The 72,089-nt window shown below is 37.2% G+C and overlaps 1 long non-coding RNA gene across 1 annotated transcript; it reads right to left on the bottom strand.

The window, feature by feature from the left end:
* Nucleotides 1-40,932: 40,932 nt before the first annotated feature.
* On the bottom strand, nt 40,933-42,887 carry LOC131599461 (uncharacterized). Its single transcript, XR_009282789.1, has 3 exons — nt 42,800-42,887; nt 42,542-42,700; nt 40,933-41,045 (listed from the first exon to the last, which is right to left on the bottom strand). It is a non-coding gene; the product is annotated as an uncharacterized LOC131599461 (long non-coding RNA).
* Between the last annotated feature and the right edge of the window lie 29,202 nt (nt 42,888-72,089).

Below are 72,089 nucleotides of genomic sequence, written 5' to 3'. Positions count from 1 at the left end.
GGAAAAACATGTATATGTGATTATGTGATGATAACTTGTATATTTAGAATATGATTATGTTTGAATTCAATTGTTACTTCGTGAATGTTGTCGAAAATGATATGTACTTAGAATCCACATGTTGGTGAAACATGATTATGTACATTGTTTAGAAATCATGTTTGATTATGTGGAATTGAATGAGCTAAGTTGTATGACATGAATATGTGAATTTTGATTAATTGCATATGATGCATGTTTATGTGAAGAGTGATGAATTCTTGAAATGTATTCTTGTTGTGTTTTACATTTCCCATATTATGTTTATCTATAAGAAGTTGAATTCTCACCCTTCTGTTTGAATGTTGCCCTTTGTTGGCAACGTGCAGGTTTCATGGATAGTGATGCTTCGAAGGAGGATTAGCTTAGAGATTTAGATCTTTGTAAGGTGTCGTGACTAAGTAGTCACTTGTGCTCTGGTCATATGTAACACATGGGATTGGGTTTATATTTTATGACTTGTGGATATAAGATATTTGTTTACTCATACTGTATTTCGTATTTGAATACGTTATTTTGTTGATGAATGGCCTTGAGCCGAGATGTTGAGATATGGTGGATGATGTATGGGAATCATTCGACTTTACCATTTATTTGATAAGATGATTATTCCGCTGTGATTTGCATGTTGTTTTAAATCCCATGTTATTTGGAAATGACCATTGCATGTTTAAAGATAAAATGTTTGTTTTATTTTGAAATATGTGTAACGCCCTCGTCAGATGCATGCTTCTTTACTCTGATTTACGCAAATGTATGCCTTATTTGTTTAGTATAGAGTTGGGGGTGTAACATCTAAGGGGCAGAGCCCTTGGCTGTCAGCGGGCAGGGTGCGGGGCAGCGCCCCGTTCGAAAAAATTTCTGAACCGTTGTACCCTTTCCCAAAAGACATGACCGTTTTTCTGAATAGGTGTGTCTTTTCAGTTTCTGTTATTGATCTCCTATATAAGGAGTCATTTGGCCTCGATTTTGGCATACGAAAATAATACTTCCTCTCTACATTCCTGATCTGTTCTCTATTGTCATAAACAGATTGCTCTTCGAGAATTATCCCCACAAAGATTTCGTGAACCCAGACAAGTATAGGGTCGAAATACTTTATTGGGAAGTGTACGAACATGATTCTTCGAATTTTTCCAGGATTATCATACCAAATTTCTAACAACAAATATGGAATAAAAATATGTCAACCCAAAATCTCTCTGTCACCCTAAGATATTAAGCATATTAAAATTTAACAGAACCACAAAACATAATAATAAACCAATGCTCATTAAATACTCTCTTCTGGAAAACCAACTAAGCATACTAATTTAGCTAGTCAATATAATCGTTGATCCTTCCTAAAGAGACCCAAAAGTATTTAATTGGATTCAGTTATCCAAAGGAATGACTTATAAATGTAGATACTTTGACAAATACTATCTTGCTTATTTGTTTGCATAGAGACAAATGTCTCAACTCCCACTTGCAACATCAACACCAAAACAATGTCACATTTCATTTCTCCAACTTCAATTTTCATTGCATGACATCCCTTTGACCTGTTCAAACATTAAAAAAAGAATATATTTGATAAAAATATTTTGGCAAATAAAACATTAAGAGATTTTAAAAGAAAATTTGATTTGCAATACATAAAAATGAAAATAAACTAATTGCTACCCTAATCACTTCCAAATGAAAGGAAATAATATGCATTGTAATAGAGTACTGACCAACAAAAGAAGTTAACCACTTATTGAGATGAAGATTAATGACCAATGGCTTCGTTCCAACAAAATGGAATGCATCATTTCCTTTATCACTTGAAAGTGTTGATTCGAGGAGAGAAGAAAAAGATTATACTTTGTTGTGTTTCATTAATCATCTTCTGAAAATTGGAATAAATGGAGAGGGGAGGACAAATTGTTTGTGGATGTGTGTCAAGTAGTTTTATAAATGAGGAAAGAAAAATCAAAGTTGTATAAATTGAAAGAAGTTATGTTGAGAAGTTATCATTAATGGATGTGCATCATATATCATGTTCTTTCGGTAACCGTGTGTAACTTGCTTAACTGCCTTGTTTTTGTTCAATTTCTTTACAGAAAAAGTTGATAAATTATGTAAAGGATGATTTGGAAGAAAAAGTTGAGAAGTTATTTAAAGGGTAAAATAGGAATGAAAACATGCCAGCCCAAAATACCCTATTTTTTTATATATAGTTATAGATTTATATATAGTTATAGATTATTATTATTATTATTATTATTATTATTATTATTATTATTATTATTATTATTATTATTATTATTATTATTATTATTATTATTATTTTGTTCTCTATTTTTCTTTTTCAACATTGTCGACATACTCTATTAAATATTTTTAGTTATTTTTTTGTGCTTCAACGAAGTTAAAGCTTCTTGACGAGTCAAGTAAATTTAAATTATCAAAAAGTTAATTATTTTTTCTTGACTTCATTTTCTTTTCAAATTTCTATTTTAAATTTTTCATATTTTTTGTTTTTCAGTATTAGTTTTTTAGTTAATGGTTCATAGAGATCTATAATATATGAGATAAAATTGTGAGACTCAATATGAATTTTTTAAAGTTGTTCATTGGAGTTAAAATTAGTTGAGTTGCTTTAAAATGACGTGGCTTAATAAGATTCACAAAATAACTCAAATATAGGTTGCACTATTGGAGGTGCTCTAAGACTATGTACAATGGTTACATTATTCAACACCCTACTTTTTCACTTTTTATCTTCCACATCATCTTCTCTCTCTTCCACCTAATAATTCAACACCTATTCAATTTTTTTTCACTACAATGGTTTTGTTTAACAAAATTCAACACCCTACCCCACATCATATTCTTATTTTCTTTTAAAGTTTTGTTTTTATGATTATATATTAATATCTATTATCAATTAAAATTAAATTAAAATAATTAATATTTAAACTTTTTTTTTTAAATTTAATAATTTATTTATTTTTTCTAATTTTCTATTCTTAATTTTTTTTCTTGCAAGTAATAAATAAGAGATGTAAAAATAGTTATTTTTTAAACAATGATTTTTTTAAGGCTAAATAGAAAAAAAATTGAGAGAAAAAAGTGAATTTTTTTTTATGAGTCCAAATCAAATGAACCAAGTCTCTATTTATAGAGGAAAAAAAATAATGAATTTTGATAAAAATAAAAATAAATAAAAAATTTATTTACTATGAAATAATTAATTTTAAATGATTAAAAGAAAATAAAATCTAAATAATCACAACAACCAATAAAATTGTGTAAAGTGTTGCATGTGGCCCCACTTTTTTCTCATTCAACATGTTGAATCTTTTCAACACCAATTAATCCACATCACATTAAACACCTCATTCAACAAACCATTGTAGACATTCAACTATTGAATAATTTTTTCAACACCCCCATTGTAAATGGTCTAAGCGTTATATGTTTCTTGGGTTGCGAGTTTTTGAGTGAATTTGTGTGTATGGATAAACATCTCCAAAAAAGATATAACCTGCAATCCGAGAAACCTATAACCCTTATAGCATCTCCAATAGTGCAACCCATAATTGAGTTATTTTGTGAGTCCCATTAAACCACATCATTTTTAAAGCAACTCAATTAATTTTAACTCCAATGATGCAACTTTAAAGAACTCATGTTGGGTCCTACAATTTTATCTCATATATTATATTTTATTCATATTTAATTTTATTATAAATTAAAATACTAATTTAATTAATTTTAATAATATTAAATAAAAACAATAAATAAATAAAATTAAACTTAATTTTTTTATAACAATAATTAAAACTAACTTAAAACACATGACATATATAATTAAAAATGATAAAAATAAATAACATCACATAATTAGTAAAAATTAAACCTCCTCATCTCCGTGTCCATAACGTTCCCAAATATACTACACTAAATCTATTTGAAATTGTCGTTGAACTTGTTTCTCACGAAGACTTGATTTTCTTTGCAGCCTTGTTGCGCGATTAGGATGAGGACCATTAAATATTTCATTTGTTGAAATGTCATTATCCATATTATCATAAGCGTAATCAAAATCACCTTCATACATGTGTCTTTCATCTTCAACAATCATTTTGTGTAATATGATGCAAGCATATATCGTATATTTGAGGGTTTCCATGTGCCAAGCACACGTTGGACCACATATAATTGCAAATCGAGACTAAAGTACTCCACATACTCGCTCCACATCCTTTTTAGTTAATTCTTGATGTTGGGAAAATAATTTTATCTTTTCTCCTTGAGGCATTGGAATGATCTTGACAAATATGGCCCACTTGGGATATATACCATCAGCTAGATAATACCCCATATTATATGGAGTTCCATTAATTATATATTGCACTATGGGTTCTTGTCCTTCCAAGACATCGTTAAACATGTTTGATCGATTTAGTACGTTAATGTCATTGTTCGAACCTACAATACCAAAAAATGCGTGCCAAATCCATAAATCTTGTGATGCCACTGCTTCAAGCATGATCGTGGGTTTACCATGATCACCTCGACAAAACTGGCCTTTCAATGCAACTGGATAATTTTTCTATTCTCAATGCATACAATCAATGAAACATAGCATACCTGAAAGAGATGATTAACATCATTTTAGTTTGGCCTTCTAAGATACGTATCTCCAAATACCTCGTTCAAGTCCCTTACGAATCTCTCTAACCACTCAACCGCAGTGCTTTCACCAATTCAAACATATTCGTCTAAAATATCAACAGGAGATCCATATGCTAACATACGAATAGCAGATGTGCATTTTTGCAATGGCGAAAGGCACATTCTAGTAGTTGCATTGGTCCTCATTTGGTAATACTCATTATGGTTTCCAAAGGCGGTTACAATTCGAAGAAAAACATGCTTATGCATTCGAAACCTTCGTCAGAAATAGGCATCTGTGTATACTGGATTCTCAGAGAAATAGTCATTGAACAATTGACTATGCCATTCTTCGCGACTTCGACCTATCACTACTCTTCTTCTTTTGGGCCTAGTAGAACTTCCAGATTGTTTTTCCTTCTCAAGCATTGACGTCAATAATTGCTCATCAGTTGTTAGAACATAGTTTGGTTCTAATCTTATCTTAGTATTTTGATGATAACAATTAAGTAAATTTTGTATAATAAATATGATTCTCTAATTATGTATCTCTTATTTCAGAAGAAGTTCTAATCGTATACTGAAGATCAAACAAAATTAGTACCATCAGAACTTGGATTACATACAAATGCTGAAAGACAGTCACGCTGAAGAAGTTCTAATGAGGAAGCCTCGTTAAGCACCAACCGCTGAAGCATAACTCTGATAGACATTATCTCTACAAGTCAGAAAAGAAGTTTTCTTGAAGGAATAGAAAGATAAAATACTCTGACAGAAGAAAGATTACCGTTAGAGACATAATGATTATTAACGGCTAAAAGCAGATTTAGTTACAAGTCTGAAGAAGCGTGGAAAGCAAGTTTATCCAAGATAACATGCAAATACGAAAGGCTAAGGTAGCTTATTATCCAGCATCGGACGAAATCTTCTAGACGCTATAAATAGAAGATCATTTGTACAAACAAGTATAACATGCATACAATAATGCAACACAAGAGAGCTGAAACAAAAAGCAAGAACACCTGCTCATATTCAAAGAACTCTTATGCTGAAGAACTTTATCTTTATTCCGAGTTCACAATTTCTGCACTAAACACTTAGTGAAATATCACAGTTGTGATTAAAGATTTATAGAAGCAAATTTTAAACACTATTGTTAACTTCTAATAGTTGCTTGAGAGACTAGTCAGGTCAGATTTCTCAAGAGTTCTAGGACTAGTCTAGTCTTATAAGTTGTTAGTCACAAGTAGTTAGTCTGTGCAAGGTTGTTGAAAATTCTGGTATGACAAACTCGGATGTCAATCACGATGTCAAGACATATGATCTGTTATTAATGTAGCACAAGCAGAATAGAATGATCCCCCATTATTTGATTACTCTTAGAGAAGAGTCAATGAGATCTGGGATCACACACGTTCAGTAGATATAACCAGATTATAATTTGTTATGGTTCTGTTCAGGAACAACTAACACTTCTGAACCTGATGTTATAAACAAAGTCATAACATTCATTAATGAACAAACAATGTAGAAGATAAATAACACAGTTAATTGTTAACCCAGTTCGGTCTAACTACCTACTCTGGGGGCTACCAAGCCAGGAAGAAGATTCCACTATCAGTAGTACTATTTTATATAAACAACCTCTGGTTTACAGATAAACAACCTTCGGTTTACCTAGTCAATACCCAATGCAATCTTTATCTCAGAACTCCATCCAAGACAAGAAAACCTCTGCTCACTCCCTGGTGATACCTAAGTGTTACAACCCTGCAATAGATATTTACACAATTAACAATGAACACATACTTGATCTTGATTCACAGATTCAATCAAGCTTACAATACTCAACTCTTACCTACAGGTTTCGAGTGAGGACAATCACTTCTCTAACCTACAGGTTTCGAGAAGGACAAGGCAGCCATCCCATAACCTGGGTGGTCTACCTATAGAAACCCTAATGACTACATCGTTAAAACCAAGTTTTCTATCTTAAACTAGGTTACAAAAGTTTCCTATTTATAACCTGATCCCAGTTGGATTTGAGCTTACAAATCGCAGCACTTTGCTGTTACAAATATGCAGAAAATATTCTGCTACAAATAAGGTCTTCAATCATGAGTTTCCTAAATTAGAAACTGCTGAATCTTCAATCTTCTGATCTGATTCTTCCTGAATCTTCAATCTTCTGATCTGATTCTTCAATTATTCTTTTGACCTTTAAATATGCGCCACATAGGATTACATAATATTCACATAGAATATTTTGTATCTGTTAAGTACAAACTGAATCTTCCTTCCAGTTCTGCAGGCGCGATGTCATGAGTTTATGTCATGACATTCCTTCTAACATCTTGCTCAAACCTGTTTTGTTCTTTATAAACTTGCAAGATTCACATTAATATTATGTTTTACTTCTATTATGTTTTAGTCAAACATAGATGCCAATCAGCCAATAAAAGCACTAACAATCTCCCCCTTTGGAATATTTTGGCTAAAACATAAAAATGCAGCAAAAACATAAAAACTTCAAGACACCAAGGAAGAACAGAATTTACATTCTCAGAATTGGGTTTACCTTCTATTCTTCAGGACTTGAACCACATCATAACATCGTCAGTTTGCTACAAAACCTTTTTACAGTAGCAAGATCAGAAGATGGTATTCGTCTCCCCCTTTTTAGACACAATATGACAAAGATAGAACCGAAGTCATAATATGCAATGGAACACCTTCATGCAACACTAATGTTCACGAGGAAGACGATGGGAGAAGCCCTGCGTCTTGGAGGACCAATGGTGGCATAAGAGATCCCTTCCTTAGTCTTGTACCAGAAAACAAATCCTAGCATAGACCTCGAGAGAGGACTTGAGTCAAAATTGTCCACCAGTCCTAGTAACTCAGAACACAAATCACAACGAACATGGTTCCTATACTGAAGGTTGTATATAGTGGAACATCTTTGTTGTTATTGCAGAAATACCCATGGTAGAGACCATCAACATCCCCAGCCCGTGTTTTTCTTTTTCTGAGATGGTTTTGGTATAACAACCCATCACAATACCAAACCCAGACTCGACTCACAAGAACGCACACGAACGACATTTTGAGAGAGTTTAATTTCTGCAATTCACGGAGATGCTATTAAATAGAAAATGGAGATAATAGGAAATAACGATGGTCTTTGGTCTTGTTCAATGGTCAAACGGTTAATTAGGAAACAATTCCAAAAGCTATTACTCTTTCCAAAGCAATTTTTGACTGTTTTTCTGATATGAGTTATCTTGAATTACCAGTGCATGCATAGTCATTGAATGAACTTTACACCGACCGCTGATGTGTAGATAAACTTCAATTCAGATTTTCTTGTTTGACATTGAAGATTCAATGTCTTTAAACACGTCATGACATTATGTCAGACATTGTCACTTTTCTTTCCTTCAGGCACATAGCCCAAGATTCCGTAAAAGATTAAGACAGAGCATCATTTGGACCAATTAACAGACTCCTTACTTACTCACTAGTCATAGACATAGACTTCTGTTGTTTTTGGGCACCTTGATACTATTAGAACACAGCTACCTCATTAGTGTAGAGAAGGAATAGTGGTTACCAGTTGCACATGGTTAACATGAACCATTCAAATAACTGAAAAAAGTATCACATTTTCTTCATGATGTAAAAGTATTTTTAACCAAGAATTTTTCTTGACAAAAGAAGTTACTCCCCCTATCCGAGATAGTCTGAGCTTCCCAAATGGAATAAGTTTGAAATGATGAATGGAAAATATAAGACAAATCTTCATATCTTTAAGAGCCGCACCCTCTGTTCAATAATCCTGCTGAACACACTCACTATAGCAAATTTGTTCCTTACACTAAATACTTACACCAGAAGTAGAATGTCATAACATTGTGTCTGACATTTGTATTACTAGTATTCTTCACAAATTTCATCCCCTTTTCAACAGACCCTTGCTTAAGAACTTATCTCCTTCAGAAACTATCAACAAATGACCTCTTGATACTAGAATCACACACAGAGAGGTTGCCACAATCTCAACTAACAGAACTGCCACTCCTTGAATTTTGTTGAGCATAACCCTACCATGTTTGAATCAGATCATGGTCTGCTTAAGACACTTCGAAATCCTTCTTGATAAGGTGTTTTTTCAATCTCACACATTGATTAACATACTCCTCGAACATAAGAGATTCTCCTTTATCCTTAGCTTTGTTGATCTGATCATAGAACTTTTCTCTTCATAGTCATCTTCACTAAGTGAAGTCTTCATCATGAAAGTAGTTATGTATGACCACAACACATTACTTACATCCAGATCAGAACCTGCCCATTCTAATCCATATTATGCCCAAACTGCCACTCTAGACAATAATGTTGCTTTTTCAAACTCCTATATATTCCCAGTCCTTCTACCAGGAAATATGTACTTTGTGATGTTGATACCTAAGACACAAGTTCATCTGAGCTCAAACAAACTCTGACTATCCATAGAGATAACACTTCTCTATAGAGGACTTGGAACACACGAAACAAATTGTGTTCACGACTCGAAACAAGACTCTTTATTCTTTACCAAACAGTTGTAAAGAATGACCTCAGACTTAACAATGCCTGAACACTACCCTTAAATCCTATGATTGACTCAATTAGACAATCATAACCTAGACTCTAGACACTTCTCATATCCGAAAGAAGAACATGAGGGACTCAAGCAAGACTCAAACAAAACGAAAAGACTCTATAAATCTGAGCAATTTAAACAGCATACCTGGACTTTACCCAAAGTCTTAATCAAGAAATGTTATTTGAGAACAAACTGCACCAGGTGGATTTGTGCATAGGTTGGATCATTCACTTAGATCAGAACAAGTGATGCACACCATCAATTCATGTCGTCAGATGATACTGCAAAGAATATTCTTTGCTGGTCTTTGAGAATAAACATGACTTGAGTTATGTTCTGAGGTTTTTGTGTGACTTTGTTATTCTTTCTTCAAGATTAGTCTTTGAGAGACTTTTCAAAAGGATAGAATTAGAAAAACATTGTCTTTGCTGATCTTCATACTATTTTACTCCCCCTGAGATAAAAAACTTTAGGACATCTTCGATGTTCGTCCTTGAAGTTCCCTTCATTTGGAATTTGCCACAGACTCCAAGTTTAGAAACCTCAGTTTGCTTGCTACACAAGATCCAGATTGCCACATTCTGTAACTTGAAATAGAAGAAACTATGATTGTATAACCATAAATTGATCTTCAATATACACGTCTGAGTTGTTTTATACAGACCTTGTAAATATCCATCTCCCATCAAGATATTTAACAGAGTCAGTATCCCACATCAGAGACTCTTGCCTTCTTCTTTGATGTGTGAAGATAATTTAGAACTCATGGTTAGAAGAACTTCTTCTCAGCAACCAGGTTCTAAACCTAATAAGTACTAAGTCTCCCGTCAAAGTACTTACCAGCTTTTCAGTTAGAATTTGCTACTCACACTAGGTCATTCTGACTGATTACCTCTTCACATTTATACTTTCTGTTCTTGGCAAATAAATAAAATAACTGAAGATCTTGAGATGTTGTAACATTAGATGTGACATCATCCTTCATGGTTCTTGGTTAACATCTTTAATGTCAAATTGACAATACTCAGGTTAGTAACAGAATAATCCAATAGTCAGCAATATCCAGACACATCAAGGGATAAAATAACCAGCATCTCACTAAGCTTTTCTTCAGACTTTCAATCTGATTTTGAGATGATGGATGCCATAGTCTGTACCTATAGAGGAGATTCCCTCAACTAGGTTTCTGGAACAGACTTAGATATAGCATGACACTAATTTTGTCAGATTCATCTGACTTCCTTGATTTCAAGTAACACTACCCTTTCTAGATAACAACTAGGGCAACACTAAATCTTAACCATATTTCACTGTGATAGAGACACGGTATTCAGCTCCAACAACTGCTCTATGGTTATGAATATTTATCTGGTTTCGTTGATCAAAAGAAACTTACAGATATAGGCTCTTCAAAAGTACCACATAAAGGATTAGAAAGGAATACCTTTATGAGTTTTTCTTAGTGAAACAGAGCACATGTTAATTGTGTCCTGATTAACTTAGCCAGATGTCTCCTCTTCCAGACCAGGAGTAGGTTCCAAACCAATGTTCTCACATTTCATTAGTTTAGCACCAGAACATCTGTTCTTCAGCTGGTAGCTGCATACCAGTTCTTCATGTCCCAACATCTGTTCCTCCTTCTAGGAACATCTCAACCTTGAAGATTTCAAGGTACACACTTGCACATAATTATGAATATCATTGATCAGTTAACATTCATCAGCTCTAATAAACCATGCCATTATGAGTGGACTTGAGAGGATACTCAAGTATCTTTGACACTTAATTATAGATGTCAATACCTGCCATACATTCTATTGAGCCTTCATAACCCTAGGGTTTCTCAGAGACTATGCAATGGAAAATAGTCATATATCAACAAAATTCACACAATGCTTACTTTAAGTGTTAGTAGTAAGCATGACAACTACAGATTGATTGCTACTCAACCTTGCACAATGCTTGCTTGCTTGCTTCAACACTCAGGGGCAGCAACACGGGTGTGTTGTACAACACGGCTACCCGTGTTACTCCCCTGACTTCATCTTGTTTTCCTCTTTGCTGTAGGTGCTGCAACATGAGTCGTGTTATGCAACACAGGCGCCTGTGTTGCTCCACTGGTTTTTTCACTTTCTTCTTTCTTGAAACTTTGGATTTCTACCACTTTCTCGCAACGCATATAGTGGGAAATATCTTAGATCTGAGGAACATCTGATAAGTGCAAAATATCGTTATTTTGTGTATATAATTTGTTGCACTTATCGATACTTTTTGTTATTACCGTTTGAATAATTCCCCGTTTTGTATGTAAATTCGTTTACTTTGTGAATATTTGTATCTTCATATACTTTTATACAGTTTGATAATTTTTGTGTCTTTTTGTAGGTATTTTTGCATATTTGGAGCATGAGCAATACAGTGTCGAAGACACGGCTTCAAACGCGTGATTTTGAGCAAGTTGTCAATGAATAAGGCTCAAAATAGAAGAATAAGAAATCATTAAATTGGTTTATATTTATTCATTGTTAGATAGGAAATTGAATAAGCTTTCCAATGCTTCAAACCGGGTGCAAATCGGAGTTACGGCTCTCAAATTATGGCATTTTTACTAAAGTTGTTTTTTGTTGACAGCCCAGGCCATGCGATGCGCCCTGCCAGCGCGCGGCGCACACTCTGCGTGTTTCAAAGTGTATAAATAGGGGAAAAACATATTTTTTAGGTTATATTTTGGGTATATTTCAAACCCAACTCATCAACCTTCATTTTTTGATCTAGATAGCTTAGAAAACATCATTGGAGCTTGCATACGGATGATCCGGAGTCGGATTTCTCATCAATCGGGTCTGACAACTCGTTAGATGTTTGGTTCTTCTTCATTCTTCTTTGTTTATTTATATTTTTTTGGGTTTTGTTTGTAAGTTTACCTTGAACCTCTGTATATTTGTGGCTTTATTGTTGTATAAAGTTTGCTTTACAAATCTTTGTCGGCGTTTCCTTGATCTTTTTGCTTAAATGCTTTGGATTTGTGTTATTTGAGAAATAGACATCACAAGTCTTGATTAGGGGGATTTATGTGAGCTTTGGATTTTAGAGATATGTTTGGGGTTAATATCCACAAAATATCAGAGTTTAATGCCTCTATTGTTCGATCGTTTGAGACATCATCGAAAGAGCAATATGGTTGAACTCTCGTCGGTGTTGCAGAAATAGACATTGATGTGAGAGGTATGTGGTGATTCTGATGAGCATTGTAAGTTGAGTGCAACAAAGTGATAGGTTTAAGTTTATGAGGAGTGAGTTTATTTACATGCCTGATAAGTTATTTCTTTCCAAAGGATGCATTCTTTTTATGTTCATATTTACTTTTCAGTTTTTACTTAAAACCCATTTAACCCAAACTCATAACTAAGAATCCGTCGAACGACAACTCAGTAGCACTAATCTCTATGGACACAATAATTTCCGGATAAATACATCCAAAACTTTTATTGCTTGCCGCTTTACCGCTTCAACAAAATGGCGCCGTTGTCGGGGATTTGGTGTATTTATTTGATCGTAGTGCGATAATTTCTTTGTTTATTAGTTTTGTAGATATCGTTTATATTGATACTTGTATGCTTGTGTATAGTTATATATACTTCAATTTTGTTTGGTGAACTGAGTAAACAAGTTGAACTCGAATTAGCTCTTTAATTACAAATCTTTACTTTTCAACTTGTTTATTCATTTTCACCAAACCGTTTGGAAAAATTGTGTTTTTCTTATTGTCCAAGTTTGCGCACATATGTGTTGTTTACTATTGTTGTAAATTATATTGTTTCGTAACATTTGTTCAAGTGTGTGGTTCGTAAATTTTCTTTAGGTTGCGTTGAGGCGAGAGCGTTGGCGTGTCGTGGAGGAAGTTACTACTCCCGAGCACAATAAAGGCATCGAGCTAAGAACGTAAAACAAGCGCTTGTTGGGAGGCACCCCAACGGTTGTAAATTTTGTGTTTTTTTCTGTTAGTGAGATGTGTAGGTGATGAGTGGAGGTTGCACTGGGGCTGCTTGTTATTGTCCTGGTTTTTCTGTAACTTGTATAGCGCGCTTCACACGCTCAGCCGCGCGTCGCTCGCCCTTTAAATTTTGGCCAATGAATTCTTTTTAATGGTTCACTTGGCTAGCCTTTTACCCACTTACACCAAGGCTTTATAGTATAGTATTTTATAGTTTTATTTTTAATTCTTTTGTTTGTGCTTAGACTCAATTTTTTGCCTGATTACTTGGAGTCGCATTTGGTAATTCTCTGATTTTGATAGATTCAACATGCCAATTGTGCGGTAATGATATTGTTCAAAGTTATATGTAGAAAGGTACTCGTTTATCGATTTCTATAGCCTAGCATGTTTAGGAGACTTTTCATTTGTACAATTTTCATGTCATTCATTCTTTTTGCATAACATGCTCATGACTTGAATCACATTAGTTCCCCCTTTTTACCCATAAATATGAGGTGGCTTCCATTGTATATATATGCGAGAGACTGAAATTTCTTGTTTTAACTGGATGTTATTATGTTTAATCTTCCGTTTGTACTAATTTTGTGAATGCACGAAAGTGATTAAGGAACTTGTTTGATTTTGAGCATAACTACTAGCCAAATAGTTTTCAGCTTGTGATTGTGTGTCCATTCGTAACCCCTTTGATCCTTTTTGTCATTGTCCATTTCATTTTTGAACTTGAGACATAGTTCACCATTTTAATGGATTGTGATTGTTGTCTTTTTTCATGAACCCTTAACTATGATATATAGTTTGGATTTTTACCTGACCTTAGAAAGTAGGGAGTATTCACTTTATGTTGTGGATGAATTCAAGTTGGGGAGAGGAATGTGTTATTATTTTATAATGTGATTGCTATGTGGCTGAGAAAAAGAAAAGAAAAGAAAAGAAGAAGAAAATTTTGTTAGAAAGAAAAGAAACGAATAAAAGAGAAAAAGCTTGAAAAAAAAGAAAAGCGTAGTCGAATAAGATTGTGCTGTAGTTTCTCTAAGATTGGCATGCATTTTGGCAAAACCAACCTAGCTGAAACATGTTGAATAAAATGCCATATCATTCAGTATTCAACATGTTGAACAAGATGTCACAACATTACACGTATGACATCGTGTTTACTGGGGCGTGCTTGCTGGAGCTGATCTGTCAAAGTATATCAGCTGTTTTATTAGCTACAGAATATTGTGGAATATTCAGTTAGCTTTTGTGTATCCAAGACCGGTTCAATCAGATATATTTGATTGTTTTTCACAATCTCTATAATTGGAGACAATTTAGGAAATATTGGATTGAAAACCTATTTTCTTGGCGATCACGCAACAAACTTTGTGCAGCCTCCAATTCAGTCAATAATAATTCTATAAATAGTCTGGCCTAAACCTAGTTTTGAGTGGAACTGATATTTGTATTTTTAGGGTTCTAGGAATCTTTATTTTAGTTGTGCTGTAAGTTCCATGTTTTGTTCATTCACAAACCTGTAGGTGTTGAATGATGTTTAATCTCCGAAGTTGTTAAGCAAGGAGAGTAATGTCTGTTCTCATAAGCTTTTAAGCATTGAGAATTGTGTCTTATAAGAATGTCTTCTACTTTTAATTGTTTGTGGTGTTTGTCACGGGTTGTGACTATGGAGATTTGAGGAGGGTCTCATACCTAGGTTAGTCGTAGGTAAAAGTCATAGGAAGGGTAGTGATTAAGTGAGAAGTTATAAACGGGGGTGTTTAGCTTTGAATTGATACTATCGTATATTGATTTCATCCCTGGCTTGGTAGCCCCTAGAGTAGGAAGGTTGTTCCAAACTGGGTAAACAATTCCTTGTGTCTTCTACCTTTCTGCATTGTTTTTTGTTACTGCTGCCATCTTGCTCCATAAACTTTATCAACAGATATTTGTGTCGTGACATTTCATTCGACATCACATATATGATACCAGAATTTCAATTGGTATCAGAGCGGGCAACCTGCTCTGCATCTGGGTGAGACCCAAGGAAGTTACTTTCTGGTACGATGGATAAGGAAAGAGGATTTTTAAACAGACCATCTGTTATGGATGGAAGCAATTATGACTACTGGAAACCCCGTACGGTGGCCTTCTTGAAATCTGACAACAGGGCTTGGAAGGCGGTTTTGAAAGGTTGGAAACATCCTGTCATCGTGGGAGCAGATAAACAACCCACCACTGAGCTAAAGCCTGAAGAAGACTGGAGTAAAGAAGAGGATGAACTAGCTCTTGGAAATTCCAAAGCCTTGAATGCCATATTCAATGGAATTAACAATAACATCTTTAGATTGGTGAACCCATGTGAAGTAGCCAAAGATGCATGGGAAATTCTTAAAACTGTTCATGAAGGCACATCCAAAGTGAAGATGTCAAGACTTCAGCTGCTCATCACTTAATTTGAGAATCTGAGGATGAAGGACGATGAAAGCATTTACGACTTTCATATGAACATTCTTGAGATAGCTAATGCGTCAAGTGCATTGGGGGAAAAGATACCAGAAGAGAAACTTGTAAGAAAAATGCTCCAGTCTCTTCCCAAGAAGTTTGACATGAAGGTGAATGCCATTGAAGAAGCTCAAGACATCAACTAGTTAAAATTGGACGAACATGTTGGTTCTCTTCAAAATTTTGAGTTGAGCATCAATGACAGAACTGAAAAGAAGAACAAAAGCATAGCTTTTGTAACCAACGCTGAATATGAAAAGGAGGAATATGGTCTGCATTCAGATGAATGAATATCGAATGCTATAGTTCTGTCATACCCTAATTTTGACCCCTCTGAGATTTCACACCTTCAGGCATTTCATCAAACTCAAGACAAGTACTCAGGACAATCATTCTTTCATCTGGTACCTAATAAAGGATGCTCAAGGACAAAGGAGTTCAGGCAAAGGATCAATCAATATGAGAAGGACTTCTAATACTATCATGGGACTGAGATGATTCATTTACCCACCTATGTTGATTAGACATCAGTCATCAGGGTTCAGGATTGCTCAGATCACCAGGCTAGGGCTTTGAGCCCATCAAGGACTGAAATCAGGGACCACATTTGGGAAACCCTAAAAAGCTCCAGGACATTACTCAAAGGATTCAATCATCTTCAAATGATGCATATGACAATGTACATTAGGCATTGTACTTCAATTCAAGATCTACAGTCATCAATTTCATCTGGTCGACAATTAGGGTTTTTGACCTAATTTACCTGGACAGTTGACTTTTAATCAGGACATGGGTATATAGCTCAAAACATGACTCAAGAGCTTCTAGTACCTCAATATAATCCATTCATATCACTCATTTGAGGAGGAGGACTTGATTCATTACCAAAGTCCAAGATTTCACTTCATCTGGAAAAAGTCAACTGTACAAGATCACTTTTGACTTTTAGGGTTTTAGATCAAAACATGACTTTTCAGGATCAATATCATCAACATATGATTATTGAAGTCATATGACCAAATAAAATCAAGAAAATTCATCAAGAATAAAAAAGTCAACAAAAAGTCAAACTAGTACATTTTTGACCTAGTTCATGGATCTCAAAATTTCACCTACACAACTCAAAAAACTTCCAACATGAAAGTTGTAGATCTCATCAAATAAAACAACTTCTCACAAGAGAACTTTTTTCAAGAGATCAATCATTTAAGAGATATGAGCTTTGGAAGTCATAGGTTATAAAAACTTAGAAAAAATTCTAAATGTTCTTAACCTAGTTTTCTTCAAACTTTGGGCCTGTGTTTCACAAATTTCCCAAATGATTTTGAAGAAAATCCAAACTAATGAATTGAAGTACATGTTAAGGGCTTTCCAAATTGTGCTCAACCTTCTCCAAATTCATTTTGAGCTAGGAGTTATGATGATTCAAAGTTGGGCTCATGAAGAGAAATTATAGGTCATGACCAAATTGGAATTCTTGCAAACTTTGTACCAATGCATATACCAATTGATTCATCCTCGTCCATGATATATCAGAAGGGATTTAGAGGAATCAAATGCACTATTTCATCATTTTTGGCCAAGTTGCAAGAATTCAATGCCATGTGATTAAGTAATCATTACAAAATTGAAATCTTGATGAATCACCAAAGAATCTTCTCCTAAGCCAATTAGAGTTCACTTCTGCAACAGAATTGTCCCCCTAAGATCACACAAAATCGATGGTTAGGGGATTGATCAAATGGAATCAAATTGCCATCATTGCATATGGGATATTTTCAAAATTTCTTCACGGCTAAGAAACTAAGTTAACTTCATTAAGCAAGCTTACTATCTCCAATTGCTCTGAGCCTTTTGCCCATAAATACAAGTGCATACTTCAGTATCAAATCACACCAAAGAAACAAAAATCTTACTTTCTCTCTTCTCTTCTCATACTTAGGTTTTTCAAAGGTTCTTTGGCAAGAAGGCTCGGATTCTTCAAACCAAAGCTCTTCCTTTGAAAGTAAGTATTCAAGCACATCAAGGGAGGTATTTAGAGGTGATCCAAACATCTGGAACACTTCTGTACGTGGAGAATCATCATCTTCACCTCTCACTTGGAGCTACTTCAGTTGGGGTCGAGCAAAAGGTTCTAGGGAGTTTAAACTCAAGCCAAGCATCTCAACACCTTCCTGGGGGATCACTAAAGCTATCTGGATCACTGCAACAACTCTGTAGCACACTTTGATCAGAGCTCAACCTCCATTTTTAAGGTAAGTTTCATGAACTTCAAACTCCATAATTCACGCATGATAAATTAAAAATGAAGTTACCAGTTGGTTTCTGCACCTTTAGGGATCATTAACCCTCAATCAATTGCATCATATCATACATATACATCATTTCATTTTAAATTCCAGTTTTAGGGTTCTTAGTGTTCATGCTTGAGAATTTTAAGTTACACTTAGAATAAATGAAATTAAAGGATACCATCATGATCCTGGTCCAAAAACAAGAGAAATCCATCTTTACATCTTTGGATTTGGTTGAGAATTGAGGGAGATAGGATTTCCAGAAATTGAAATCGTGAGGTTGAAGATGAAGATGCTTTGTGCGCGTTTTTTTTTGAATTTCAGAGGCAAGTTTAAAATATAATCATATGGAAGCGTGTTTTGAACGACTAAATCGTTCAACTCACTTGGTTACATGCGCTTCTCACTCTCTCTTGCCCAAGGTCTGGGGTTCGAACCCCCCCCCCCCTCAGACCTTTTGTTTTGCTTGTTTTATTTTTAGTTCCTTTATGCACTTGTTTTCAAATAAAGTAAACTGAAGGTGTTTGTCTAACAAGCTGCGCGCATGGTCCAGATGGTGAGAGTTTTGGGTAGAGACTTAGAGGGCGTGAGTTCAAGCCCTTTAGGTGACAAAACTTTATTTTTTATCACTTTTCCATTTCAATTTCTTCATAACTTTAACTAATTAATTCATCTATCAAATTAAATCATTTTTCTTTGATTTTTCACACACTTCTCATTTAATATGTCTATTTTAAGAATATCCAAAAAAATCACAAAAAATATATTATTTTGATATATTTTAATTAGGTTTAAAATCATATGTTTTAATGTTTTAAAAAAATATAACTTTCACTTGATTTTCAAAACCTAATCTCTTGTAAATATCTTTGTGATAAAACCCTAATCATTTAGGTCTTAATTAGGTATAGACTTTGTCTTTACTCTAGTTAAGTTGACTTTTTGTCAATTTTCAAAAACTGTATTTACAAAATCTTCTTTCTGTTTTCAAAACATTCTTCTGGTATTTGAAGGGCATTATTCCCGGTGAAACTCTTCAGATACCTATGTGACCTATGTCCATCCTCACTTCTTCTGTTTTCAAAAACCTTTAACTTTTTATAATAAATATTCAACTGTCATCAATAAATAATCAACTGTTGGTAAGGCTTTGTATATACTTCTTCAAAGGCCTCCACTCCATTCAGGTTGGGCTTTACAAGTTTCAATTTACAGTCTTTATTTAAATTATTGTCAAATTTAAACTGTTTATATATTGTTTAGAACTACGTCTGAGTGTAAACTTTAGGACAGTTAAACTATATATATATATATATATATATTATAGGACTATCGCCTAGGATTGAGAATGTCTTCCCGGTGAAGGCTCTTTCATAATTAGAGATCTTTAGTTCAACCTCTCAAGATGAATTATTCCCAGTGAAACATCTTGAAAAAAGCCTTAGAATTCAAAAAATAGGATGCATCCACCCAAGAGGAATTATTCCCGGTGAAACCTCTTACCCATTTGCTTAGAGCCAAAATAAGTTCAAAACCACGTATCTTTCTCTTGTGCTATAACAAGGACCCTCGATGACCCTGGATTAGCCTCCTCTTGGGCTTTGTACAAGGACCCACAGGCTTCTTAAAAGCATTTCCAGCTTACTCTTGAGCTTGTATACAAGGACCCATCATGTTTCTTATAAACATTGGAACAGGTCTTTAGTCACCTTTTAGCCTACCCTGGTGAGTTTCTTCTATTCTTAAAACCAGACTTTTAAACCAAGCTAAGAATGTCTCAATCTCAGTATTGAGTACACCTTTTAGAATGAGAGACATGGACAGTCTCTGTCACCCTTATTCTCAATCTTCAATAATTTTCCTTAGCAGAGTCTAGGTTCCATAATTGTTTATCTTTAGTCAGTGTCAGCCTTAATCTTGGGCTTTAAAAAAGAAGTCTCAAATAGATAATCATTCTTCCATTAACAAAAATCCTTGGAAAGGGTTAGCCTCCAAAATCACTCCTTTAAGTCATAATTCCTTGGAAAGGGTTAGCTTCCAAAAATTCAATTCTTAAAAAGATAATCTCACCAGTCTCAGTCAATAAAAACCAAATTCCCCTGTAGAGTCTACTTTAGGTCAATCACTCAAACAAATCACCAGTAGAGTCAACCTTCAAACCTGGGTCTTTCATTCATCAATTACTATTTAACAAAAGCACAATCCTCAGTAGGGTCAACTTTTAGGATAATCCTCAACAGAGTCAAAATCCCCTCTGAGTCAAAGATCCCACACTGGTAGATCTTTCTTTAAAAAGTCAGCCTCAACCTTGGACTTTGTACAAGGCACATACTCCATTTAGAGTCAAAACCCTATCATAGGTATCCCTTAGAGAGTCAGCCTCAACTTTGGGCTTTGTACAAGGCAGATAATAGAGTCTCCCCAGCAAGTCCTTCACCTTCAAGTAGCCACAACCTTGGGCTTTGTACAAGGCATATAAACCAAATTCCACGTGTCAAAAGATTTCTAACCTTTAGGATCTTTTCCCTATAGAGTCATCCATATTCAGCTTCTTTAAGAGTTCTCCACAACCTTGGGCTTTGTACAAGGCAGAAAATAGTGTCTTTCCTAGTAAGAGTCAGCCTCAACCTTGGGTTTCATACAAGGCAGAAAATAATATATTCCCCAATTAAGAGTCAGCCACAATTTTGGGCTTTGTACAGAACACCAAATAAAATCCATCAAATAAACACTCTCCAACTAGAGTCGGCCTCAATTCTGGGCTTTGTACAGAACAAAAAATTTCTTAGTTTAAGTTAATTCCCAGTGGAGTCATCTCCCAGAGTCATAAAAATTAATCAAAAAGCCTCAAACTTGCGCCTCATACAAGCCAGCTAAAATCAAATCTTTTATACAGTAGATAGATATAGCTTATCTCTATAGAGAGATCTTTCTCCTATCTCACCACATTCAAACAAACAAACATTACATTACATTTTAATTTTAATCAGTCTCCCATTTAGGATTTTGAAAGACATGCTCTGTCAGTAAACCCAGACATGTGTAACTTTCCCTAAATTGGTTGAACACCTTTCTTTCATTCAAGACGCAGTTGACTGGTATACTTGCACATACACAAGTAAGGTCCCCCTCTTGAATGAAATGAATTCAGCTTTTCTGTCACTCTGTTAATGTTTGTGGTGGAATAGTAGAAATACCTCTCTGTAAAGATAATTTCATGTCTCTTTACTGTAAACAGAGATTTAATTCAAGCTTCAACCTTGAGCTTTAAGCAAGGCACCAAAAATAATTAATTTCCCTAATTAGCTCTCCGAACTACAAAAAGCTCTAACTTCCATTAGGGATATGTAGGCATGAGATTCACAAGGAATCTCAGCGAGCTAATAAAAAACCAAAAATAGTCAGTCTGTCTTTCTTTTAATTCAATTCAATTCCTTCTCCTAACACAAAGGAGCAACTTTCCCATTAATTAGCAACAAATACAAACACATAGACACAAAGAAGGTTACCGTAGAGTACTACGGATATGTAGGGTGCTTAAACTCTTCCCTATGTATAACCGACCTCCCGGACTCCAGAATTTCTAGTCTAGGTGAATCCCCACACTAAGCAAACTCCTAGGGTTTATTTGTGATCTTTTTCCCCTTTCCTCTTTCGTAGGATAATTAAAAAGTTCGTGTGATATCTTAGGAAGAACTGAAACAAAATTCATCCCGCCACAGGCGCATTCTCCTTCCAAATTTCGCGTGAAGGGTCTAGCGTGCCGTCCTCCCAATTGAACGAGGAGGTAAAAAAATGACACCACAAGTTCTGCTTGGAAGACAATTCAACAGGGTGATGAAGCAGATGGGCAGAAACCCAAGATCAAATGTCAGAGACACCTCATCTGACATCCAGAAGTGAAATGATGCTGGAAGAAGGAAAGTTGAAGAAAAGTCTTCTCAAGAAAATGGTATACAGTTCTATGAAAGTGGAGGTTTTGGAAACATTAAACCTGAGTGTCCTACATATCTTAAGAGACAGAAGAAGGGCCTATCTGCAACTTGGTCTGAAGAAGACTCTGAAAGGGATCTTGAAGACGAATATGCAAAACATGTAAAATGCTTTAACAAGCATATGGAAAGCATATGGACATCTGATGATGGTGGTTCAACATATGATGATCTAGCTACATCATATAGAGAACTGGGTCGCAAAAGTGCTGAAGTGTGTCAAGAAAGCGAGAAAAAAATAGGTCTGGTATGCCAATTGAATGCAGAAAAGGAAGAACATATGAGGATTATCTCTGTATTTGAAGAAGAGGTGAGCTCTCTAAAGTTTGAACTTGACAAACTTCAAAAGTCTGCTAGAATGCGTAATAATGGGTTTGAATCGCGTGATGCAATTCTTCAAGTGGGAAGAATGACAGGGGGCATGAGTGGCTTAGGTCAAAATGAGAAAAAAAGAAGTCAGCTCTAGATTCTAGTCATCCCAAGACTGGATCAAAGATGTTAAATCAGATGTCTCAACATCTTGACAAGAAGAGTATGGCCTTTGGCTCGACCTCAAGAACCAAAGAAGAGATGACCCTTGAAAGCTCATCCGACGATCTGGCTCTATTGAGAAAGCAGTTCAACAACATATCAAGGAAGTTTAGGCTGAATCATGAAGGGTATGAACAAGGAAAACAAATCATATACCTCAAGAAACATGAGAGAGGCTCAGCTGTGTTATGGTTAGGGGAAAGGCTCAAAAGAGAAAACAAAAAGAAAACAATCAAACAAGAAGATATCATGACTGAAGCATGTGAATCTGATGAAGAAACTGATGAGTATGATACTGAGTCATGTGTTGGAGAACTTAAAGCAAGTGAACTTGCAGAAGGACTCTCAAAAAGGTGCTTAGAAAATGAAAAACTACGTAAGAGAGTAATAGAGCACATAAATGTTGTTGCTCTACTGCAGGATGAGAAAGAGAGGCTTATGGCAATCATTGAAGATCTTAGTAAAGATGGTGATGGTGTATTGGTAAACTCAAACGAACACAACATGACTCAAATGAGAAGAAGGTGATCGGGAAATTATAGCAAGTGTACTATTTCCTCGATGTAGTAGTAAAGAAGGGTAAATACCCAGTATCGAACTCGCGGACTGCGTGTAAACTACAAGTTTCACAATGATTCAATTGAACAAAAATATCATGGGGGTTGTTTTGGTTTGTTTGATTAATCAGAATTACTAGAAATAAATAAAACACTAAATAAAAGATAGCTTGGTGCAAATATGAGCAGATATGCTAAGGTAGATGTATGAATCCTATGTAACTCCTTGAAACCACCGTGTTCATGAGATGATTTAATTATAACTGTGTATCAATTCTATAAATAGTTCTCCCTAATTCCTTAGTGAAGAACCCCTTAACACTAATTAGACAATCTCAATTCCTCAATAACTGAATTTAGTATTAGGTCTTTTATGCATTAGAGTCTAGAATGAATGATCACTAAAGTGCAATCCTTATTCCTAAGCGATTTGCCGGAAGTGTTTTGATTCACAAGCATTAGGGAGGTTTGTCACGCCAAACCCTAACCATAGAACGATAAGATACTTTCCAATATAATAAAGCATTAAGAACAATGAATCAAAAACTCAATTTATAATTAAACATCAAATTCATCAACAACGGTTGTGACAATTCATCACATAAAAAGATTCAGGGACATCACCCCTAGCATAGTGTTGTTTAGCTACTCATAATGATAAAGAAAACAACAAGAGTAATTGAAGTCATTACAAGAAATTAGTGGTTGATATGATCTCCAATCGCCAGTGCTCTTGAAGATCTTCTTCCAAAACCCTTGACTCTTCTTTCTCTGTAATTCTCTCTGCTCGATGATCCAAGATGCCTCTCTTCTATTCCTGTTAGGTTTTAGTAGTGTTGCTTCACTCACTCAGTATCCGGAATGACCGAAATACCCTTAATGAGGCCCAAGGTTTCCAAAATATCAAAATTAGAACATCTGCCCGCGCTCAACAACACGGGCCGTGTGCAGGAACACGGGTGCCCGTGTTGTCCATCTGGCCCTCACCTCAAAATTCACTTTCTGGGCACTTTTCCACACGGGCCGTGTGCAGGAACACGGGTGCCCGTGTAAAACCTCTGTTTTGCTCTCTAGAATCCACTTTCCAGGCAGCTTTTGACACGGCCGTGTGGGTGCACACGGGTGCCCGTGTTGGCCTCTTCTTTAGCTCTTTCAGCTCCTTTTTCTCGCCTCGGAGCGCCATCTTTCTCGGGATTAACCTGGCCAACAACATACTAACAACCAACGCATAAAATGGCATTTTTATGAAGCTTAAACACACTAATAATGTAAAAGCTCAAACAACCGAAAAACTAAGGAACTTATATAAAAACTTAAAACAATGCCACATTGTATTACCAAGATTACAACTTTTGATCGGAAAAAGGTGTGGAAACTTACTAGAAATGGTGACCGATCACAACCCCACACTTATCTCATTGCTTGTCCTCAAGTGATGTATCGAGTCAAAACAAAAGGTCACCGACAAGATTCTTTTCTCCACAACACAACCAGGTTTTTCGCAAGGTTCCTACACTTAGCAATCAAGTGTAAGGTTCCCTTCTTCCGACTATCCATGGCATTCCCACCTTCGAGCACGTCTATCACCTGCAAGCTTTTCACATTCTCACAAAATCTCTCCGGGTTACGGTGTTTACACTCATAGTATCAAGGCATGCATATTACTTTTAACTTTGAATAAATTCTCAAATCACTACACACAAGGATCACACACACTTTATGAGGTCTTCGGGTTGTAACGTGGCTTAGGTTTGGTGGGTTAACAAGGAATGGGATAACGATTGGTTTTAAGTGCTCGGCATCACATAGGTTTCACTTCTTCACTCATTTTGATCTGTATCTTAAGAATGGGGTTTAAACCTTCTTTAGCTAAAAATGGACAAGGGTACATGCATTATTCTTTTTCTCTTCTCTTTTTTTTTTCTTTTTGTTTTCATAAGATCTATATTCAAAATTTTTTTCTTTTCTTGTACTCTTTTCTTGTTCCACTCTTCAATGGTTTACAACCCCACACTTAGATCTTTTTATGTCTTTCGAGTGATCTATTATGAATGCCGAGCAATGATACAAACAATGAGAAGGCAAGTGGAGGAAAAATAACACGATGAACAAAAATAAAAATTACGGCTCAAAGGGGGTTAACAATGGATAACATGCAAACGGGATGGTTAAAAAGGCTCGGGGTTAAAACAAAAAACTTGCCTCAGTGTGCGCTTTCATAGTGTGCTTGTGTTATGAGAAAATACGCAAAATCAAAGTGAATAGTGCCATACCTGAACTTGACTCTCATATGGATGTTATGCATTTGGCTCTGATGTCTCACCGGGTCGGTTAAGCTTGCATGCTTCAACGTACTCTAAGTGTTTTGCCATTTCCTTTCATCAAAAGTTCACCATACTCTTTCTTGGTTCAGTGTGCTTCCTTGCGTCCTACCTTCTTTTCTTGGTTGTGTCAACTTCTGTGGTGCCTGTAGAGATTAAGTGTGAGTTGTGTTGTTCAACCACTTTCTATTCGTTTGCACCTTTTCCGACTTGTATCGAACCTGGTAACACCATGGCAGCATTGAAACTCGAAATAAAAACAAAACAGAAAGACAAAGAACTGGTCAAAATTCAAAAACAGAAAGTAGAAAACAATAAAGCAACTAAAATAAAAATAAGACAATAAAGCAAAATAAAATAAGAAGTAAGACCCTCCCCCACACTTGAACGAAACATTGTCCGCAATGTTTAAATTCCAGTGTGACAGGGCCTACCCGCTTACTGAAATGGTGGTGGAGGAGGGGGATCCTGAGGATAATGCATCATAAGGCGGCGCATCATCTCCTGGACATCATCTATCACTGCCCCTTGCCGAAACAACTCAACACCTTGCCGTGTTTGCTCGGTGCGGAGAGCGCCTACCGGTCCAAACTCTACCACCTACAAAGGAAACGAAATAAAACAAAGAAAATGAAAGTTAACGGAAACAAACGTGGGTTGCCTCCCACGGAGCGCTGCGTTTAACGTCGCATGGCTCGACGGTCCATTACCCTTTATTATGGAGGGTATTTCCTTTTCCAAACTTTGTTGCTTGTTACTTTCTCACCCAAGAACTCATGAAGATGATAAGCATAGACCACTTTTCTCTTCAACTCACTTCCCGCATTCTTCTTGACTTCCTTAGCCTTCTTGGGATTTTTGATAGCTCCCTGAGTTGTTTCCACCCGAGAGGTTATGCTTGAGACTTTTTCTTGGAGCTGTTCAGGCCTTTTGTCTTTTTTTTCACTTTCCGCCATATCCACAAAAGTTTGATCATTTACACCTGTCCTATGTTTCTTAACTCCTAACATCTTCAAGGTTACTTCTTCATCAAATGATTTTAGCGTTAGTGTCCCTTTTTCAATGTCAAAGTTGCAGCGGCCTGTCAACAAAAAGGGTCTCCCAAGAAGGATAGGTGTTTCTTCGTCTTCCGGAATGTCCATGATGTGGAAGTCAACAGGGAATACAAATTTGTCAACCTCCACTAGTACATCTTCAGCTACCCCATAAGATTTCTTGGTGGTGTGATCAGCGAACCTTAACTTTTTCTTACTTTCCTTAACCTCTCCCAATTCAAGCTTTTTGAAAATAGATAGTGGCATTAAACTCACACTGGAACCAGAATCAATGAGTGCCTTTTTGAACATTCGATTCTTGATAGTGCATGGTATCGCCACAGCTCCAGGGTCTTTCCTCTTGGTTGGGATCTTCCTTACTGACGAGACTAAACCGCACTTCTCAGTTGCAATCTTTTGTTCTCCTTCCACTGATCTCTTCTTTGTCATTACCTCCTTCAGAAATTTCTTATACAATGGCATGTGCTCAAGTGCTTCGAAGAAGGGTAAATTCACCTCTAGCTTTTTGAACAATTCAGTAAATTTCTCAAAGTCTTTGTCTTTTGAATCCTTCTTTGTCACTCTGGAAGGGAAAGGTAGTTTGATCGCCGGTTCAGCCTTTTTCTTATTTTTTTCTTCAGGTGGTTTAACTGGTGGTATCACCACTTCTGGCTCTCTTGGGTTCTCTCTTATTTCCAAATCTACATCTATCACCATAGGGTCATCTATCTCTTCTTTTTCTTTTTCCGATTCTAACACCTTTTTACTTCTTGTTGAAACAGCATTGATCTTCTCCAGATTTTTCTGATCTTTCACAGTTTCGCTCGGAAAGTTTCCTTGTGGCTGTAAAGTGAGATGTTGTGCTATTTGACCCATTTGAACTTCAAGATTTTTAATTGAAGCCGTGGTGTTCCTGAGGTTGGCTCTTGTCTCTTCCTGAAACTGAGAGTTTTGGGTTGCCACTTTTTCAAGAGCGATCTCCCAATCTTCTTTCTTTGGTACCTGTTGTTGAAATTGTTGAGGATGATGTTGGAATTGTTGTTGCGGACGATATTGTTGTCCCTGTGGTTGGTATTGTTGAGTCTGAGGCTGATATGGTTGTTGTCCTTGAACCTGCTTCTGGACGTTTCCTTGCTGGTCTTTCCATGAGAAATTCGGATGATTTTTCCACCCCGGATTATATGTGTTGGCATAAGGATTGTTTTGCCTCAACATATGAATTTGCTCAACCTGTTCTTGAGTTGCTACACAATGCATAGCAAAGTGCGGTCCACCACATATTTCACAAAGAACCGCTTTAACTGGTTCTACCTGTGCTACTGTCTGAGTTCCAATATTCATCTTTTTTAACCTTCTCTCTACCTCTGCAGCAATCTGATCCTCCATCTTAACAACCTGCTCTGGCAATTTCAAATCAATTTTACCCTCCGGTTGGTTCATGGTTCGATCATACAACTCAAGATGCTCGTTAGCAGCAATTGCCTCTATGATCCTTTTCATAACTGTGGCTGTAGCAAAATTTGTTGAACCACCAGCAGCGGTATCAATAAGCTGCTTTGTCTTGAGTCGCAACCCATTCACAAAATTCTGCATTTGCTCGGTAGCGTCCATGTTATGAGTAGGACATGCAGTCAAACACCTTTTGAACCTCTTGTATGCATCCCCCAATGATTCCCCCTCTTTTTGTTTGAAATTGAAAATGTCATATCTTTTTCGGATAAACACCGACGCAGGAAAATATTCATTGAGGAATGCCGTTTCCATCTCTTGCCATGTCGTGATACTTGCAGCCGGAAGTGAGTAAAACCACTCCTCTGCGTCATCAGTAAGTGTAAACGGGAACATAACAAGTCTCTTAGCCTCCTCTGAATGACCTTCGATCTTCAATGAAGTTGTCGTAGTGAGAAATCTCTGAAGATGCTTATTTGCATCCTCGTTAATTCTTCCGGAGAACGGCTTGCTCTCTAACTGGCGAATGGTGGATGGATGCAATTGAAAATGTGCCACATTCACAGGTTGATTAACAATAGTCATCCGGTTGGGGTGAGCATTTGCCCCTCCATAGTCCCCTAACAATCTTTCTGCAGGGGGTTGATTTCCAGCCATGTTAACTGGTTCCTTAACTATCTCCCTGTCAAAGTCCGAGTCGCTGTGCTCCGAGTGCACAGACACTTCGTCGTCGCTTTCCTGATGTGGAACACTAAGACTTGCACTTGGTGCTGCCAGTCTTTCAAGTCTTGCCTTGCGGCGTCTCTCGTGCAGAGCTCTTTCTGGTTCTGTGTCAAAGGAAAATTTAGCTGAGGTCTGACCTCGCATAAACAGTTAGACAACAGTTAGAACAGATACAAGACTGCAACGAAATTAAAATAACAGATAAAAATAAAATTTTGGTCGCAGAGCAACAAAATTTCAATTGACTTAGAGTTCGGCTTATAGTTTGGCAGTCCCCGGCAACGGCGCCAAAAACTTGATCGGGAAATTATAGCAAGTGTACTATTTCCTCGATGTAGTAGTAAAGAAGGGTAAATACCCAGTATCGAACTCGCGGACTGCGTGTAAACTACAAGTTTCACAATGATTCAATTGAACAAAAATATCATGGGGGTTGTTTTGGTTTGTTTGATTAATCAGAATTACTAGAAATAAATAAAACACTAAATAAAAGATAGCTTGGTGCAAATATGAGCAGATATGCTAAGGTAGATGTATGAATCCTATGTAACTCCTTGAAACCACCGTGTTCATGAGATGATTTAATTATAACTGTGTATCAATTCTATAAATAGTTCTCCCTAATTCCTTAGTGAAGAACCCCTTAACACTAATTAGACAATCTCAATTCCTCAATAACTGAATTTAGTATTAGGTCTTTTATGCATTAGAGTCTAGAATGAATGATCACTAAAGTGCAATCCTTATTCCTAAGCGATTTGCCGGAAGTGTTTTGATTCACAAGCATTAGGGAGGTTTGTCACGCCAAACCCTAACCATAGAACGATAAGATACTTTCCAATATAATAAAGCATTAAGAACAATGAATCAAAAACTCAATTTATAATTAAACATCAAATTCATCAACAACGGTTGTGACAATTCATCACATAAAAAGATTCAGGGACATCACCCCTAGCATAGTGTTGTTTAGCTACTCATAATGATAAAGAAAACAACAAGAGTAATTGAAGTCATTACAAGAAATTAGTGGTTGATATGATCTCCAATCGCCAGTGCTCTTGAAGATCTTCTTCCAAAACCCTTGACTCTTCTTTCTCTGTAATTCTCTCTGCTCGATGATCCAAGATGCCTCTCTTCTATTCCTGTTAGGTTTTAGTAGTGTTGCTTCACTCACTCAGTATCCGGAATGACCGAAATACCCTTAATGAGGCCCAAGGTTTCCAAAATATCAAAATTAGAACATCTGCCCGCGCTCAACAACACGGGCCGTGTGCAGGAACACGGGTGCCCGTGTTGTCCATCTGGCCCTCACCTCAAAATTCACTTTCTGGGCACTTTTCCACACGGGCCGTGTGCAGGAACACGGGTGCCCGTGTAAAACCTCTGTTTTGCTCTCTAGAATCCACTTTCCAGGCAGCTTTTGACACGGCCGTGTGGGTGCACACGGGTGCCCGTGTTGGCCTCTTCTTTAGCTCTTTCAGCTCCTTTTTCTCGCCTCGGAGCGCCATCTTTCTCGGGATTAACCTGGCCAACAACATACTAACAACCAACGCATAAAATGGCATTTTTATGAAGCTTAAACACACTAATAATGTAAAAGCTCAAACAACCGAAAAACTAAGGAACTTATATAAAAACTTAAAACAATGCCACATTGTATTACCAAGATTACAACTTTTGATCGGAAAAAGGTGTGGAAACTTACTAGAAATGGTGACCGATCAGAAGGTCAAGTACCAGTACCACAGTGAAAGATAAGAATAAAAATATCATAGAGAAAACCAGAAATCTTGACTCTAGAGGGCAAGTTATTGAGGAGTTCCCTAAAAGGAAGAACCAGAAGATGTCAAGACCTATGTCCCAACATCTGAAGATAGCACAAAAAAGGTACGATAGCTCTCAGCACAAATACCTAAAATGCGATCGATGTGGCAAGTTTGGTCATTCAAAGGATGCATGCTACAACTTGATTGGATATCCCATACGAATGACATCTCATCAAAGGAAACATTCTAATATGAATTCAAATGTAGAGAATGTTTTCATCCATGGGACACGTGTGAAAACTTTGTCTCAAGACATAAGCCATGCCATGTATGGAAGAAGATCCAAGTCTATGAAGGCTGATTGCTCAAGAGGAAAGAAAGATGCAGGTGTCATGAGTGATAACCTCTCTAAGGCCAAGATAGCGAGTTCTGACAAGAAGAAGTCTGAGGATTCCAAAGTCATGTTTTGCAAGGTCCAAAAGGAAGAGAACTGAGACTTGACCAGATCCAAGGAGATAATGGACTCTAGAGATATGATCATCAATGACTCTATCAGAAAAGAGAATACTGTGAAGACAACTGTGGAACCAACTGCAGTAAGTTCTGTTGAAGATGCTTCAACATCTGATATCAACATTTGAGAAGTTAGTGCAAATGATGAAGCTAAAGAAACTCAGATAGCTGTCAGATATCTAGTTTCCAGACTGCAAAAAGATCATCCTCAAGAACAGGGGTTCAATGTTCCTACTCAAAGAGCTATTTCCAAATCAAGGGAAGGTTCTTCAAGTCCCAGCTGTATCTCAAAGCATGTGAATAAAGTAGTTACTAATGAGTACCAAGTTAATGGGATGGAAGCTAAACTCAACCAGTACAAGAGGAATGAGATAGGGAACCTGGTCTCAAGAGATGATGGGGTGCATGTCCTAAGTAAGCAAGATATTGCCTCCAAAGTTGAAGAAAGTCTTGATTTACAGAGTGATTGTCCAGGTGAATATCAAAGTAAAGAGGTCTATATCAGTGATAAGTCAGTGCTTGAACTCATATTCAAGCTAAGAATGTGTGTGTGTGTGACACAAACCAAGATCAGAGGACATGGTATATGATGTTGACTGAACCAAGCCAGTAATGAATATGGAGGGAATGAAAATGACAAAGTTGTCTATGTCAAGGAAGGCTCAAGAAACTATGCCCAGATATGTATGGGTATCAAAGGAATGTTTGATAAAATAATCCAACATCTTGTCAAACAGATGCAGTTGAGGTTGGCAAAGTCTCTAAGAGCGCGAGCTAAACAGATGGAAGGCTTAATTCTGCTCTATCAAAACAAGTGTGCAAGGAACGTTGGTTGGGGACTCAGTTTGGAGAGTACCAGTCCTGGGGGAATTCCTATCTCCTTTCACCAGAAATGTTCTAAAGATGAAGAAGGAGTAAGTTTTATCATAATCTGCATTAAAGTATAACTAGGAGGCCTCTATATGTTACTGCAACCAGATCAGATATAGCTTCAGAAACTAGTGGCTGTATCAGAGGTCAAGAAGGACACAAAAGGAACCACCTCGATCAAGCCGAAGGAATTGTGGAGTCAGTAGTAAGATCAAGCATGGCACTATATTCCTATGATTCAGACTTTATTCTGGTAAAATATTGTGTTGAAAATTAGGCTAACAGTGTTGCTGATAGAAACAATACTTCTGAAGAAGTTTGTTTCTTGGAAAATAACGTCTCTTAGCCCAGTGACAAACAAAATTGTGTCACTTTTCCTATGGATGAAACTGTTGGTGCTCATCAAACGGTGTCTAAGGATAATGCTCCTTTAAATGTCATGACATTGTCGTGCGACAACTCGAGTGTCCTTAATGCTTGCAAGGATCCTAGTCATCTTAGTAGAGATGTTGCGGAGATAAGGAATGTGAATTTGGAGCATGGTAATTCTGAAAGGAAGCTTGCTATTAGTCCTCTGAAAGGCCTTAATAATACTCATCCCAAGAGAAAACTTGGGGTATGTATTCATGAAGAATTATAGCAATTACTTCAAGAATTGCATCTACAAGTGGAAGAGTTAAAGATGCTGAAATGGGTACAACTTCTGCCGGTACCATTTGAGAAAAAGGAGCTTCTGCTGTGGTTGCTTTTGCATGACTGGTGGTCATGTGATTTTAATTGGATTTGCATTATGATTCTTTTTATTTTAGTATATGATTTTGTAAGGGTTATATGCCTAGGATATTTTTAATTTTACTTTCACCAAAGAAAAAAAAAAAGAGAAAAATTGCTTAACAGATACTTCGCTTTGTTCTACTACCTTTATCACTTTGTGGCTAAAAAGGGGGAGGGGTAGTAATTGAGTATAAAGGAGGTGCTTGTGCTTGAGGGGGAGTCTGCTTGCTACTGCTATTGAGGGGGAGCTGTTACCCCATATCATTCAGTTTTCAACATCTTGAACAAGATGTCACAATATTACAAGTATGGCATCGTGTTTATTGGGGTGTGCTTGTTGGAGCTGATCTGTCAAAGTATATCCGTTGTTTTATTAGCTACAGAATATTGTGAAATATCCAGTTAGCTTTTGCGTATCCAAGATCGATTCAATCAGAGATATTTCATTGGTTTTCACAATCTCTATAATTGAAGACAATTTAGGAAAGATTGGATTGAAAACCTATTTTCTTGGAGATCACGCAATATAGTTTGTGCAGCCTCCTTGCTGCGGTTTTTGGCCCATTTTAGTCAATACTAATTCTATAAATAGACTGGCCTAAACCTATTTTTGAGTGGAACTAATATTTGTTTTTTAGGGTTCTAGGAATCCTTATTTTAGATGTGCTGTAAGTTCCATGTTTTGTTCATTCACAAACCTGTAGGTGTTGAATGATGTTTAATCTCCGAAGCTGTTAACCAAGGAGAGTAGTGTGTGTTCTCATAAGCTTTTAAGCATTGAGAATTGTGTGTCTTAGAAGAGTGTCTTCTACTTTTAATTGTTTATGGTGTTTGTCACGGTTTGTGACTGTGGGGATTTGAAGAGGGTCTCATACCTAGGTGAGTGTTAGGTAGAAGTCATAGGAAGGGTAGTGATTAAGTGAGAAGTTGTAAACGGGGGAGTTTAGCTACGAATTGATACTATCGTATATTAATTTCATCCTTGGCTTGGTAGCCCCCAGAGTAGGAAGGTTATTATGAACTGGGTAAACAATTCCTTGTGTCTTTTACCTTTCTGCACTATTTTTCATTATTGCTGCCATCTTGCTCCATAAACTTTATCAATAGATATTTGTGTCGTAACATCTCATTCGACATCACATATCTGATACCAGAATTTCATGTGCTAATAAGTATTGTGTTTTGGTGTGAAACATGCGGTTAATAAAGAGAGTTTATTCAAGATTTCATTGCGTGAAACTTTGTGGATTGATCGATCTCTTAGGTTTAGCATAATTTTTATTTCAATTAGCTTTAGGACTTATCACTCGTTTGTTAATCGAGCTGCATTACAACCTTGAAAGCCCTTGTGATTCGTGTCATTGCATTTTCAATACTATTTTTGGATGAACGCATAATTTTGTTTATTGTTTGCAAGATTGTTGGGTGTCTGTCAAAGTCCTCACCTTTAGGTGTTTTTGATCTACTGATGGGTTTTTGCTAGGCGTGATTCGTGATCAAGCATGATTTGTTTAGAATGTATTTTATGTTTTTGTACTTAGGATTCATTTCATTTTCATGTGTCATTGTAGGATTGTGGTAAGTTTTTTACTTTGTTTTTGCGTTTTTGGTTTGAAAATATTTTCATCCATAAGCACTTTATCTTTGGTCTCATGTTCATCATGGTGCTGAACCTAATGTACATTAACTTTAATCCTCAATTACAATCCCTTTTCCACCCTCATCGTGTTTTTCCTTCTCCTTATCATATCTCTTTTCATTAAGAAACCTTGTCTAGAATTTTATTTTAAGGTTGTAATTTTGTCATAGTCTTTGTTTGGTAGCATCATTATGATGTCCTTTAAGTTTTAAACATCGATTAATGTTATAACCCATAAACATGCAATGACTATGAAATAAAGATAAGTTCTCATACTCTAGTTACACATGAATTATTAAAAACCTTTTTTTCTCTCTCTCTAAAAACCTTTTCTCTCTCTCTCTCTCTCTCTCTCTCTCTCTCTCTCTCTCTCCACTAATGTTATGTCATGTAGTTGCTCGCCATCATGAGCTCTATAAGAAACTACTAAAAAATATTTTAATTAAAGAATTTTTTTATAAAAATAGCATATTTTTTATTTTTTCCCAAACATATGAAATTGTAACACCCCATACATAACTGACTAGTATATTATGCATGAAACGTTAAAAATTGGTAATTGAGTATATACAAAAGCTTTAGATATAGAAAGATCCATAATACAATACAACATGAAATTCTAATAAGAATTACAAAACATTTGTCTTCAATTGATCTGCACAGCGGAAAGAGAGATCTAACGAGGTCTTCGAGCCAACACCACTTCAAGCCATCAATCCGAAACTGCTATCTGTCAAAAGCTACTAAACTGCACCTGAAAAATATAAGTTGATTGGGGTGAGATTACTAAATCTCAGTGAGTCCTCCTATCCTATGGGTCCACTCGGATCTACAGGGTTCATGCATCAAAACCGAATCCACCATTGATCCGGGGTTTATCCTCACATCCGGTACAAGTACGGAGCAAACACATGAATCGTCCACCATAGGAGTCATCATATCACAAGTACACAAATAGTACAACAAACACGTATGCCAAAACCCATACCCGTGTATGGGGAATCCAGAAGCGCGTTAATGCCTCGACTAGGTTATAAAAACACACCCTCGATGAGTTACACCCATGCCTATTGTCAAGAGACTCGTACAAGCACACTGCAAGAGTACTTAAGCGGGTTCGTACAAGCCTATTTGGCCGCGAGATGACATTAGCCGAAATGGCGTCATTGTCCCGGTAACCACCTTTACGCACATGTGTTAACACCAAGTACCGAACCGCCGTCTTGACGCATGAGCCCACCGGGCGAAAGCCTAGTGCTTAGTCTACTTGACTTCACTAGAGGTGAGTTATCGATTATGTATTAGCCTACATGGCCACATAACCCCACCATACCGAGCACGCAAGTGTGTTAACACAAAGTGGGAAAGCCTCCAGACCCTCACAAGCACACTGCAATGGTAGCTCAGGTGTGAGCCCAAGATCACATGATCGGGGCTGTCCCATTGATCACAAATCCCGGGACGACTCATTGATCACAAAGCCCGAGTCATAAATCAACCTAGCCCCTGGCCCGCTTCGATTCAAGCATACACACGCATAACAAGCGTCAAAGCACACAATGCACACAAACCCAAATGTTTAACCGAAACAACGGGCTTTAGCAATTATTCAGGTTCCATCACATTGCATTCATAAAAGCATCAAGGAACGATTAGTAGTAGTTATACCATCACATTCAAATTATGCATAATTCACAATTTCCGTATATTCAAATGGAAGTATTGAAATTTAATACTTAACAGCGTTACATACTACCAACAACTACGCATAAACAATAAGGCAGGAGTCCAGTTACGAATGAAAACCAGAACTGCACTCAAGGGGTAAGAAACATAATTCTGCAATCAGCATCTTCCGCTTAGCGGCTCCTGTCCGCTTAGCGGATTCGCGATATTTTATTTTTCCACAAACAGCATCTTCTGCTTAGCGGCCTCACGTCCGCTTAGCGGACTCGCGATTTTCTGGAAAAATAATCATCATCCGCTAAGCGGCCTTAGCCCGCTTAGCGGACCATAGCAGAATCAGAAAAATGCAGAACGCACCAGTTCCGCTATGGGGGTATTCTAACCCCTAGAACTCACCTGCCTGCAACAATTACGACATGTATTGACAATAGGTATCACACACAACCAGCAATTGTCATATAACATGTTTTATCATCACAAGTTCATGGATTATTCTCACAAAATCCCTAACCCCAATTATAACCCTAACATGCAAATTCCCCAAGCCACTATCTAAGGACTCACCTTGGATTAATAGAGGTTTAGATGGTGTTAATGCAGCCTTTGAACTCTTATCTTACTCAAACTTCCATCTCCATTAGCAAGAAATTCGTAGCTCTCCATAACACACATTCAGCATAACTGACACAACTTCAAGGTCAGTTTTCTCCTCCAAAACAGAAGCTATGAACGCGAACCATAGGTGCAAATCAAAGAGAAGTTCGTTCGCTTTCCAATGGGACCAGAATCGTTACGATCGGAGTTACGAGTTGAGAGTTATAGCTGATTTTGTGGAGCTGCACCATGGAATACGAAAATGGAGATGTGAACTTCTTTCTCCTCTTGCTCTTAAGTTATTCTTCCTTTCTTTCTCCACAATTTCTGATTTAGAAAGTCCAACACCAAACAATGCCTTAAGTTCTCATGCAAGTGATATTTATTGTCCAATTTGCCCCTTCAACTAATCTTTATTCACAACAATGCCATTTAGTTCCATTCTAACCAATCCTCTTTGTTTCTAACCACTCCACTAATTCTTCTAATAATCATTCTTAGATTAATAGAGGATAAGACCAATGATCTCTCTCTAATTACCATTTACTCATTTAAATGATAATTATCGGTGTTAAAAGATCGGGATATTACATTCTCCCCCCCTTAATTAGAATTCGTCCTCGAATTCCTTCTGTTCACCACGAAAACCAACCCCTCATATCTATCCAACCAAGGGAAAGAATGTTACTCACACTCCTGTTTAGATAATTTCACCACTCTGTCTGATGGTCATTCCATACGAAGAGACATAATCTGCCAAAATACTTGCGTCCCACTATACATGATTAGAAACCTTAACCGTCAAGCAACACATCTATTCAGATACTTCGCCTTGACATACCTTGGGAAATATCCTTCCAGGGTCTTTGATCTTCACTGCTCTGCACTGAATCCCCAGAACTTCAGAAACCCTAGTAATCCACTCATATTGGATATCTGTTGTTCAAACTCTATTGTGTTCACCCTTGTCCAACACACTTATTGATTCACTCAGGCTCCTTGAATTACTTCCCATTCAAGCATTCTTGTCACAATATTCCGTTCTATGACGACGCTTCAAATTATTCTCTACCAAAGTCCATACAATGATGTTAGGCGTTAGCCAATTATCTTGGTCTTAACTTCTGGTTTCCAAAATGTTAGGATGGTTGTCTCAAGTTTACCCCTTACTTATACAACTGAATCTCCTTACTTAACTCCCGCCTCAGTTCTAGACGTATCGGTCATCACTGCAATCCATGATAGCGTAGCATCTTGCAACTATATCCTTGACATTCGACAACCTCACACAAGATTCTACTGATGAGAGGTGAAATTCAATAGCTGACCTGTAACCATTGCCCGAGTCTTCCTGCACGATCATAGTGCATAAGGCTTAACCACAAAGAACTGGTGCCAGCTGAATATCTCCACTAGCCTCCAGCATTTCGGCGATCACGATACTATGTCCAACCCTTGATGCTTACAAGTTCAACTGATGATCTACGAACATCGGATCACATGTCATCCACAAGGTCTCTTCCCAATCTGGCCCACTGTCGGTATCTCTCGTGGTTATGGTGGATCCCCGAGAGAGACTGACAAAACAAAATGCTGCTTCGACGAGTTCCTCTTGGGAAGATACTTCCATCCGAAGAGAAGATCCTACAATTAGTCCGTTCATTCCTACCTCAGACTTATTTGGTTCTTCCTCGATCCGTTGCGCTACTCTGATTCCAACAATTCACACACCTTGAAATCCTCTGAGTTACACTATATCCATAGTTCAGTTAGTTTCCATTAATACATAATAATTCCTTATCTACAGCTGTCCAAATACAACATGTGCCAGGAATCCATATACATCCATCGCCGAATACAACTCCTCGAAGTTGCGTATTCCCCAGAACCAAGTCTCTAGTTACTCTATCATTTCAGATTAGATCCATCTATGACAAATTAGGCACACGTTTCGATCTCAGGACATTGAAACCCAAATACTCACTGACTTAGAGGTTCGTCCTTGTCACTGATTTCCACAGCGTACCACTGCTACGTTTTTCATCCAACCAAACTTTGTTGCTCAACCGGGTGTATTGAATCCTTCACGACGTACTGCAGCTCATGATAACTCTAGCAGTTTTACACAACTTCCACACTACCATACACCTTCATTCTCTTAGTGTGGTATCACCTCTGATAACTCGTGCGACTTACTGATATAACAATTCTCCCATAGCCATACTCCATTCACACAGTCATTTAATGTATGTTCCACCTCTAAATCAGACACTGAACTGACTTCCTCGGAGGCTGCATCCGTCATTGTAGTGCTTTCAACGGTCTGAGTGTAGTCACAACGCAAGAAATTGCACTTTGTACTTCAAACGTCTCTTTTATAGACTCCTCAGAAGTTCTCAAACCAAAATGTTTATGCTTTACCAAAATTAACACTTCTTTACTCTAAGCATCTACCAATACCCTACCAGACACATCACATCGAGCCGATCCAAGATACATTTCGCCTAGTCTATCACTGGTCGCCAATGGTATAGGATAGCCACTCAAAATGTTGACCAGGATATGATGATCGCACATGAGTCCCACTCTAGACATTCATGCAAAATTTCCAACTTAACACTTCATGAAACGAGAATGTCTACAAGGTATAATCTGACTCCCACTTGCGCAAGCACGATCATCCAGAGTCTCAATAAGCATAGTATCGGATCTTGATCCATCACACCATCACCTGTCTAGTTATTTCTCTACTACTGAGCGCGATGTATGGATCCTTATCCCACATACCTTATGAGAGTTTGGATCTGCGTCTCACGAGTGCCAAATCAGAATTGTACCTTGAGCTCCAAGTCACCTTTGCCCCCACACTTGTCGGAAAAGGATGACTCATGCATCTTGGGCACGACAGTGATACTGTGGCATTATACCCATCTGGTAGTACTGACATGGTGGTTCAACTCCGAGACCATGTGTCCAGGTAACCTACCTTAGTGGCGTATAATGATCCCCACACATATCCTATTGTCGCAACCGACAAATGTCTGAACAGGCCTCCAATAGGTTCTTCGTTTCTCATCCTTCGAATCACACTCCTCAGGATGCTAAAACCAGAGGGTGCTACACCTCATGGTTTACTTACTCAGAAGGCAACAAGCCAGACACGAAGAATTAAGATCCCAGTTTGGATTATTATGCTATGCGCGCACTCACTCGTCCCACGCATGCATGAGATCCCAAGGATAATTCAGTCCAGACAGGAATACTATGGTTCCTAACAACCAACACAACTGCGATCATCCTATTGACGTTCCAGATAGATCTTAGTTCTTACTCGCTTGAACGCCCAACGCCAAGCGTAGTTCTATGGCTTCACTCGGGGTCAGACGAACAACAACTAACAAGAATTTAGGTTACTGCATTTCACGCTTCTACATCATTTCATATTCCATCTAGCGTAGTTCTAGAACTTAAATATAAAATGATAAGAACAGAAATACATATCCTCTTCTATCGACCGGGTATTCAAACCCCGCCCAATCGTAAGTTACCACACTCGTACCTTCCACCAACATTTACTAGGTAACTACTCTCGCTTAGGGTACTTCGAGTTAAATCAGGATCTAATACTCCGTCCATCCAATTACTGTCCATGCCAGCATAATCAGAAAGGTCTGACTCCTCTATTCGCGCTTCCAAAGGTTATTCTGTCCTATCGGCTCACCAGCCACACCTAACACCGGCAGCATCATCAGTACTGAATCCTAATAAATCCCAGCTCAACACCTTCGGAGAATCTCACTTACAAGGCCCTATCTCAATCCTTACTGGATTTCCCTTGCTATTACCAAGACTTAGAGAAAGTTTCACTCCGTCCAATCAAAATCTTGTGAGTTCTAGCTATCTCAATCCACACCTTGATAGTCCGGGTATCACTACTTCACATCAACCGCTCTCCTTAAACTTGATGACTCCAATATTCTCCACTTACGTCGTCCAAACAATCCATTACTCATCCCACTCCAACTACATGGGTTCACAACACTTACAGGTTTACGAGTCCTCGTGGCGGCTCTGTCGTAATTCTACCGTCCCACACTCAGTCGACGAGTTGATCAAGTTCAACGACTGAATGAGATACTAGTAAAATCAGGCTAGCAACGCACACATGTGAGGAGGAAAGGATTTGCTAGTGATGTCTCATGGCTCGGCCGAGAATCGACCTGCTCTGATACCAACTGTAACACCCCATACATAACTGACTAGTATATTATGCATGAAACGTTAAAAATTGGTATTTGAGTACATACAAAAGCTTTAGATATAGAAATATCCATAACACAATACAACATGAAATTCTAATAAGAATTACAAAACATTTGTCTTCAATGGATCTGCACAGCGGAAAGAGAGATCTGAAGAGGTCTTCGAGCCAACACCACTTCAAGCCATCAATCCGAAACTGCTATCTGTCAAAAGCTACTAAACTGCACCTAAAAAATATAAGTTGATTGGGGTGAGATTACTAAATCTCAGTGAGTCCTCCTATCCTATGGGTCCACTCGGATCTACAGGGTTCATGCATCAAAACCGAATCCACCATTGATCCGGGGTTTATCCTCACATCCGATACAAGTACGGAGCAAACACATGAATCGTCCACCATAGGAGTCATCATATCACAAGTACACAAATAGTACAACAAACACGTATGCCAAAACCCATACCCGTGTATGGGGAATCCAGAAGCGCGTTAATGCCTCGACTAGGTTATAAAAACACACCCTCGATGAGTTACACCCATGCCTATTGTCAAGAGACTCATACAAGCACACTGCAAGAGTAGTTAAGCGGGTTCGTACAAGCCTATTTGGCCGCGAGATGACATTAGCCAAAATGGCGTCATTGTCCCGGTAACCACCTTTACGCACATGTGTTAACACCAAGTACCGAACCGCCGTCTTGACGCATGAGCCCACCGGGCGAAAGCCTAGTGCTTAGTCTACTTGACTTCACTAGAGGTGAGTTACCGGTTATGTATTAGCCTACATGGCCACATAACCCCACCATACCGAGCACGCAAGTGTGTTAACACCAAGTGAGAAAGCCTCCAGACCCTCACAAGCACACTGCAACGGTAGCTCAGGTGTGAGCCCAAGATCACATGATCGGGGCTGTCCCATTGATCATAAAGCCCGGGACGACTCATTGATCACAAAGCCCGAGTCATAAATCAACCTAGCCCCTGGCCCGCTTCGATTCAAGCATACACACGCATAACAAGCGTCAAAGCACACAATGCACACAAACCCAAATGTTTAACCGAAACAACGGGCTTTAGCAATTATTCAGATTCCATCACATTGCATTCATAAAAGCATCAAGGAACGATTAGTAGTAGTTATACCATCACATTCAAATTATGCATAATTCACAATTTCCGTATATTCAAATGGAAGTATTGAAATTTAATACTTAACAGCGTCACATACTACCAACAAGTACGGATAAACAATAAGGGAGGAGTCTGGTTACGAATGAAAACCAGAACTGCACTCAAGGGGTAAGAAACAGAATTTTGCAATCAGCATCTTCCGCTTAGCGGCTCCTGTCCGCTTAGCGAATTCGCGATATTTTATTTTTCCACAAACAGAATCTTCCGCTTAGCGGCCTCATGTCCGCTTAGCGGACTCGCGATTTTCTGGAAAAATGTTCATCATCCGCTAAGCGGCCTTAGCCCGCTTAGCGGACCATAGCAGAATCAGAAAAATGCAGAACGCACCAGTTCCGCTATGGGGGTATTCTAACCCCTAGAACTCACCTGCCTGCAACAATTACGACATGTATTGACAATAGGTATCACACACAACCAACAATTATCATATAACATGTTTTATCATCACAAGTTCATGGATTATTCTCACAAAATCCCTAACCTCAATTATAACCCTAACATGCAAATTCCCCAAGCCACTATCTAAGGACTCACCTTGGATTAATAGAGGTTTAGATGGTGTTAATGCAGCCTTTGAACTCTTATCTTACTCAAACTTCCATCTCCATTAGCAAGAAATTCGTAGCTCTCCATAACACACATTCAGCATAACTGACACAACTTCAAGGTCAGTTTTCTCCTCCAAAACAGAAGCTATGAACGCGAACCATAGGTGCAAATCGAAGAGAAATTCGTTAGCTTTCCAATGGGACCAGAATCGTTACGATCGGAGTTACGAGTTGAGAGTTATACCTGATTTAGTGGAGTTGCACCATGGAATACGAAAATGGAGATGTGAACTTCTTTCTCCTCTTGCTCTTAAGTTATTCTTCCTTTCTTTCTCCACAATTTCTGATTTAGAAAGTCCAACACCAAACAATGCCTTAAGTTCTCATGCAAGTGATATTTATTGTCCAATTTGCCCCTTCAACTAATCTTTATTCACAACAATGCCATTTAGTTCCATTCTAACCAATCCTCTTTGTTTCTAACCACTCCACTAATTCTTGTAATAATCATTCTTAGATTAATAGAGGATAAGACCAATGATCTCTCTCTAATTACCATTTACTCATTTAAATGATAATTATCGGTGTTAAAAGATCGGGATATTACAGAAATGCTATGAAAACTATATTATTATAAAACTATAAATAGCAAATATTTAATATATACTATTTTTTCAGTGTTATTGTTTTTTAACAATGTTTCTACGATAATATTTTAAATATGGAATATTATTATAGAAATAGTAATACGATATGTTGTTGTAAAACTGTTTTAACGATATTTTTATTTGGACACAATATTTTTTAGTAATAGATTACTTTTAATATGATTTCTTAAGCATCACAAATATTTTGTAAAGAAAAAACTAGTAAAAAAATTCATCAAATTAATTATAGTTTAAGTAGATAGTCACAACAATTATATATATATATATATATATATATATATATATATATATATATATATATATATATATATCTTTTTGCTATGTCTTTTTTTATTCATTTTACCAAATAATTAAAATTGAAATTATATTGAATAGGTTTTCATAAAATGATTATTGAGAAATATTATTATTCACTTTATCTAAAAAGTACAAATTTCCTTTTATTATGGATTGGATGGAGTATTTAATAGAGTTAATTCCATATTTATTATAAATAATTTTTTTTCAAGTACATTTAATGATCGCATAAGGCTTTTAAGAAATTTTATCTATAAATTAAGATCTAATGTGAAACTTTTTCTCGGTAAATCATTTGTAAGAGCCGAAACTTCCTAGAATTAAGAAATTTATTTGATTCGTAGAAAAGAAAATATTGAAAAAGCAATGGAAGGTTCGCTAATAAAATATTTTGTTGTGTTGATGTTGATGATTCTTCTAGTTGTAATTCAAGTTGAATGCTTATCAGAGCCTTTTTGTGAAATAAAGTGTGACGGATTATGTCTCGGAAAACAACTAGTTGCTGACTTTGATAAGTGTGTCAAAGATTGTAGAGCCACGAAATGCTAACAATCATATTGCTATGATTAATAGCATGAGCCATGGTATTTTTTTACTTTTTATTATGTTTTATATAGTCATGTTTTTAACAGGAGAGATTTGTTTATTAATCCATTTAATTGTTTTTATTTTGTAGGTTCCTCGGCATGTTGTACCTAAATAAATTGCTTTTTGTAATACCCCGTATTTAATAAAATGCTCTAATATTATCAGCTGACACTGAGGTTTTGTTAATTGGTACATTAGAGATATTTTTAGACACTTAAGTTATAAGTGCTAACTTAAGGATATGTTGCTTATATTTCCTTCCTTCTATTTTCTTCTCATTTTGAAAAACAACACAAGAAAGATAGAGAGATAAAGTAGAGAGAAGGAGGAGTAGAGGAAGAGAAACTTGTGAAAAGGAAAAGCTTGGATCTTCATCATTTCTCCGCCGGATCGACTCATCTTTGTCATCAATGACTCATAATCGAGGTGGGTTCTAGTTAGAAACTTATAGATTTTGATTTATGGATGAAAATCATAAGTTTTGCATTTGGGGTTTTCTATAGAAAAACCTAGGTTTTGAATCAAATCTTGAATGTTCATGATTGAGTGTAGTAAATCATAAGTGTACCATGTGTATGTTGTTTCTAGGCTTTAGTGTGGTCTGGAACAGGTTTGGATATGGGAATGGTTGGATTGAACCATGGGAGGAAGCAAGAAAACAGAGCTGGAAATTCTGTTTTCGCGCGCTTCGCGGCGCGAACTATAGGTAGCGGCGCGAACCATGCAAAAGAAATTTGGGGTTCTTGTTCTGCCATCAGTACGCGGCGCGTACAAGGGTTTGCAGCGCGAACACTATGAGAATTTTGTGAGGTTTGCCACTGCCTGAGGTTGGCGGCGCGAATAACTGATGGCGGCGCGAACTGACGCCTTTTCTTAACAAAATTTAGTTTATTGAGATAAATTGTTTCGACCATAACTTTTGAACCGTAACTCTGTTTTAATCGCTGTTCGAAGCAATAGGAGGCTAGAAGCGTGTACTTTCTAGTAGTGTAGGTTTTGGGAACAAAAGGGGATTTATTTAATCGAGTGTCGGGAGTTTGCTTGATTACTTGGGTTATTTATCGTTCGGAACCATGTGAACGGTATGCTTTTGGTATGACGAATATGTACTCTATAATTGTGATAATTGCCATTGTTACAGACGATGATGATAATTGTTTGGTTGAGTTCTATTGCAGGTGGATTGGTATACCTTGTTATATATGTTTATATAAAAGAGGTTTGGATAACTTCATTGTTATGTGAATAATGTATAAGTGAGGAAAACTAGGATTTGTTAGGTATGTGTAACTTAACAAAGAAAACCTAGGATGAGACATTATATGGAACATACGTGTATTCAGAATTTTATGAGAAAAGGCTAACAGGCCTAGAGAAGGGCTAACAGGCCTAGTGATTTGCGTGAGCAATCATCATTGTATGATGTACTAATCGGAACCATTGTTTTTCTTTATTTCTTTTCTTTTGAATGTTAACAGGCATTCTATGTGCAGAGAGGCACTGTGCAGAGAGGCACTAATAATCTTGGCAGGTTTGATTCCCGCTTTTGTGTACGAATGGAACCTAACAGGGTAGAGACTTGTGATGGTGTACGGGCCATGTGAAGTGACGATTCATGAGGGAAGGCTCATGAGTCCGAATCCATTTCGTATGTCAAGATTTTCCAAAGGATCCATGACTCATGCCACCTCCTAGACATAGAAGGGGACGGGAATAGAGGGATAGCTTGGTAACGGTTTTCCGATTAGTAGTATTTGTGTTTGAGTTGTTGAACTCTATGTATGATTCCATATAATGTTAGTGTGTGAACTCAAGGTCTAGTTCCTTTTATGACTTGAGATTGATAGGCTAGAACCTTGTAAAGCCGAGAGGATCCATAAGATAGGGAACTCACTGAGATTTTATATCTCTCCCCATTATATATTGATTTCAGGTACTACAGGTTCCGCGAAGGGTAAGGAGAAAGCAGTTTGATTTCCTTACTCCTTATGTTTCTTTTGGATATGGCAAAGCTTCCGTTGTGGATTTCTTTTGTGATCATTGTTTGATCTAGTTCTTAGTATTTTGTTTTGGACATCTTGTATGTATTATGCCATTTGGTAGAACTTTTGTGTTAGGGCATTAATATGTATAATGTGTTGACTAGGAACTTATAAGTATTTTCAGTACCAAATACTTGGATTCATGTATACATATATGCTTTGATGTATGTATTTATATATGGGTGTTACAGTTGGTATCAGAGCAGGTCGTATCCTCGAACTAGCCATGAGATATTATAAGTGCTTCTTTCTGTCCAAGATGTGTTGTGTTCCCATGATTTTTGTTGTGTTATGACTATGGTATTGAGCCTGATCAACTCAATCCCATTTTTATAACCTCCAGGAACATGGTGGACGGACGCAGGACTCGTGGTCGACCCCCCCACACGGCCTCCACAAGTGAATCCGCCGGATGGCGGTGCGAATGTTCCATGGCCCAGTTTATGCAATAGATGCAACAGCAGCAGAATCAGTTCATGCTGCAGATGATGCAACAGATGAATGGCGGTCATAATGTTCCTGTGGTTGTGCCCAAAGCTGTAGGTGGGACTTATAGGGATTTCATTCGCATGAATCCTCCGAAATTTCATGGCGGACTAGATCCTATAAAAGCGCATGAGTGGGTGGCCAATGTGGAGGGAATATTTGATATCGTGCATTGTAGTGAAGAGAATAAGGTGGTGTTTGCTTCTCATTCGCTGAAGGGTCCAGCTATGAGATGGTGGAAGGGTGCTTCGGCTTTGATGACTACTCAGGAAGTACCTAAGGAATGGGAAAATTTCAAGACCACTTTTATGGAGAATTACTTCCCTAGTTCGTTGAGGACTAAGAAGGAGTTGGAGTTCCAACAGTTAAGGCAGGAAAATATGTCAGTGGCTACTTATGCCGAGAAGTTTGAAATTTTGGCTGCTTACTCTAGGCAAGCCGCATATGCTCCTGATGAGAGTTGGAAGCTGGACCAGTTTCTGTTTATTTTAAGGGCTGGTATTTCACATAGCGTGTCTGTCGCGCGCTCGGTTTTTTGCCATACCTCTCGCGGGGAGATACGCGAACTGACTCTTTTTGTTTCTGCTTTTGTGCTTGAAAATCAGAGAGTCGCCACCGACCTTTTATTTTATCTAATTAAGGAAAGGTTTATAAAAGAAACAGAAAAAAGACCTTTAAGAAATTCTGGGTAAGGGGGTAGGTTATACAAAGGGAAGGTGTTAGCACCCTTTGTATCCATGGTTATCCATGGGCTCTTTAATTTGCTTAGCTCACTTGTTTTCAATTGCTTTTAGATGCTCGTATGTGGTTTCAAATACCTTTGTAAATTGAATTTGTAATGATCCTTGTGCGGATGTATACAAAGTGTTTTTATCTTTCAAAAGATGCTTTGGAAAAAAGAGCGTTAACTTCGTAATGATCCTTGTTTGGATATATACAAAGTATTGTCTTTTTGAAAGTTTTATTTTGAAAAAAAACAATGATATATGAGAGATTTGTTTGTTTTGATTTGAGCAAGCAAATTAGGAGGTCTACCCTGAGTTATAAGGTCTTTATCCTATTTCCTTTAAAAATCTATCCTTTCACCGGATATAAACAAAAGTTCGATTTTGCGTTTGAAATAATAGAATTTGATTTTGATTTTGAAAAGAATGAGAAAGGGATTACCCTAAGAGGTGCAAGTGTGATTGTGTTTGGATTCAGATATTTTATCTTTGAAGTTAGTGATCTAACGATTCAATTTTAATCTTTGACATACACGCAGTTTATATGTGCTGGAATTTAAAATGCGGAAATGTAAAATGTGGAAAGTAAATCTACGCTATTACATCGATTGTGCGGGAAATGTAAACTACGCTATTTACATGAATTTGACAACCTATACATTTATCTAGGAATTTAAATTGCAAGAAAATAAAGAAATGTTTTTGGATTTTTCATGATTTGTTTTAATTATAATTAATGCATGATTAATTAAATTAAAATGAAAAAAGATGAAAATAAATTTAAACCTAAAAATTAAGCTTAAAATATGTTCAAAATGTTTGTTAATTAATTTTAAAACAAAACTAATTTTTTTTGTTTTTTTGAAATTGATTTGAAATCTATTAAGTTAATTAATACATAATTATATAAATAATTACACAAATAATTAAAACTTAAAGAGAAAATTATTCAAAATATGTACAAAATTAGTTCACAATATATAAACAATATTTAATATAAAGAACAATTTTTTTATGATTTTTGATTGGTTGAAAATAATTAAAAGATAAATATATGCATATTATCTAATTAATTATACAAAATATTTAAATTATGAAGAAAAATAAAATATTTTTATATCAGAAAATAAAACATTATTTTAGAAACTTAAAAATATTTTTTGTGTATTTTTTTGGATATTTAAAACTATTTTTAATTAATTTTATAAAGAAATTAAAATAAAATAGAAAATAAAACAAAACAGTGATCCTGTGTGGTGATTTATGAGGGAACATGGTGTGGCTGCGTGTTTTGGAACGTTGGATGAGATTATGAGGTGATCTATGGCTCAGATTGAGAGTCACATGAGGCGCATGGATAAAGGTGTAGCATGAGATCATGCTGACTTTGAGAGTCCAGCGTGGGGTCCACGCTGGTTGACCAGCGAATGGGAAGAGAAAGATATGCCACGCGTGCGGTCAAAGATTCAACCTCACTATTCATCATCTTCTTCCTTGGTACCTGCGGATTTTCTTGCAGACTTACCTGCGGATTTTCCTGCGGATTTTCTTTCAGATTTCCATGCTTACAAAAAACCTACAAAAATGGTTATTAACAAAAACAAGGGGCACCCAGGTCACCTTAAAATGACCTCCTGAACATGATGGTGGCATTAGTTTTGGCTAAAAACGCTTGCATCATGGGATTCGAACGTTCACATGTTTGAAACTTCAAGAATGGTACATGTGTATTCTCACGTTAAAACTTGCATGTAAGTGTTCAAATCTTCCCTAAACCATCTTAGCAACTTGTTATAAGTGTTAGTTGGTATTAAAACATGTTAAGTTGTGAGATTCGAAAGTTAGAAAAATGCATGAATATGTAACTTTTAAAGCATGAGTTTTATGTACATGTAACCATGAATTATGATCTCAACTTACTATATTAGATCCCAGGAGATGATTGGAATGATTGGTTTGTATTAATAATGGTTGGAATATAGAATTCGAAAATTACAAAGTGTATGGAATTTTTGAGAAATTTTATGGAGTTTATGACTATGCTCTTGCTATATTCGTGTCCCCCCTCTCCTTCTTTTTTTTGATGGAGTTTGCAGCTTCATTTATAGGCCATGTTGTGCTTAGAATCCAAGCCAAGAAGCATTGATTGCATTTGTTGAATTCTTGATTTTTAAATATTAAAAACCTTTGAATTGTTGACCAAGTATTGCTCCTCTTCAATTCTCTTGCCTTGTACTTCACTCTTCTGCAGAAAATTAAAGATTCTTTGGTGACTCATGCTTAGAAACTAAGCTATGCATTATCCTTCCATTTTCCATTTTCATTTAATCTTAAAATAGGATAAAATTAAACCAAAAATGAATAAAAATAGTGTGGGCTTTCTCTTGGTCGTGGGAGGCCCATTATATCATGGAAAACATGTTTGAACTATGAAAACTTGGTTCCATTTGGAAAAAATACATTTTTGAGCAATGTTGGTTTTATGCATTTTCCCAAAATTTAGCCAACTTCAACAAGGTGTAAATCCCTCAATTTTTGTCATATGAAGGAGATATTGCACTTTTTGGAAACCTCAAAGAGTCGTCTAACCAATGTCTTTGGTCTCATATCAAAATTATTTTTGATGCTCCTTGTGTATCCTTTTGAAAAAAGTGTCTTTTTGTTGACTTTGAAAATGACCTGTAATGTCTTGGTTCATATTTTTCAAATGGTGAACCTAATGACCATGGGACCAATTGCATTTGAAATATAATTGAATTTCCTTCAAGATGAGCTTTCGTTTGAATTTTTTGGATGAAGGATGAGAGAGTTATGACCAGTCAAAGTTCAGTTGACTTTTTAGGAGAAAACCCTAATTTTGAATCTTAGGGTTTTGTCGATTTTTTTATCTTTCCTTGATGAATTATGATCATCCAATGATCAAATGATGAATCCTTTGACAAAATATGGATGTTGACAAAAAATTTCATTTTTGACTGTCTGTTGACTTTTTGGTCAAACGGGTTGTTTGTTGACTGTTTGAGCTGCTGACGGTGCGTCTGAGTGAATTGAAGTCTAAAAATTTGTATGATGGTACTTTGAGATATATGGAGGTCCATGAAATCCATTTGAGGTCTCAAAAACTTGTTTCTCCTGAAAAAACAAGAAACCCTAATCAGGGACTGTTTGTGTAGGAGACAGTTAAGCGTACCTGATTTTTGTGCAGTGCTGAGTCTCTGCTAATCATGTGATATTCAGAAGACTTCTAGGACAAAAATCTTGAAATTTTGAAATGCAAAAGTTTGATTTGATTGATGGTACAAAACACGGAGAATTGTACTGTCAGCAGTTTGAATGCCAACTGACTATTCAGGCATGTAACAGCTAGAGTGAAAAATCAACAGTCAAAGTTAATTTTCTTTTTGTTGTTTTTGTTTTATATGAAAGATGAAAGTTTATTTACATGACTTGTTAAAAAACACAGACATAATAAATAACTATTATTTACTGTACGCGAGCAAAATTACCGATAATAACCCTGAAAAATCATTTAATGCACAGAAACATAAATATTTGACTGGCAGAAAACACACAAAATATTATCTGAATATTTAAGCAACAATATGACAAATAGTACAACATTTAATACTGACAGTACAAACATTACATACTATAATGAACAGTACGACGAGTAAACGGTACATTTATGAAAATAAGAGATACGACAAACTTTAAGAATGACGATTAATAACCCTTGCTATGACCAACAGAAAATAGATGATTGGGAGTGTATCCATCGTAGGTCCACATTTTTCAGGACTATGCAGACAGAAGAAGGACATGATCACCGTAGCAATGGTGATGACCATAAGAAAACATGTTTCCATCCGCTTCGCCATTTTGCCGGGGGAAGAAGAGAGAATGGATATGAAGTAGAAATTTGAGAAACGATTTAGAATTTGATGTGAGATTTTATGGAAAAAATGAGAGGTATTTATAGAATGGAAAGAAGGATAGAGACGTTGGGGAATGAAGTGATTCCGTACAAAAAAGAAAAATTTGAGTGGAAGTAAGATTTGAAATAAAGTGTATGGTAGTGTTGGGAAAAAGAGAGATGTATGGAATAAAGTTAAGATTTGATTTTTGAAAAAGAGATTTGAAAAGAGATTTTGAAAATAATGGAATATAGTACAAAAGTTAGTGGGAAACAAAAATTAGTAATAATTTACTTGTTACCAGTACAGTCTGAATCCCGGACTCTGCGCCTGCAAAAGATTTAACTCTGTACCAATTGTGTTAGTACTATTTATCTGTAAACAAATATCAAATAAATAGCGTGTGTGAAGCAATAAACAGTACTTGGCGTTTGCGTAAGAGTAAATCCAACAGCGAGCCAAAATACTGTATAAGAAAAATTCTAAAAACTAAGTATTTCATATGTCAGGATATTTGTGAAATAAAATCCATGATTATATGAAACTCCTAATTTTTAGATCGGAGTTTTCTTGAAAAAATATACGGGCAAATTTTGGGGTATAACAGTGTCCCAGAGGGAGTTCACTACTTATACGAAGTTGTTGCGACAATGTTATGTGGCTGAGACCAGTTTGAAGAAAGTTCAAACTGAGGAAGATTTGAAGAAGAAGAGTCAACATGAGAGAGGAAGGCCAAGCCAACAATTTCGACCTAGGCCACAAGCTTTCAAGGGGAAGCAAGTGCAAGGTTCTCGGTCTAGTGCACCTCCAGTGTGTCGTAGCTGTAGTACGAATCACCTTGGGAGGTGTAACTTTGAAGGGGTGAAGTGTTTTCATTGTCAGCAAGAAGGGCATATGGCTAGGAATTGTCCTCAGAATAGGAATCAAGTGCAAGGAAGGGGTACTGGTAGAGTGTATACCTTGGATGCTGAGAAGACCAAGGGTAATAACTCTTTGATTGTGGGTACGTGTTTAATTAATGGGCATTCTTGTTTGTGTTATTCGATTGTGGAGCAACACACTCTTTTGTGCCATTGAGATGTATGAAGCGACTTGGGTTGCAAGCTACTTCTTTATTTCCTCCTATGGCGGTTACTACTGCTATGGATGAGATGGACGAGACACCGTTGGTGTGTGAGAATTGTGTATTATCTGTGGGTGGTAGGAATTTCTAGATTGATCTTATTTGTATACCACTTAAGAAGGTAGATGTTAATTTTGGGAATGGATTGACTTTCTGCTAATTCGGTATTCATTGGGTGTGAAGAGGAGTTAATCATTATTCCATCTGAAGAAGCTACTCCGAAGGACGTCTTGACTACTATACTGGAAGGTACGGTAGGCATGATTAATTTCTTGTTTGAGAAAGAGAATTGAAGGGGCAATTAGAGGAGCTGATGGCTAAACACTTTGTGCGACCTAGTGTCTCGCCGTGGGGAGCTCCAGTATTGTTAGTAAAGAAGAAGGATGGTGGGATGAGACTATGTATTGATTACCGTCAGTTGAATAAGGCCACTATCAAGAACAAATACCCTTTACCTAGGATAAACGACCTGTTAGATCAATTGAAAGGAGCCTGCGTGTTCTCGAAGATTGATTTACGGTTGGGTTATCACCAAATCCGTGTGAAGAGCTCAGATGTGCCAAAGACTGTCTTTAGAACCCGTTATGGTCATTATGAATTCTTGGTAATGCCTTTCGGTGTGACAAATGCTCCAGCTGGTTTCATGGATTATATGATTCGGATATTCCAGCCTTACTTAGATCAATTTGTGGTAGTCTTTATTGATGACATTCTTATCTATTCCCGTTGTCATACCCCAAAATTTGCCCTCATATAATTACTGACATGCTCCCATTCGTTCACTAACTTTAGTTTTGTTTTTATTTTTACCTATATTCAAAAATCACAAAAAATGGTATTTTAGTTTTTTTTAACTAAGTTGCGTAGGTTTTTAAAATAGTATTTTATTAATTAGGTTTACCTCTTATTGCAAAAGACAAAAAAAGAGTTTTCTTTAGTACTTTAAATTCGATTTCTATTTAAAACATAATTGTGTGCTTTTCATAGTTCAAAAATAGAAAAAGAAGTTTTTTAATTTTGTTGGGGAATAAGTCAATCATCTTTAATTTAATTTCTAATTTATTTAAAAAAAAAGGGGAGTTTTGGGCTTGCAATGAGTCCATAATTTTATTCTTTAACCTAATTACCTCTTATATAAACTAACAACTAACCCTATTAAAAAAAACACTTTGGTCACGTACAAAAACCCTCTGATACAAAACCCCTATTTTCTTTCAAGTACAATGCTCCTGAGTTGGTTTTATATTGAATTAGGGCCAATTCATTCACAAAAAACTTTTAAACCATTGGCAATATCCCCGCTACAGCTTCTATCATCTTCAATATAACAATTTCAATCCAGACTGAGAACAACTGCACGGTCATCTTCAACAACTCAACGCACAACAATCTGGCAATAACGAGAAAGCGATTCAAACGCCAAGGTGTTCACCTTCAGCCGTCGCACATAGCGGCGTACAATCACGGCATCAGATCCAAGTGACTGTCGCCTATACGTCACGGTTTAGTGTCTTGCTTTTCAAATTCAATTTCAATAATTTTTGTATGATTGATAAAATTTGGTTGCGTTTATGTGTTCATGATAATATGGCGAATCTTTCTGGATAATTTGATTGAAGTTTGAGTGTAGGTATGAAGATTCACCATGATTAGGTTTTCAAACCTTGAATTGGGATTTTTCGGAACTGACCAAATTAGACCAAAAGGATGGTACCTTGATGTTCAGAAAGAAGTTTCAATCCGGACCATATTGTTTTCTGCTGTTTACAGGTTGTACGGCCGGAGGGAGATTGATGCCAATGAGAGTGCTTCGCGGAGAAGACGAACCAGGGCGAGTCTGGTTTTGATTTCTATTTTTTTTCTTCAGAATATTGTAGTTTTAAATAACTTAACCGCGCGCAAAACGAATGTCATCAATGATTAATGGTTGGGTTGGTGAAAGCGCCCTTGTGATATGCGTGAGGGCCTGGTTCGAACCCTACCCTCCACGCTGCTATTTTGATAATTTGTGTGTAAAACCTTGCAGTTTGATCTAGTGTTTACGCCCCTATGCAAGACTACAATACTCCCTCAGATCCCAGCCGCTAGATTGATACACAATCTGATCCAAGGCCCTAGGGCCTGCGAGCGCATCATACACCCTCATAACATACCACACACAATCACCAGCTAAGTTTTTTCCAATTTTTTTTATATTTAATTACATAAAATTATTTAGTTAGTTATATTTATATATATGTTTTATTATTTTTCCTTTTATTTTTATCTTATAAAAACTATATATATTTTCTAAAACTTTTTTTTTATATATATAAAAATAATTATCTTATTTTAATTATTTTCTTTAATATATTAACATATTTACTATTTATCTTTTTTCTTATTCCTTTATTTTATATACTTATTTATTAGTATTTTATATACATGTTTTATTTTTTCCTTTTATTTATTTATTTAAATTATTTTTGTTTTCTTAATATTATATATTTAAATTATATTTAATTACCTGTATTTAATTAAAAATTCATATACATATTATTTAATTCACAAAAAATTCCTAAAAATCATTTTTTACACTCAATTTAATTTTTTTCCCCGATTTAATTAATTAGGTCGCGAGACCAATAATTAATTAAATCAATTTACCATTATACTCAATTTGAATCCTAATTAGGGTTTGCCCCACACTGAATACATTTCTTTTTTCTGTGCCTTTCCAGGTTTGGCTTTACAAATACCTTCCGATTGCGCGCCACGTCAAAGAACGAAGCTAAGTTCTAATTTATTCTTATTTAATATTTTTCGCCTATTATTTTGTTTTAATTAGGGTTTGACTGCCCCTGTCAATGAAATCCCTCTACACTAACTTCCTCTTATTTCTCTATTCAATTATCAGATGGTCAGAGTCAATGCTTCAATCTACATCCAATTCTCAACCTTCATCAATCGAAGCTAAGTTTCTTTTACCCTTTTTCTGTAATGTTATGTTCATTTTTTAGGGTTAACCCTAGTTGCCTCTGAACAAATAATACGCTCACTCTCTTCTATTTATTCTTTCCTTTTCAATTTTCAGGGTTTATTGACCGCCAAGGCTACGAGTGTTGGTAACCCTAAACCCTAACCTTAATATTTTATGCTTTATTATTACTTATGTCAAACCCTATTAAGGGATCCGCTGGTTACAATTTCCCTCCCCCATAATTGTTAATATTAATTGTTGTGGTTAGTAATTTAGGGAGTGCAATCTTGAACTGAATTAGAGCCATTTAATTATAAGATAATATATTCCGAATTGAATCACGTGATTGGTGCACACATGCACACTTTTGGGTAACCCTCTCTGTTGCCTGTTGCCTATTGCCCGTTGCCTTTGCCTTGTGTATTTTTTGCAGAATAGCCAGTCCCTCGAATACGAGGATACCTCAGCCATGTTGCCTCGATTAAAGGTCATGGTCCCTAATGATGCTGCCCTCGATACACTAACATGACCTCGACCCTCGGAAGTTGCCTATGAAAAAGGCTGAGGTATCTTCTGGTTGCCTACGAAAGGCTATTCTGGATCCTTCCTCTTAGACTACCTGCCTTTCTATGGCATGGGTCAGTCTTTGGGTGAATGATAACGAGATGACCCTTCAACCTCCAAACGAAAGGCTTCCTGCCCTCTTATGACAAGGATAAACCCTTTCATCCTGAAAGGCTAAAAAGAGACCTATCATCTAAGTTCAAGGTAATTGCCCCCAATTGCTTTGCCTTGCTCTAAACCTCTTGCTATATTCTTTCTCAAAATTCTTCGAAAGGGCAACGCTTATTTACAAGCTAAAGTCCCTATCTCTTTCATCTACATTTTCTGAAAACAAAAGCAAGCAAAGCAATTAAGAGCCCATGGAAAACCATGGATGCAAAGGGTGCCTTACACCTTCCCTTTGCATAAATTACCCCCCGAACTCAGATTTCTTTAAAACGTTTTTTTCTGTTTCTTTTAGCCTTTCTAACTTGTTTGGATAAAATAAAAGTCGGTGGCGACTCTTGCTTACCGTACATTTTCGATAAAAAAGTCAGTTCACCGTATTACAGAACTGGCGACTCTGCTGGGGAATTTTCTTATAAAAGAGGGGTTACCTTAAAAGTTTAGGATCACTTAATTGTATTCTATTGTTTGTTTTGCTTGCTTTATTTTTCAGGGCTGTTTTGGGAATTAACTGAAGGACGAATCCTACACCCGGATTCAAGTACATCTAAGATAGGAAGTGGCATAGTCATGGCGACCTCCTTCATGTATGTGGAGGATTGGTCAATATGAGAGTTCACGCTTAAGTTAGGCCTCTATGGGTGTTTGCATGCTTCTCTTGTATGAGGGAGGTTCGTGCGGATGTCTGTGGGTGAGTCGGAGCTTAAGGACCTTTAGTTACCTTTAACCCATCTTGACTTTTAGGAACGTAGTGGGGGGACTACTCTTGATGTATGTTGAGAGCATAGTCGCTACCCGATACTACAACTCAGATAGGTTCTTTCTCAAAGTATCATTGCGTGGTATGTATGTATCATGTTCGAGGGTGCTTTAGGAGGGCTGACAATTCTGGGTAACTCGGTAGAACCTGTCGCTGATATCATCTCTATCCTTAGAAATACCTTTGGGGAAGGGTACCTCACATGATCTAAACTCCATGCAAGTCGAGCCTAAGGAAATTGTGTGACTTGTGTGACTTATGTGGCTTGTGTGACGTGTTTGTGTTTGCTACTAACCTTCGTTTCCTTGCAGGTTTTGTTAAAAGGACTTGTTTGTCCTTACTATCTCACACTATGCCTAATGAACTGCATTCGCATAACATCATGGCATCATGACATCATAAGCATAACATAATTAACTAACCCTTTCAAGGATCTTAGGAATTTAGGGCGCGCAATTTCAGGTGCTCTTATCAAGGACCGAATACCTATCAAGGGGCAAGAGGATTTATTTTCCTCTAGTCATGTATCTTCAAAATTCAGAAGTATTTCGAATCAGAGGCGATGACCCACTCGATATGGTGAGCTTGATTCTCGAAGAAGGACGTTCAAAGACGAAATTCAGAATTCTTCAGACAAAGACGCAACCAATCATCTTCTAACGTCGCAAACTAAATTTCCTGAAGATCCTTGAAAAGATCGCATTTGCATTCATAACATCACATAAAACTAACTTTGCCTTTCAGGTCGACCAATTGGTCAGAAAAATACCATCAACAAATCAATCCTAATCAGATGAACATTCTGGAAGCTTGACCCCCAGACTTCTGAAAAATTCCAATCAGATATACATTCCGGAAGCTCGAACCCCGGACATTCTGAAAGTTCCAATCAGATGAACATTCTGGAAACTTGACCCCCTGACTTCTGAAACATTCCAATCAGATATACATTTCGGAAGCTCGAGCCCCGGACATTCTGAAACATTCTTATCAGATACACATTCCGGAAACTCGAACCCCGGATACTCTGAATCTCTACACCAGTTCCACAACAACGACGCAAGCCGGATGCACCTAAGCGTCAATTCACCAAAATCAATATGTCGTCGGCTCAAACATTACAACATCTGTTGAAGATCAGATTGATTACTCTGAGGGATGCTCCTAAGAATTCTAACACCTCTGACTATAAACTCAATGCGAGGTGCGTGTACCATTCCAACATTCCTGGACATTACAAAATCAATTGCTGGACATTGAGGAATAAGATTCAAGATCTAATCGATAACGGGGAAATCAAACTCAACCCTCCCGAAACTCCTGTAGTGATCACTGCTCCTATGCCTAATCACGACAAGGTCGATTAAAATGTCTAGAAGGATGAACTTCTAGATCATTAGATTTACTTTTGTGCGAAATTTCTATTCTGTTTGTTTAAACATTCGAATTATGATAGACATTATCTGTTTTAATAATCATCATCAGTGCATTGCATATGTTTGTCTTGATTAAATTATTTCGCTATCACTCATTTAAACTGCATCTTTACTTTGCATATGTTTTATGATACTCAACTCCTGCTAAAGCTGTATACCTTTTAAGGGAGGATGATGAAAATGATACCGCAACCTCATACAGTATGCTTTTGAGCGGACTATGCTGACGATGTACAGGCATTGTTTCAATTCCAAAACAGTGGAGATATAAGGATGTTAATCCCTCGTCAACCCCTTTGAGCCTAAGAAGTAGAAGTTCTTTCTTGTACTAATTGAAAACCCTTGATCATAACCTGGGGCAGGGTAGTTCTCAGTTAATTTGGCCGTGCATTCTATTTTAAGAGAACCATTCAGTACACCTTTCAACAAAGGTTTCAATCACAAACGTTCAACCACACGCATCAAAGAAGTGTTGGAAAAGTCAATCAAAAGCCAATGATGGTTCATCAATCATTAAGCAAGGCAGTCAATATCTTTCAAAATGAAAAAATGAAAAAACATATATACAAAGAAAAGCCTGCTAAGTCAAAAATCAAAAAGATGACTTAGGCAAAAATCAAGGCATCCCGCTGACTGTAAGCTCAAAATAGACGGTTCAGGCAAAAGTTAGGGATATCAAAAAGATGAAAGAAGAGGAGTCAATAAGTTCCTGAACAACACAATGTTGTGACTACCAAAAGGAAGAGGTGACTGCCATCTCAAAAGTTCTCTTTGCTTATGAACCATCGTCATTATCAAAGGTGTAAATCCAAAAGTCTCTTGGAACCTGAATGCATAAGTTGAATTAACTGAGCTTAGGACTGAAGATTATCACGAAGAGGGGTGGGTACAATCAAATTTTGAGCCATTATCCTTTGTTTCTTAAACCGTGAACCAAGCCACGTTACAACCCTTGAAAGTCCTAACTGAAGCATGGTTAGTTCGAAAGCATACTGTCACCAAAAAGGTATCCCGACTCCTTAAGGTTTACTACAAATGCTAGGTTGATATCATGTTTTTTACAAACATCATGTTTTTATAAATATCATAATCTTACATCTCCAGTTTTAATGTATTTCAAAAACTCAAGACAGACGTATGCATTGCACCTCATGAATTCATTATTAAACATATTTTGCTACATAATTTCAAATGTTAGCATCAGGAAGAATTTGCACATGGTATGGCTAATGACTCAAAGTTATCCCGACCAACACAGATTACTCCAAGAAGCAATGTCTCCTACGTATACAAGGGGCATGGCAAGTTTTGCCCAATCAATATGGGGCAATCAAGTCAAGATTCGAAGAATCTCTCAAATGCCAAAAGTCAAAAGCATACATCCCAAGTGGATTTCAAACTATCCCCCCCGATCAATCTGGGGCAATCAAGTTAAGATTCGAAGAATCTCTCAAAGATGCCAAAAACAATCAGGGGCATCATCCTAAGTGTACGATTACTAGGGGCATGTCACTTACAATATACACTCCATAAAGTCCTCGCGAGGTGAATCTCTTCAAGTTCCTACTAGTTGGGGGCAAAGTACACAAGGCATGTTCAATGCTTCGATCAATATTTACTGGTGCTTTCCAATCAATACGAATCCAGGAATGGTAGTTACTATAATACCGGGGGCAATGTTCAAGGCATCCATGCCTCCCCACAGAGTCGACTTCACAGGATCATATCCCCACAGAGTAATCCTCAAAGAAGATATCTTTAAACGTACTCGTCCATAAAAGACATAGCTCCTTAACAGAGTTCACATCTTTGACATCGTCGTTTCCCTGACCTACTTCTCTGTTCCAAACATGGTTTGTTAATATCTCTAATCCCCAGTCAGGGTATATCAAGCTATTGATCATCCCCAAGCAGAAATCATAAATCCCCAGCCGTGTATCTTCAAAACAGAATCGGGCATCAGAGTCGCAACGACCTAGAGATTTATTTTCTCAATCAAGATGCTTTGAGTAACATAAATCATAGCCATACATCATATACATCACATGCATATTCATACATCGCATGCGGTTATAATTCATGCATAACATACAAAGCGTCCCATTTATTTTTGAGAACTCCATCTCATTCATTACATACATCATAAACATTGCATAAAACTGACATTGTTACCAAGTGAATATTATCTTACAGGTACATTACAAAGGTTCGAATCTTATTCAAAGCAAAGCCTAACGCACGGCCCTCCAGACATCTACGGATGCAAATCGGATTAGTCTAACGCACGATTTATCCATCAACCTAACGCACGGTTTTCCAGACATCTGAGGATGCAATTGAGAATAGTCTAACGCACGACTTATTCTTCAACCTAACGCACGATTTTCCAGACATCTGAGGATGCAATTGAGAATAGTCTAACGCACGATTTATTCTTCAACCTAACGCACGGTTTTCCAGACATCTGAGGATGCAATTGAGAATAGTCTAACGCACGATTTATTCTTCAACCTAACGCACAGTTTTCCAGACATCTGAGGATACAATTGAGAATAATCTAACGCACGATTTATTCTTCAACCTAACACACGGTTTTCCAGACATCTGAGGATGCAATTGAGAATAGTCTAACGCACGATTTATTCTTCAACCTAACGCACGGTTTTCCAGACATCTGAGGATGCAATTGAGAATAGTCTAACGCACGATTTATTCTTCGACCTAACGCACGGTTTTCCAGACATCTGAGGATGCAATTGAGAATAGTCTAACGCACGACTCATTCCTCGACCTAACGCACGGTTTTCCAGACATCTGAGGATGCAATTGGGATTAGTCTAACGCACGACTCATTCCTCGGCCTAACGCACGGTTTTCCAGACATCTGCTGATGCAAACTAGACCCAGTCTAACGTACGACTCAACCTAAGTCTATTCCTCAGAAACAGTCTAACGTACGACACATTCTGACTCTCAAGTATATCAAGTCTGATGGCATCTTCAAGCCCATCTCAATCATACATCTTCTCCAAAACACCTGGATGGCATCTTTAATCCCATCTCCAATAAACCTTACTCTCGAAGCCTGGATGGCATCTTTAAGCCCATCTCCAACAAAAGTCCCTACTTCAGCTAGGGCAAATTTCTTGGTATTCTAGTGTTCAATCACCTTCCACCTTCAGATACCGACTGACATACAAACCACTCTACATCTTCAGGTTTAAGATAATTGAACAGGGGCAGCTGTCATACCCCAAAATTTGCCCTCATATAATTACTGACATGCTCCCATTCGTTCACTAACTTTAGTTTTGTTTTTATTTTTACCTATATTCAAAAATCACAAAAAATGGTATTTTAGTTTTTTTTAACTAAGTTGCGTAGGTTTTTAAAATAGTATTTTATTAATTAGGTTTACCTCTTATTGCAAAAGACAAAAAAAGAGTTTTCTTTAGTACTTTAAATTCGATTTCTATTTAAAACATAATTGTGTGCTTTTCATAGTTCAAAAATAGAAAAAGAAGTTTTTTAATTTTGTTGGGGAATAAGTCAATCATCTTTAATTTAATTTCTAATTTATTTAAAAAAAAAGGGGAGTTTTGGGCTTGCAATGAGTCCATAATTTTATTCTTTAACCTAATTACCTCTTATATAAACTAACAACTAACCCTATTAAAAAAAACACTTTGGTCACGTACAAAAACCCTCTGATACAAAACCCCTATTTTCTTTCAAGTACAATGCTCCTGAGTTGGTTTTATATTGAATTAGGGCCAATTCATTCACAAAAAACTTTTAAACCATTGGCAATATCCCCGCTACAGCTTCTATCATCTTCAATATAACAATTTCAATCCAGACTGAGAACAACTGCACGGTCATCTTCAACAACTCAACGCACAACAATCTGGCAATAACGAGAAAGCGATTCAAACGCCAAGGTGTTCACCTTCAGCCGTCGCACATAGCGGCGTACAATCACGGCATCAGATCCAAGTGACTGTCGCCTATACGTCACGGTTTAGTGTCTTGCTTTTCAAATTCAATTTCAATAATTTTTGTATGATTGATAAAATTTGGTTGCGTTTATGTGTTCATGATAATATGGCGAATCTTTCTGGATAATTTGATTGAAGTTTGAGTGTAGGTATGAAGATTCACCATGATTAGGTTTTCAAACCTTGAATTGGGATTTTTCGGAACTGACCAAATTAGACCAAAAGGATGGTACCTTGATGTTCAGAAAGAAGTTTCAATCCGGACCATATTGTTTTCTGCTGTTTACAGGTTGTACGGCCGGAGGGAGATTGATGCCAATGAGAGTGCTTCGCGGAGAAGACGAACCAGGGCGAGTCTGGTTTTGATTTCTATTTTTTTTCTTCAGAATATTGTAGTTTTAAATAACTTAACCGCGCGCAAAACGAATGTCATCAATGATTAATGGTTGGGTTGGTGAAAGCGCCCTTGTGATATGCGTGAGGGCCTGGTTCGAACCCTACCCTCCACGCTGCTATTTTGATAATTTGTGTGTAAAACCTTGCAGTTTGATCTAGTGTTTACGCCCCTATGCAAGACTACAATACTCCCTCAGATCCCAGCCGCTAGATTGATACACAATCTGATCCAAGGCCCTAGGGCCTGCGAGCGCATCATACACCCTCATAACATACCACACACAATCACCAGCTAAGTTTTTTCCAATTTTTTTTATATTTAATTACATAAAATTATTTAGTTAGTTATATTTATATATATGTTTTATTATTTTTCCTTTTATTTTTATCTTATAAAAACTATATATATTTTCTAAAACTTTTTTTTTATATATATAAAAATAATTATCTTATTTTAATTATTTTCTTTAATATATTAACATATTTACTATTTATCTTTTTTCTTATTCCTTTATTTTATATACTTATTTATTAGTATTTTATATACATGTTTTATTTTTTCCTTTTATTTATTTATTTAAATTATTTTTGTTTTCTTAATATTATATATTTAAATTATATTTAATTACCTGTATTTAATTAAAAATTCATATACATATTATTTAATTCACAAAAAATTCCTAAAAATCATTTTTTACACTCAATTTAATTTTTTTCCCCGATTTAATTAATTAGGTCGCGAGACCAATAATTAATTAAATCAATTTACCATTATACTCAATTTGAATCCTAATTAGGGTTTGCCCCACACTGAATACATTTCTTTTTTCTGTGCCTTTCCAGGTTTGGCTTTACAAATACCTTCCGATTGCGCGCCACGTCAAAGAACGAAGCTAAGTTCTAATTTATTCTTATTTAATATTTTTCGCCTATTATTTTGTTTTAATTAGGGTTTGACTGCCCCTGTCAATGAAATCCCTCTACACTAACTTCCTCTTATTTCTCTATTCAATTATCAGATGGTCAGAGTCAATGCTTCAATCTACATCCAATTCTCAACCTTCATCAATCGAAGCTAAGTTTCTTTTACCCTTTTTCTGTAATGTTATGTTCATTTTTTAGGGTTAACCCTAGTTGCCTCTGAACAAATAATACGCTCACTCTCTTCTATTTATTCTTTCCTTTTCAATTTTCAGGGTTTATTGACCGCCAAGGCTACGAGTGTTGGTAACCCTAAACCCTAACCTTAATATTTTATGCTTTATTATTACTTATGTCAAACCCTATTAAGGGATCCGCTGGTTACAATTTCCCTCCCCCATAATTGTTAATATTAATTGTTGTGGTTAGTAATTTAGGGAGTGCAATCTTGAACTGAATTAGAGCCATTTAATTATAAGATAATATATTCCGAATTGAATCACGTGATTGGTGCACACATGCACACTTTTGGGTAACCCTCTCTGTTGCCTGTTGCCTATTGCCCGTTGCCTTTGCCTTGTGTATTTTTTGCAGAATAGCCAGTCCCTCGAATACGAGGATACCTCAGCCATGTTGCCTCGATTAAAGGTCATGGTCCCTAATGATGCTGCCCTCGATACACTAACATGACCTCGACCCTCGGAAGTTGCCTATGAAAAAGGCTGAGGTATCTTCTGGTTGCCTACGAAAGGCTATTCTGGATCCTTCCTCTTAGACTACCTGCCTTTCTATGGCATGGGTCAGTCTTTGGGTGAATGATAACGAGATGACCCTTCAACCTCCAAACGAAAGGCTTCCTGCCCTCTTATGACAAGGATAAACCCTTTCATCCTGAAAGGCTAAAAAGAGACCTATCATCTAAGTTCAAGGTAATTGCCCCTAATTGCTTTGCCTTGCTCTAAACCTCTTGCTATATTCTTTCTCAAAATTCTTCGAAAGGGCAACGCTTATTTACAAGCTAAAGTCCCTATCTCTTTCATCTACATTTTCTGAAAACAAAAGCAAGCAAAGCAATTAAGAGCCCATGGAAAACCATGGATGCAAAGGGTGCCTTACACCTTCCCTTTGCATAAATTACCCCCCGAACTCAGATTTCTTTAAAACGTTTTTTTCTGTTTCTTTTAGCCTTTCTAACTTGTTTGGATAAAATAAAAGTCGGTGGCGACTCTTGCTTACCGTACATTTTCGATAAAAAAGTCAGTTCACCGTATTACACCCGTACTCCACAAGAGTACGAAGAACACCTGAGGATTGTTCTGTCGGTATTGCTAGAAAATCAATTGTTTGCTAAGTTGAGCAAGTGTGAGTTTTGGATGACGGAGGTAAAATTTCTTGGTCATGTCATATCTCAAGGAGGTGTGGCAGTGGACCCATCAAAAATCGAAACGGTAATTAATTGGGAGAGACAGAGTAATGTCTCAGAAGTCCGAAGTTCCTTGGGCTTAGCCGGCTACTACAGAAGATTTATAAAAAAGGGTTTTCTCAATTGGCTTTACCAATGACTAGACTTACCCGAAAGGAGTGTCCTTATGATTGGGATTTGGGGTGTGAACAGAGTTTCATGGGCTTGAAGGAAAGATTGACGACTGCTCCTGTTTTAATCGCTCCTGATCCAAATAAGTCCTATGAAGTATTTTGCGATGCTTCCAAGAAAGGATTAGGAGGTGTATTGATGTAGAATGGTCAGGTGGTAGCATACACATCTCGACAGTTAAAGGGTCACGAAGAGAATTATCCAACTCATGATTTAGAATTGGCTGCGGTTGTTTTTACCCAGAAGGTGTGGCGTCATTACTTGTATGGAGTTCATTTTGAAATGTTCAGCGACCACAAGAGTTTAAAGAACCTATTCGATCTAGAGGAGATGAATATGCGTCAGAGGCGGTGGATGGAATACTTGAAAGATTATGATTTTGACTTGAAGTATCATCCAGGAAACGCAAATAAAGTGGCGGATGCTTTGAGTCAGAAGGTGTTAAAGAGGGCCGAATTGATGATGTTAGAGTATGCATTATTGGAAAAATTTCGAGATCTCAACCTTCAATTTGTTTGGACCCAAAATGGAGTATTGATGGGAAACTTGAATGTTAATTCCATTTTGAGAAATGACATTCAGCAGACACAAGTGTCAGATGCTAAGTTACAGGAGGTGTTGGTTCAGCCAGGGTTTACGCGAGCTACGGATGGAGTGATTACGTTTAATCAGAGGATTTGTGTTCCGGACGATGCGTTACTGAAAGGAAGGATTTTGGATGAGGCTCACAAGGGTGCTTTTACTATACATCCGGGTTCTTCAAAAATGTATCAAGACTTGGTGGTCCAGAATGAAAAGAGATGTCGCGGTGTATGTATCGGAGTGTGCGGTATGCCAACAAGTAAAGATTGAACATCAAAGACCAGGTGGATTGTTACAACCACTAGAGATTCCAATATGGAAGTGGGATAGTATTTCAATGGATTTTGCGGTTAGTTTACCTCGTACTCAAGGTGGATATGATTCTATTTGGGTGATTGTAGATCGGTTGACGAAATCTGCACATTTCTTAGCCATGACGACTACTTACAAGGCAAGTCATCTTGCACGGTTATTTGTTGCAGAAATTGTGAAGTTGCACTGTGTACCCTCTAGTATTGTGTCGGATAGAGATCCAAAGTTCACTTCGAGGTTTTGGAGAGCTTTTCAGCAAGCGATGGGATCTAAATTGTGTTTGAGCACGTCGAACCACCCTCAAATGGATGGTCAAACGGAGCGGACGATACAAACCTTGGAAGATATGTTAAGAGCTTGTGTGCTTGAAAGTAGAGGAAATTGGAAGGAGCTTTTACCATTGATTGAATTTGCGTATAATAACAGTTATCACACAAGTATCGGTATGGCACCTTATGAGGCATTGTATGGGAGGAAATGTAGAACACCATTGTGTTGGTCAGAAGTTGGTGATGATAGGATTTTGGGACCCGAAATTATTCAAGAAACCACGGACAAGATTAGAATGATTCGTGAGAAGGTTAAGCAAGCACAAAAGATCGTCAGAAGAGTTATGCGGATAACCGTAGGAGGCCTTTGGAGTTTGTGGAAGGTGACCATGTATTCTTGAAGGTTACTCCGAGATTGAGGTTGAAAGGACCGTTTAAGTCGAGGAAATTAAGTCCGAGATACGTGGGACCGTATGAGATTCTAGAAAGGGTTGTTGAAGTAGCTTACCGTTTAACCTTACCACCTTCTCTATCAGAAATGCATGATGTTTTTCACGTGTCTCAACTACGGAAATTTATTCCCGATCCTCTTCAGTCGGTGTTACCAGATGCAATTAAGATATCAAATTTGACTTTTGAACCCTTACCGAGCCGCATAGTGGGAAGAGAGACTAAAGTGTTACGAAACAAGGAGATTCCTCTTGTTAAGGTTCAGTGGGATGTGACACATCCGGGTGATGCTACATGGGAGCTTGAATCGGAAATGCGGGATACTTACCCTCACCTTTTCAGGTAATTCTTAAATTCGAGGACGAATTTCTACTTAAGGGGGGGAGGATGTAATACCCCGTATTTAATGAAATGCTCTAATATTATCAGCTGACACTGAGGTTTTGTTAATTGGTACATTAGAGATATTTTTAGACACTTAAGTTATAAGTGCTAACTTAAGGATATGTCGCTTATATTTCCTTCCTTCTATTTTCTTCTCATTTTGAAAAACAACACAAGAAAGATAGAGAGATAAAGTAGAGAGAAGGAGGAGTAGAGGAAGAGAAACTTGTGAAAAGGAAAAGCTTGGATCTTCATCATTTCTCCGCCGGATCGACTCATCTTTGTCATCAACGACTCATAATCGAGGTGGGTTCTAGTTAGAAACTTATAGATTTTGATTTATGGATGAAAATCATAAGTTTTGCATTTGGGGTTTTCTATAGAAAAACCTAGGTTTTGAATCAAATCTTGAATGTTCATGATTGAGTGTAGTAAATCATAAGTGTACAATGTGTATGTTGTTTCTAGGCTTTAGTGTGGTCTGGAACAGGTTTGGATGTGGGAATGGTTGGATTGAACCATGGGAGGAAGCAAGAAAACAGAGCTGGAAATTCTGTTATCGCGCGCTTCGCGGCGCGAACTATAGGTAGCGGCGCGAACCATGCAGAAGAAATTTGGGGTTCTTGTTCTGCCATCAGTACGCGGCGCGTACAAGGGTTTGCGGCGCGAACACTATGAGAATTTTGTGAGGTTTACCACTGCCTGAGGTTGGCGGCGCGAATAACTGATGGCGGCGCGAACTGAAGCCTTTTATTAACAAAATTTACTTTATTGAGATAAATTGTTTCGACCATAACTTTTGAACCGTAACTCTGTTTTAATCGCCGTTCGAAGCAATAGGAGGCTAGAAGCGTGCACTTTCTAGTAGTGTAGGTTTTGGGAACAAAAGGGGATTTATTTAATCGAGAGTCGGGAGTTTGCTTGGTTACTTGTGTTATTTATCGTTCGGAACCATGTGAACGGTATGCTTTTGGTATGACGAATATGTACTCTATAATTGTGATAATTGCCATTGTTACAGACGATGATGATAATTGTTTGGTTGAGTTCTATTGCAGGTGGATTGGTATACCTTGTTATATATGTTTATATCAAAGTGGTTTGGATAACTTCATTGTTATGTGAATAATGTATAAGTGAGGAAAACTAGGATTTGTTAGGTATGTGTAACTTAACAAAGAAAACCTAGGATGATACATTATATGGAACATACGTGTATTCAGAATTTTATGAGAAAAGGCTAACAGGCCTAGAGAAGGGCTAACAGGCCTAGTGATTTGCGTGAGCAATCACCATTGTATGATGTACTAATCGGAACCATTGTTGTTCTTTATTTCTTTTCTTTTGAGTGCTAACAGGCATTCTATATGCAGAGAGGCACAGTGCAGAGAGGAACTAATAATCTTGGCAGGTTTGATTCCCGCTTTTGTGTACGAATGGAACCTAACAGGGTAGAGACTTGTGATGATGTACGGGCCATGTGAAGTGACGATTCATGAGGGAAGGCTCATGAGTCCGAATCCATTTCGTATGTCAAGATTTTCCAAAGGATCCATGACTCGTGCCACCTCCTAGACGTAGAAAGTGACGGGAATAGAGGGATACCTTGGTAACGGTTTTCCGATTAGTAGTATTTGTGTTTGAGTTGTTGAACTCTATGTATGATTCCATATAATGTTAGTGTGTGAACTCAAGGTCTAGTTCCTTTTATGACTTGAGATTGATAGGCTAGAACCTTGTAAAGCCGAGAGGATCCATAAGATAGGGAACTCACTGAGATTTTGTATCTCACCCCATTATATATTGATTTCAGGTACTACAGGTTCCGCGAAGGGTAAGGAGAAAGCAGTTTGATTTCCTTACTCCTTATGTTTCTTTTCGATATGGCGAAGCTTCCGTTGTGGATTTCTTTTGTGATCATTGTTTGATCTAGTTCTTAGTATTTGCTTTTGGACATCTTGTATGTATTATGCCATTTAGTAGAACTTTTGTGTTAGGGCATTAATATGTATAATGTGTTGACTAGGAACTTATAAGTATTTTCAGTACCAAATACTTGGATTGATGTATACATATATGCTTTGATGTATGTATTTATTTATGGGTGTTACAGTTGGTATCAGAGCAGGTCGTATCCTCGAACTAGCCATGAGATATTATAAGTGCTTCTTTCTGTCCAAGATGTGTTGTGTTCCCATGATTTTTGTTGTGTTATGACTATGGTATTGAGCCTGATCAACTCAATCCCATTTTTATGACCTCCAGGAACATGGTGGACGGACGCAGGACTCGTGGTCGACCCCCCACACGGCCTCCACAAGTGAATCCACCGGATGGCGGTGCGAATGTTCCATGGCCCAGTTTATGTAACAGTTGCAACGGCAGCATAATCAGTTCATGCTGCAGATGATGCAACAGATGAATGGCGGTCATAATGTTCCTGTGGTTGTGCCCGAAGCTGTAGGTGGGACTTATAGGGATTTCATTCGCATGAATCCTCCGGAATTTCATGGCGGACTAGATCCTATAAAAGCGCATGAGTGGGTGGCCAATGTGGAGGGAATATTTGATATCGTGCATTGTAGTGAAGAGAATAAGGTGGTGTTTGCTTCTCATTCGCTGAAGGGTCCAGCTATGAGATGGTGGAAGGGTGCTTCGGTTTTGATGACTACTCAGGAAGTACCTAAGGAATGGGAAAATTTCAAGACCACTTTTATAGAGAATTACTTCCCTAGTTCGCTGAGGACTAAGAAGGAGTTGGAGTTCCAATAGTTAAGGCAGGAAAATATGTCCGTGGCTACTTATGCCGAGAAGTTTGAAATTTTGGCTGCTTACTCTAGGCAGGCCGCGTGTGCTCCTGATGAGAGTTGGAAGGTGGACCAGTTTCTATTTAGTTTAAGGGCTGATATTTCACATAGTGTGTCCCAGAGGGAGTTCACTACTTATACGGAGTTGTTGCGAAAGTGTTATGTGGCTGAGACCAGTTTGAAGAAAGTTCAAACTGAGGAAGATTTGAAGAAGAAGAGTCAACATGAGAGAGGAAGGCCAAGCCAACAATTTCGACCTAGGCCACAAGCTTTCAAAGGGAAGCAAGTGCAAGGTTCTCGGTCTAGTGCACCTCCAGTGTGTCGTAGCTGTAGTACGAATCACCTTGGGAGGTGTAACTTTGAAGGGGTGAAGTGTTTTCATTGTCAGCAAGAAGGGCATATGGCTAAGAATTGTCCTCAGAATAGGAATCAAGTGCAAGGAAGGGGTACTGGTAGAGTGTATACCTTGGATGCTGAGAAGACCAAGGGGAATAATTCTTTGATTGTGGGTAAGTGTTTTATTAATGGGCATTCTTGTTTGTGTTATTTGATTGTGGAGCAACACACTCTTTTGTGCCATTGAGATGTATGAAGCGACTTGGGTTTCAAGCTACTTCTTTATTTCCTCCTATGGCGGTTACTACTGCTATGGATGAGATGGACGAGACACCGTTGGTGTGTGAGAATTGTGTATTTTCTGTGGGTTGTAACACCCGTGTAATTTTAATATTAATTTAATTGGAATATTGAATTAATAATTAGAATTATAGGGATTTTGTGAAAATAATGAATAAATAATGGTTTATGGCATTTGGGCCATATGAGGAAATCGTAAAGATGGGGGTGTGGTTTAGTAAAACTTTCACTAATCTCAATATTATTATTTTTCATAAAATAATTGGGAATTGGGAAGAAAGAACGTGAAAGAACAGAAGTTGGAACGAGGAACGTGACGGAGAACTGTAGAGGGAGAGACCAAGAAACAAGACTTTTATCCGAGGTAAGGGGAGACTCTCCGTTTAATCTCTTTTATCGTATTATAGGTGATAGTATGGATTAGGAGTATGGTTGGATCCATTGATTCTATATTCTGAATTGTTATTTGTGTTCATCATTGAAATTTGGACTGTTAATCCCTAATAACTGATAGATTTAGGGTATGATGAATGAAATTGATTATGGAATCATATACTGTGGTTGTGGATGAATTCGTATGCTTTTTAGATGTGAATTTTCTGGTTTTTAGACTCAAAATCGTGGACTGGTATGAGTAAAAACGAATGAGTTTTGGACTGTTACGAAGTTGCAGGTTCTGGACAAATTTTTCTGGTGTTTCGCGTATGAAACAGTGCCATACGCGTATGGGATGAGGTCATACGCGTATGAGGGACATTCCCCAAGGGCTATACGCGTATGATACGCAACTGCCCTGTCCCATAGTACCTTGTGCTGGTGAATTGCATATGAGAGCGTATGAGGATGCTCATACGCGTATGGAATTTTTTTAAAAGAGGAAGTTGATCTGATGATACGCGTATGGCAAGGCTGATACGCGTATGAGGTTGTTTTTAGGCCATTTTTGACTCTGAGGAAATGCGTATGATACGCGTATGAGGGATGGTGATACGCGTATGGACGCGTATGGACTTGATGATACGCGTATGGCTTCTGTATGTGAAATTTCTGTTTTGTGATTTTTCTAGAAAGTTCAATGATGTGTAACTTTCGATCTGTAGGCCTATTTTGTATGCTGTTTGAGACTGTGTAAACCCTGTGATGTGATTCTGTGGTTTACTGATGATCGATTGTATTGAATGATGTTAATGTATATATGAACATGCTTAGTAATGATGATGATGATGAAATGAGTATAACTGATGCTACTCATAGAATGGTAATGATGAAAGTATGTTATATATATGTTTGCATGCATTCATAGTCATTTGATGAGGGCTGTATCTTAATGATGAGAGGATACAGTGAAGGGCAAGATTCCCATTGTGTGGAATCTGTGCTGGCAGGGCCGTATCTGGATGATGATAGATCGGTCGGTGGATGATTTCCACTGGTGATGTTGGTACCACATGCATAGTG

Source organism: Vicia villosa, linkage group LG4 (assembly GCF_029867415.1).
Source record: "Vicia villosa cultivar HV-30 ecotype Madison, WI linkage group LG4, Vvil1.0, whole genome shotgun sequence".
Taxonomy (NCBI): Eukaryota; Viridiplantae; Streptophyta; class Magnoliopsida; order Fabales; family Fabaceae; genus Vicia; species Vicia villosa.
Note: the sequence above shows the minus strand (reverse complement) of the source record. Positions and strands in the feature narration are given on the sequence as shown.